Source organism: Thalia democratica, chromosome 5 (assembly GCF_965202585.1).
Source record: "Thalia democratica chromosome 5, ktThaDemo2.hap1.1, whole genome shotgun sequence".
In the NCBI taxonomy this organism is placed as follows: Eukaryota; Metazoa; Chordata; class Thaliacea; order Salpida; family Salpidae; genus Thalia; species Thalia democratica.
Window position 1 is genome coordinate 30143739 of NC_139169.1, and position 72089 is coordinate 30215827.

At 25.6% G+C, this 72089-nt stretch overlaps 1 protein-coding gene across 1 annotated transcript; it reads right to left on the minus strand.

Moving 5' to 3' along the window:
- Nucleotides 1-15920: 15920 nt before the first annotated feature.
- Nucleotides 15921-36145, minus strand: LOC145836398 (uncharacterized). The gene is made up of 29 exons (XM_082944200.1): nucleotides 36019-36145; nucleotides 35598-35755; nucleotides 35016-35163; nucleotides 34596-34645; nucleotides 34136-34263; nucleotides 33076-33211; nucleotides 32430-32483; nucleotides 32130-32180; nucleotides 31892-31954; nucleotides 31770-31787; nucleotides 30986-31021; nucleotides 30884-30919; nucleotides 30031-30201; nucleotides 29723-29773; nucleotides 29516-29587; nucleotides 29393-29446; nucleotides 24141-24185; nucleotides 23837-23971; nucleotides 23034-23117; nucleotides 22733-22804; nucleotides 21468-21561; nucleotides 21303-21308; nucleotides 19871-20076; nucleotides 19308-19453; nucleotides 18370-18514; nucleotides 17991-18168; nucleotides 17617-17652; nucleotides 16707-16769; nucleotides 15921-16335 (listed from the first exon to the last, which is right to left on the minus strand). The coding sequence occupies exons 1-29, from the start codon at nucleotides 36143-36145 to the stop codon at nucleotides 16307-16309; spliced, it is 2592 nt and encodes an 863-aa protein (XP_082800326.1). The 3' UTR covers nucleotides 15921-16306.
- Nucleotides 36146-72089: the final 35944 nt, after the last annotated feature.

Below are 72089 nucleotides of genomic sequence, written 5' to 3' on the forward strand. Positions count from 1 at the left end.
ACTACTGTGGTAAATAATTCAAAGTAAAACATCGCTAAGTAAAAAATATGTCTACATTCAAGTAAGATTTTTTTTTATGTTTTGTATATGTTTTAAGTACTGAGAAATAACAAAACAATAAATTTTAGATATTACTTAGTTAATTAGCTCGTATTTATTTTAAATTTAAGTCATTGAAAACAATAGATACTCAATTTGAAGCTCAAAAAGCTAGATAAGTTATGAAGTAAATTATGACAACAGTCTAAATCAGGGTTTCCCAAACTCATTTACTAAATCGCCCCCTTTTCAGTAATTTGAAAAAAATCGCCCCCCCCCCCTGATTTTACAAAGTAGTTTTTCTTTTGAGTACAAACTTTTGAGCTAAAAAAGTTGTGTTCGAAATGTTATTTAGTCTGGTACTTCTTATGCACGCACTTTTGTGTTCAAAGTAGTTTACAGGGCTTGAGAAAATAATTTACAGTTATTTTCTTAGAAGCCCAGTAAAGTGTTTTAAAATACTTAATGATTAAAAAGCCTTGTGTTATCTGTAATCAATCGTGTTTAAATATGAACTGTTTTGAAACTAATGATACTTTTAGGTCAGTGGTGGACAATTTTTGTAGTCAGCTATTCATATTTACTAAAAAATATTTTCTAGTTTCAACTCGTTAAAAAAATGTAATTGCGGGCTGCATGATTTTAAAAAAATAACAAATAAGAAAATTAAAAAACTCGAGCAAAATTGTAATCAACTCATGTACTATTATTGTGATTTAGGAAATATTATTGTAAACTGAAAACGAAATGAAAGCGTATTTCAAAATATTAAGTATCAAAAAACTAGATTTTATTTATTATGCACAAGTAGTTTTCAATTTACTTAGCGGGTCGAAATTCGACTGGATCTGAGCCTTACGTTACCTATCTGAAACCTTAACTGAAACCTGAAATTATAATAATATCTCGTATAACAAATTTCGGACATTTAGAAGTTAATACTTTGTAACTTATTTAAGCCGCACAAAATACTTAAATTATTCTATAAATAGGCATGTTCTAAAATAACTATACCAGATATTAAAAAACTAAAAAAATGAACAGCTTATCATACACATAATAAAATTAAAATTAAAAATTAATTTCTGATCTAGTTTGAGGAAGTTTGACCGACTGGTTGATTTTCTCACATGAAAAATGGTTTCATCAACAGCTTCAGTTAATGCAGTAAATTTATTAATTTCAATACTAAGATATATTGTAAGCAAGTTAGTTGTAAATATTAAAAACTTAATTTTAAACTTTTTAAACTATTTGTTTCGTAGTAGAATACCATGAAATAGTACTTGACTTGGAATAATCTTTAGGGAACTAAACCTTAATTCTAACATTTTTTTTTCTTTATTTAAATTCAAAAAAAATCCAATGTTTTACACTTAATTCTGTGAACAGAAAGTAATCAATTAAAAAAAAAAACTTTTAACTAGGATAAAATTTTGTTTTGTAACTGTAGCAGTCTTTTTGATGGCTTATTTAATTCTGTTTAATTTTTTTTTTCTAGCTATTAGCCCATAATAATTTAACAGAGAAAAATAGTGAAAAACTAAAAGCTAGTGTTGAAGTATTAAAATAAACAAAGTATATTCTAATTGCTAATATTATTGAAATAAGAAAAAACCAAAAACAGTTGTATTAATAGTCTAAAACTCCTTATATAACAATAATTTTTCAACAATAATAAATCAAGTTAGAAAATAAAATTGAGTTTAAGAAACTTTTAAATGAAAGAGTAGAAGTCATTTAAAATAGAGACCTCAAATTTATACTCTTTTAAAACCAAAAAGTTCATATTAGAATTTAAAACTTTAATAGTTATCAAAATTTTACAATCAGATAATAGGTATATAGTTATATAAGTTATATACAGATTAAACAAGTAATAACAAAAACCTGTCAAATAAAGGTCTTTCAAACAAATATTTTAATTTATCACTATGCTATAAAAACTTTTAGAATGAAATTTAAAACGACGAATATAAACTACAAAATTAACCAGGTCAAAATAAAACTGTTAACAACTTTAAAACATAAACCATTTAATAAACATAGTAGACTTCCGCTTAAGTTCGCACTTTGAAAAAAAACTAAAAAGTGCAAACTAAAAGAAAAATTACCATTTTTTTTTTACAAAATGACAAATTTCAATATGTTATATGCAATAATGTTATGAATAAATATGAAATCCCCTAAAACATAAAACAAACTTTCATTAAAATAAAACAGATCTATATAAGCTAACAAATACTATATATATTTTGTTTTGTTAATATTTGGTTAGTAATAGACTTTACTTTAGTTATATATAAGAAATTACAAATTTGCTTTTTTATTTGGGTAAAAAGTGCGAACTCAAGAGGAAGTCCACCGTAAGTAATATTTATTAGGCATTATGCAAACCTGTTGTAGAATAAATAGCTTAATAAAGTTATTATTTTAAAAAGACTACTTAAATGCAATACAAACCAGGTTAAATAAGAAGTTTTCAAAAGATCAAATAATCTAATATAATGTGAAGGATGAGGTTCATGACTGCTTGCAAGTTTTTCTAATCTGATTCTTAATCAGTAAAATAGAGCCTTAAGTCATCTCCTTTATAAATATCTAGATTAGATCTTTTGCTCAAGATGTTGATAACTGAACTGAAAGCTTTCTCAACAATATAGCTAGAATGAAAAGCTATAAACAACAATCTAAATTCCTTTTAAATGATTGGATACTTTTGCCTTAGTTTTTGTTGAGTCCAAAAGCTTTCATATCGTTGTTTGGAAGAATTTACTTGAAGTTTAAGGTCAAATTGTAAGTCTGAGAAGGTTTCCTTTATGTCGTTTATTTCAAAAGTATCTGCCTCGAAGGGATCCGTATTTTAATCTATATGATAGCTTTTTTTTGTGTCAGATCTAAATTTACTACTTAATATGTTAAAATCGTTAAAAATTCCAGATTTTTTCCAGGTTTTTTTTGCCGAACTTGTCAAGTTCCAGGTTTTTTAAGGCTTTTAGGTAAACTGGCAACCCTGTATAGTTTTAATTCTTAGTCTAACTTGGTGACTTTTCAAAAAACAACTGGAAATATCATGAGGTGATAGTTAATAAAAGATAACATAGATTTTTACAAACCATTTATGATCCCAAATAACATATATCTCAGGTTATAAAATAGTTAGAGGGATTTCAATCATCTATGATATATATAATTGTTAATCAAGGAAATATATGAATGAAAATATAGTATTTACTTGAAAGTAGGAGTCATAAACACTTGATTTTTTTCTACTTTTTACATTAACAAAATAAACATTTTTGTTTAAGTTTTACCTCAGGGTCATACAATTTAGAGCAAGCTAAAATTAGTAAAATAGCAAGAAAAAAAGAAAAAATCTCATGAAAGCCCAAAATTTTAAAATCGCCCCCTTTTCGCCCCCTTACTAGTTATCGCCCACCCTTTCGCCCCCTTACTAATTATCGCCCCCCAAATTACTAAAATCGCCCACTTTGGGAAACCCTGGTCTAAATACTACAAAATTTTTATACAGATAGACTGGATTTTAAAGGAACTTTATAATACTGAAACGAAAGCATAAACGAACACAGTAAAAATACTAAAGTAAAAGTAAAAAGTACGATTTAAATTTAAGTGGCAAATAATGAGAGGAACAAAATAGTCGCCTTCTTTAGAAGTTTTTTTTTTAGATTATTCTGCCAATTTCTTAGGAGATATATTATATGAGACATGGTTAAAGGCAACGCTTTATTCACTAGAGCACGAAATTACTAAATTAAATCAAACCAAAATTTATACACTTAAATGCTGAACTACCACAGTAACTATTAGCATTTTACCATCTTTGTTTATCAAGTTAAAGGTAATACTCACTATGTAGAATATGCAAAAATGTGACAAAATAAAAATTTATTGATCTTATAAAAGTTATCAAACTGTAAAACTTGGAATATTTTAATATATAAACACTTTATAACTAAAATAATTAGCTGAGCTTTAAATTATGTAACTATAATATAAAATATTTATTTCTGACTTTTTAGACTTTATAAATCAATTCTATAAAAAAAAAGAATTAGTCAAGTAATTTCTAAAGAAAAGTCAAGAATTTGTAAAATTAACACATGGGCGACTTAATACAGTTGCAGAAATCTTGATCTTCTTCACCTATCCCTTTATTTTCGAAAGTTTCCGACCATTCTTGCTTCTCCACATCAAACTCAGCATTCCTGTAAAAGCGGTGTTTCGTGAAAGCTAAAATCTTGTTACCAATTGACAAACATTGAAGGTCTGTGTGCCAAAATCCGAGACGAGGCATTCTTTCTTGAATGCGAACGAAGACGTTGCTAAAATAATCAAACACTTCACTACTACTCCTGAAACTGATTACGTACAGCTTGCTTCCGATGCTCACTGAGTCATGATCACTTTTTCCTTCATGCATTGGAGGCATTGCAGACCGAAAATTGGAAAAATAATCATAAATTTCAACTGTGTTTGTCAGTTGTCGATATTGACGTTGGTCTCTAATGAAGCCTCCAGTGACTACCAATTGCCCGCAAAACACTGATAACGCAACATTTGTCTTGTGTACTGACATCTCTGCTCTTTCCTCCCACGTATCTAACTTTGGATCGTAGATTATCAGTTTTCTGCCATTTGCATGCCATCCACCTACTATATTAATCTTCCCAATAAAATTGCATATTTTGGCACGTAGGTTTACATGCTTTCTACCTAATCTTTTCCTTTTGATTATTTTTTTTGTTAATGTTGAATAAGAGTATATAAAGTGAGATCCAATTAAATAAATAACTCCGTTGATAAAAATGCTTTTATAAGTACTAGAATCAACTTCCAATAAGCTTAAAGGTCTTTTCCTTGCGTTGGATGACTTTCTATTATCAAGTTTGTACAAGCCGCGTTCTTCACTAAGTAACATCTCAAAATTATCTTGGTTGCAATACCGAGCATGGTACCCAATAGAACTCGGGTCTAATGTATTTATTGTCTTGTTATTAATTGCATTATTTATATTACTGTCTACGCAATTTGAAAATAAGCTGTTATCTGCTAACAACTTTTCTAAGCAAGCTTTTGACAACAACGGCAGACGAATCTGTTTTATCAGTTCTTTGGCAAAATTACCTCTTTGCTTGTAGTCATGTTTAATTCAGCTTTCAACAGAAATTACAAGTTCCATTTCTGATGTTATGTCTAGTTCTGAGCTGGATAACAGTTTTCTAAATGAGTCAAAACTTAAGTCTAAGTGCTTTTTGTTGGCAACTAAATAACAGAACCATCTACAAATGCATTTCATTACAAGTGCAGAACCTTTAAAAGATTGTTGACGAAACCTTATTGATCCTTCAAATACGCATAACGCATTATTTACGTTAACTAATGTTTTAACCATGCCTTGACCAACTTTTTTCAAATCTTCAGAGTTAAGTATATTACCAACTCTTATAAAACCAATTGTTTCTTTTTTCGTCGAACTCTTCTTTTCTGTTTGTAAAATAAAAATTAAAATAAGTTTTTGGTACATGTTTAGGGCGAAGCTATTAATGAACAAAAAAATAATAATTAAAAAATAAATTTGTGTTCTTAAAACAAACCTTTGTTATAAAACTTTGATAAGTTATGTACAGTACTCCTCTTAATTTTACTGGTGGCATTGTATTTGCAAGTTTTAACTATTTTATTTCCTACATCATTTCTCTCACAAGACTCAAGATGATTTAACAGCTTTTTGCGTTCATTATCATTAACAGTTGAACTTCTAGTTTTCCTCTTTTCAACCGGAGAATCGCTTGAAGCTCTGTTACTTTGACATTTTCTTTTACCCATACTTATATAATATATAATTGCTGAAAAAAAAAAAAGTTATTATGAATAAATTCGTAAAGTTCATTTTTGTTCAATTTATATATTTTTTAAGTATTAAGTTCAATATAAAATCATAAAATAAATGACAAATCTGTTACAAAACAGACTTAAATCGTTAAAAAAAATCAAAACAGTATTGACTCAAAAATTTATTTTTTAATTTAAATTGTGAGACATATTTACTTAAAATTAGATAACAGCGTAATTTAGTATATCATTTAATAATCTCTAAATACTGCAAAATTTCATAAATTTATAAGTACAGACGTTTCAAAAGAAGGCGATATCGCCCCCTTTGTAGACAGTTTTTTTCAATGAAAAAATAACAAGTAGAAAGGGGCAAAAAAGCAGGCTGGTAATTAACTAGAAGAAGAAAGACATATAATAAAGAAAGGTGATTTTTTTTCAGTAAAGTTGGTAAGAAAAATAATTTTTGGAAACCCTGGTTTAAACCGTCTACTTCTTTACACAAAACTCACTTTTTTATTAATTAACAATAAATAAAGTTTGTTTTAAGTATCATTAAATAATATCCCCAAGCCTTTATAACCAAATACTGCAGTATTGTATAGACTTAATAATACCACGGTTTCTTCTCTAAAACTTGTAAATTTAGCTAGCCTAGTCAAGATTTCGACCTACGTGGCCTGAACTAATTATAATAATTCATTCATTTTAAGAACACTTATAGTTAATTATGCATTCTGAGTACGCATATTTTGATGAGTCTGTACTTTAATACACATATTTTGACAAGTACAGAAAACATAAAAAACATTTTTCTTCAAATTGCAGAAAAATTTATATAAAGAAGTAAACATAGACATAATCTTGTTATATAAAATACTAAACTAAGTGCTTAAATATTAAGATGTTAATAACTTACTTAAACAAAATAGAGTTATATTTTCAAAATTTACAAAATAGACTTTTGTGTATGTATGAAAGTTTTAGTAAGAAAGTGTCCATGCAATAGACCACCAAACCTAAAAAGATTACATAGAACAACTACTTGTTCAAAAAGGGTAATAGTATAAGATGTTTCTAAAAAAATTTTGCAATTTCAATCTGACTTTATAAAGGATTCTTTTTTTATTTCATCATTTGAAGGCTTCATAAGTTAATGATTTTTAAAGTAAATTTCTGGAAAAATTATAGTTAATTTTTTTTTTGTCGTTTTAAGGTTTTTAAAATTAAGGAACTTATTAAATTAGAACTGAAAAATTCTGACATTTTCTATTTCGATTCTTTAGCACGTAGACAAATTTGCACGAAGACAATTTTGCACGAGTTACAATTTTGCACGGAGGATAATTTTGACACGAGAGTAAAAAAAACTAAAATGAATATATATTTAAAAAAACTAAAAAATAAATTGATAAAAAAACAAAAAGCTAACGAGAGATGGTAAGGGTTAGGGTTAACAGTGATAGTAAAAAAAAATCGTGAAAAAAATTATTAAAATAATTAAATCAACATGTGCGAAATATCTGTAGAAAGTTTTCTGCTCGTGCATAAGTATCTTCGTGCAAAAGTGTCTTCGTGCAATTTTATCTTCATGCAGTTTTATCCCCTCATCCAAAAGTGTCTTCGTGCGAAAGTACATTCGCGCAATTTTGTTCCTTCGTGCAATTTTGTGCCATTATGCAATTTTGTACCCTCATGCTTTAGAGTATGGTTTCAAACTTGTTATTTAAAGTTTTTAAGATCATCAGGTTTTCGGTACTAATTGTTTGAATAAATATATTTATAATTATTAAATGAACTGTAAAATACTATTTTTGACTGTGAATGATTAAATTGTACAAGAAAAAGTATAAAATAACTTATAAATCAGATCGATAACTTATTTCTTTAAAGAGGAAATTTATCTTACATACCATAATGTACAATATATAATAATTATAATGTACTTCAATAACCATTTTGCACGTATTTAATTTTTTATACAAACTTAAATTAACATTTAAATAGACAGTCAGTCAATCGTGTTCAGATCGTTTTATTTAGCTGCCATCTTTAACCTAGATTTAAAAAATATTACACAAATTTGACCACATATTATCTGCAAACAGACTTATAAAAGACTTTTTAGAGATTTTTTCAGAAATTTTTAAATCTATATTTGTGTAAACAAAACGTTGTTTATATATTTTAGAAAGATGTGTTTTGTTATGTTGTATGTATAAGTTCGTTTTGACTTTAAAAAATAAAACTTTTCTTGTATACTTTTTTGTCTTTGTAATTAAAGCTTAAAAATATTATAGTTTGTATCTTACCAACTGTACTTTAAATTTTTTATAATTTTATATTAGTAAATCAAAACAAAAAAATTATTTACAAAAAATGTATCAGTAGTTTTGAATGTACTTGTTTTTTAGTTATATACTTTATGTTAATACTTAATAATCTGTTTAAAAAAAAACTTAACACAACATATCGACCATTCAGTTTTTAACGGTTCTAGTTCTACAACTTTCCTATGTATTAAGGAACATTGTACTATTTCTTTAATAGTTAAAAATATAATTAAGAATTAACTTTGTAGACATTTATTATAAAAATTATTAAGAAAAGTTATTTTAAACACTAGATTTTTTCAAATAAGTTCTATATGTATAATAACCATTTTTTACCAAAACTTAATTTAAATTCTTTATACAGTAGAAAATGTTGGTATTAAAAAGTCTTTAGACGAATTGAAAGAGCTTTACTTATGAAAAACTAGGAACACAACCTGCGTTTTATAAAATGAAACAAAAACCATTTTTTTATTTCCGTTTCACTTTGAAATATTAATATCTTTACATTACTACGTTAGTTTATAATTTCAAACACAAATGTAAAAACTACTATTTGTAGGAGATTAATTTGTGATTACATTGTACAGAAGTAAAATAATATTTCAATTATCTTTATTTTAGCCAATAAAATTCTATATAAAATTTAGGAAGCTAAAACTGTTAACTTCTTCAGATATAATTAAATTTTGTAAACCTTATAAAAATTCTTTCAAAATTAGCAAAACATTTACTGTTATACTTTTATTAAGAAAATAGATTTTCTTAAATTAAACCATCTACTTTCTAGCAATCATTGTATGGATGACTAGTAAAGTATCTAAACCAGTAAAATAAAATAACTTTTAATCTTTAATGATTTGTAGAGATACTTTTTTATTCAATAACTAATCTTGCCTATTGTTTTGAATTAAGATTTAGTTATTCTATGATGTAGAATTGAAATTCAGTTATAATATTTAAAAATTCATTTAAGTTAAAATTCATACAATACAAATGTTCATGCTAAAATAGTTGTAAAACAGTTTAATCTTGTGTAGCTTAGTTTATAATAATGTGATTTTTTTTATATTTTGAGTAAAGTTCTTTAGATAATTAGTATAAAGAGCAATGTTTTTTTTTCCAATACCTTGTTTTTTCTGTAAATAAGCTACTATAAATACAATTTTTAATCCAAACTGTTATATATTAGTAGTTCCACAATTTTTTGCACAGTTTAAATATCTGTTTTTTACTTAGTTTCTAATAAATTGAGACTCTCAAATTTAATCTTTTATAGCATTTTTAATTTTTCTAATACAACAATATCTATGTTAAGTTTACATTGTTTTGCTTATCTATTAAAAACTAGTTAAAATGGTTTGTTCATAGTTTTTTTCTTAAAAAGTTTTTAAGTTGTAGTTGATTTTTGCTAACTTGTGTAAATAACTCGAGAAATTTTTTATATTGTGTTTAGTTTTATCAAAGGTGTATCGTTTGATATTTATTGTTAAAAAATGGAAGAAGTCTATCAACAAAGAGATTCTCTCCCTCTAATCAGTAAACATCCTGATGATCAACCTGATATGAATGTTGTGTGCAATACTCCAGGTTAATAAACGTCTTAATTAAGCCTTTATACTATTTAAAGCATAAACTAAGCATTCTTATTAAAAGCATAAATTTTTCAGTAGTTTAATGTACTTTATATTTTCATTTATAAAAGTTAAGTTCAGTTATTGTAAAAATCACTCCTTTAAATTCCTAAAAAAATTTACACTAGTTTGTTTAATTATCTAAATGTAAAATTAATTTTACTGTTTGAGTTAAAAAATTAAATAAAATAAAATTTACTTTTTCAGCACAAACATAAAATTTTTGGTAAAAATATTTCAGCATATTACTTTTTACTTTCTAAAAGAGGATGTATCCTATATTTCAAGTATTCACACGTTTGTTATTAGTGATGTTTATCTACTTTTAAAAGTTAATTTAAAGTTGCATATACTTTTTAGTTCTTATGTTACTAAACAAGATTCATAGTACAATATTAAACACAAAATTCAGTTAATTTTTGTTCAGTTTTATTTTTTCTAATTTTTCATTTCTTTTAACTGATTGTTTTATTACTAAATTTAAATATTTTAATCATAAAAAAACTATGTGTATTAGCTCGTAAACATGCTACGACTTAATAACCGTAAGGTTCCTTTGTACACCAGGTCCCAAGATAAAAATTTTTGCGCTTTTTTTATCATTCAATAAATGATATAAACATAATAAAAAAATATATGCGACATAAGTCTGCTAGTTAAATTAAATAAAAAACACTTCTTTTCTTTAACAGCGGAATGTGAAATAAGAAAGACATATCAAACTGTGGATCAAGACCGAAATCAGGTGCAACAACACCAACAAGAATTACCTGTTCAAAACCAGCAACAACAAGAAGTATTACCGATGCTACAGCAACTTCTGATGCAGCAACAAATGCAAATGCATGCTCCAACACTATCAGAATGGGGTACTTCCGTGCTTACCCTATGTTATGCTGTGTGGAATTTCTTTTTTTATAGTCTAAAGTTTGGCTTTTCGCTTGTAAGCAATTTGTACATTTTTTGGAAAGTTTTTGGCTGTACAGGAAAGCTCTGCCATGCAATACAGCTTTTTCTTGTTGTTGTGATTTTTGGTTTTGTTTGCTATTTTTTTAAAACTGGTTTTTTGTTTTTCTTGGATTGGCTTTGGTTTTCAGTGTTGATATCGATTGCAAAAGCTTTGTTTTATAATATAATTGAACGTTTGTTTTATGCATAATTTTTTTTTTTGCAATTACTTTGAACCTTTTTGTTAACAGTTCTCAAAATTATGTTATGAAATAAAACAAAACCACTTGAAAATAAACTGTTATGATTTATAATTTAAACTAACTAGAAAGTCAATAACTAAGAACGTAATTTCCCTAAACTTTTGAACACGATGCCGAGAAACTTTAAAAAATTTAACTTGCTGATTAGTTTGGTAACACCTCAATAGGAACATTGTTTTAGTAGAATTTAACGATTAACGGGAAGTAATATTAAATAGTATGCATAAGTTTAAAATGGCAAAATTATCACTAACATTCTTTTTAAATATTCGATCCCTATCAATAAACTATCAATTATGACTTCACCAAACCAAAACCTAATGGAATATTTAGTTAAATATTTTTTTTACTTGATTAATTTTGGTATTTTTCATTTTACCTCGTACAACAAACATTTTAAACATTTTTATGTAATCGATCTGAAAACATACTTTTTAGTTTTAAGTAAATTTTAATAAATATCAAGTTTGTTAAGTGCAAAATTCTTTCATTTACTTAATTACATCAATCTATATTATATAAGCTACTTTTAACTATTCAAACTGAAAGGTTGAATTAAAGTAATGAAGTAATTTATAAACGTGTATTTAATCTCTCAAATATGACTCCTAGTATTGTAACCAGAGTAAAGAGTTAGTGAATATATGCTTAATAACTATTCAAAACTTAATGTAAAGTGTTTAATTCGACTTAAAGATACATACTACTTAATTCTTTTTAAACGTTTATACTTTAACGTCTATCATTTTAAACTCAATGTTTATAAAACTGGTTATATTTAGCTTCTATAAAACAATTATTACTATTTTGAAGGTAGTTGTACATGATAGTAGCTTAAATTTTATGAAAACGTTAACTTTTTTTTTTTCATTCCTTCGGCTACAACTATGTTTGGTTTTTTTGTAAGTAAATTTTTTCTATACCGAAGCACTAAGCATATCAATTTATTAAAAACAAAAGATTAACTTCTCTCGTATTTTTGTTTTATACAAATTATATGTTATTATACGTGCTGTTGCTTGTAGTACCTATTGTCTCTTGTTTTTTAAAATGTTTGTAAATTATGCATATCTATGTTTTAAAACTTGAACTGCTGAAAACTAAAAAGTATAATTTAATTAGTTCTTATAATATGAAACTTTTGTACGTTTTTCGCATGTCATGTTTAAAAAAACAAATTAAAATTCTAGATGATTTAATTTTATGTAACATAATGATTTAAAAAAAAATTGTCAAACACTACAATTGTTTATAAAACTCGTAGGGAAATAACTTCTTTGTAAAAATTAACGACTAAGTAACCATTTCAACCGCGAGTACATTGACTTTTCAAGTTATTGCTTTCAACATTAAAATCAATTTTACCACACGCAACGTGATGCTTTTTTTCTACAGAAAAGTAGACCTGCGCTTTAAACTACAAAATATAACTTTCCGACAACTACGTAGGGCTGTGTATTCTAAAATATACAAAAATATTTAGTTCTCAATAAATTAAGTAAAGTTTCATACTGTTTTGGAAAGTTCATTTCGTTTCGATTTTATTTTCAATTATTTTAACTTTCACTTCTGCTAAAACATTAAACGTTAAGTTATGTGTTGGCATATAGTAATTTTCACAAAAGTATGGTCACACATAATTAAACATAATTAAAAAAACCTATCAAATATATGTTTGAAGTAATCATAACATGTATAAAGAACAAGTCAAACATAAATATACAAAACATTTTTGTATTTAGCCTCTACTACTGTCACACTTCCTAGCCCTAATAATATTAGAATTTAATTGAAATTTAATTACGATTTTCTGAACAACAACGTATTTATTTAAATTTTGATTTTGAAGTGAGCACTTTTATATGTTTCCTTAACGGTAGTTGATAATCGATAAGTACATATTATTTATTGTTTGGAACTAGCAGCGCTTTAAACTAACATTTTCCCTCCCTATCTCTGTAACTTTAAACTATAAATTTCAAGACTATACACAAAACAATATAAGTGAGAGATTTTTTAATTATGGCAATTATAATTAGAACCACTAACAAAAAAAAAGAGTGTTTTATACTGATTTCAGAAAAGTATTTTATAAAAGAACTATGTACTCAAATTATCAATTTTCAAATTTTTTTTAAAGCTTGGTGCAAAACTTTAGTTATTTGAGAGATTTTCTAAAACTTAACACGCTATAAGAAAACTTTTAAAGAACTTATTATTCAATCTAGATTTAAAGTCCTTTTTTTACTTTTCTATTATTTGCTTAAGTTTTCAAGCTTGAATATGTTGTTAGTTTATTTATAGCAATTTTTATAAAAATACATTTGTTTAGATGTTTAGATTCTACAATTAATTAACATTATTAAAAGTTAGATTTGTGATCCACTGGTCTGATCCGATCCTCAAACAGAAACCTCTGACCCGCGGCGTTCTTTAAAACTGAAAAACAAACTTGAAACAATCAAACAAAACAAAGGGTGTTTAGCTAAATTTTTTGAAAGCGCTTTTAGTTTGAAGTTTATCAATTTAAAACAATCATCATCAAAAGATTGTTTTATTGCAACTGTAGTTTGAAGGAGTTTTTTAGTAAAGTTTTCAAAACTACTTGGTCTTCTATGTCCTTTTTAACAAGTTTTGCTCGAAAAATATAACTTCTATCAAACACGACTAGCTGACTAATAAAGTTGTCACCATTAGTGGTATGATAAGTATTCACGATCGCAAATGTGACTTTTAACATACATCTATGTAACTAATACGAATTATTTAAAGTTATGAATAGATAGATACCTTTCTAAGTGTTAAGCTAAAGTGGCTTTCACTTATAAAATATAACCGAGCTTTTGAAAATCAAAATTAGTATTGCTTATACTTGTATAAATATATTTAAACAAAGCAAAGTAAACACACGAAAATAAAAGATAAGACAAGTATAATTAAAGAAAATTTAAACTAAAAGCCCGTGAGTTTGGTATAACATACTTTCGCTTTTTTTTTATATAATGTTTAACTTTGGGGATAACATATCTATAACAACATTGTTTTGATTCGTAACACACCAGCCTACTTTAAAGATTAAAATTAAGTTGTATTTCATACAAAAACGTAAGACGCATTTCAAAACAAAAAAGTTTTATTGACTAAGTACATGTAAGACATATTAATGTAATAGCTAAACAAAAAGTTTTTGAATAAGATGTGTTTCAAGTTTTTGTATAAAATTTCCAGTACTAATCAGTTATTTAAACTGATTGATTATTGTTTCTGCTTTCTGTTTTCTGGTCGTGATAGCAGTTTTAACTTCTAAATGTGTTTTAAGCACAAAATTTCTGGATAAAACGCAATTACAACAGTAAGGTAACTCAACAAAGTGATTTACGTGAACGACTTGTACAAATCATTATATAATAAGCATAAGCCAAAGAAGGTAGTTTTTATTAAAATTATTATACTTCATCGTAAAACTAAAACTTTTTTACTTTATGTATAAACAATGAACTTCACCGCACGATCTACAACAACAGCATCCGAGACAATCCTACGACCGGTTTCGTCCTTATTAGGACTCATCAGGCAGGAATTTTACTTTATGTATGAAAGTTAATTTTAGGAACTAAAGAGTATGACTTTTAAAAAGTGAAAAGAAACAAATTAAATAAACTAAAATATTTTTTGATATATGTTGCAGTAAAATCTTTTTTTGATCGTGTTTATGTTCTCAAGTTTTTTAATGATAAAATTTGTGTTTTTACTTATATACAGTATAAGTGTTTGTTTGTGCAGAAAAAAAAATTATTTATATAAATATTTGAAAATATATATTTACAAAAGTTGAAAAAAAGTGTTTTTACACTTTTTTTATGTACAACATACAAACTATTATATTGTTACATAAACCACACTATTAAAAAAGATAACTAGTAAAACCAGTAAAATTATCAATAGCTGAAATTTTAAGTCTTTAATTTTTAGTAGAAATCTGTTTTTTTTTTTAATACTAAATTAAATTTTTTTAATTTAATTTTTTTAATATTAATTTGCAAAAATTTCTTTTCAAAATATGGTATAATATCAAAATCCATCCGATTTATTTTTACATTTTGTTTATTTGATATTTTTTTTATATATATTTTGAATTTTATTTGTTTTTTTTTTGTTTTTTTACTATCACTGTCACCCTTAACCCTCACTCTCGATCGGTAAGCGGTTCTCGAATTTGACTGGGTGGATTTTGATCGGGTGGATTTTGAACGCGGGTGGATTTTGAACGTGTCCGAAAAATATTGTAGTTGAACATTTTAAAAATACTGATTTGTGTTATATAAAGCAAATCATAACATAAACAGAATTATGCTACTAAAAATACGAAAACTAAATAAAGAAAGTAAAAATTTAACTTAAACTTTGAAAATTTATAAAAAAAACGTATTCACTAAAGTTTTTTTTTCCGTGTTTAAAACTACTCGTCAATTAAAATCAAAAATACAACAAAGGGTAAATAGTGAGAAGTTTTATTTTAGATGACAGGAAATAAACACGTAAAAACTATAATAATACTAGATTAATGTAACATTAAATCAAAATATTTAATACCTTTTTAAAGTAATATTATTTGTCTCGTTAAAGTAAAAAATAGTATTTTATAACAAAAAAAAGTCAAATAAATATAATCTTAATATAGTTTTGGAAGAATTAATTTAAAGTATATTACAAATAAATATATAGAAAGGAAGATATGAAACGGGAAAACTAAAAAGTGTATCATTAAATTAATTTAAAATAATTTAAATTTGAAAAAAAACTAAAGTTATTAGAACTTTCGGCGCTTTTCTTTGAGGTTTTTTTATACTTTATAAAAGTCATTTGTACGTATATCTAAGTTGTAGACAGTGACTAAAATCTATAACATAAAAAAAATATTGCGAACAGCAATAAATCATTTTAAATAACATAGCATAGTAGAAACAAGAATGTTTATGGTGTATAAAAACATTTTTAATGATAAAGTAAGTTTGTACTTACAGCGCAAAAGCAATATATACGTAAATGTAGCAAAAGTTTAGCAAAGTGTTATTATAACGCACTTTTTGATAATGAAAAAATAAAAAACAAATAGTAAAAAATCTGAGCCAAACTTTGAGGAGAATTGAAAATGAACATTGACATACATTATATTTAGATCGAAAATTGTTTTTATTTCAGATTTATGTATTGATATTCCCAAACATCACCTCTATTTACTATTTTCGTAATCTAAATACTCTGCAATTAATATAAAAGTAAATGTAATAGTTTTAGTTGCTTTTTAAGTTCAGAAACTTGTTTACTACTACATTTCATTATCATAGTTATAATTGCCTTTTGCATAAAATACTGTGTATTTTAATTTTTAATAAACTATTATTGTAAATTTTTTATTCTTTAGTTTACTTGTAACTTAAATTATTTTAGCTACAATTTAGAAACAACTTACTCTATAACAAAAATAGTTTCCATTTTTTAAACTATGTCAGAAATATAGTTACTTGAGTATTCAAATTTCATTTAAAAAGCTTTAAGCACTAAATCAAAAGTTGTTCTATACAAAAACTGTTTTAAATTAGTTAAATTTTGTTTCTTGATAAAAAACAAACCTTCATCATCATTAAAACGGTCATCCCAACCTGATCCATCCACCATAATTACCTTCTTCTTTTCTTTTAATAAATATTTTTTATTATATCAATATACATAATAACTTCTTTTTGTTTAACTCCATTTATTATAATATCTATATAATTCATCCTTTGTTTATTTTAAGTACATATTTGTTAATGTACATATTTACCTCTTTACTTTCTTTAACTAAATAGTAATAGTTTATTTATTTTACTTTAAATATTTTTTTATATTTTTTTTAGTTTTTTATTGTCTGTTAATACATAGTCATTTCTTTTTTTTTTCTTTTACTAAATGTTTTGTATTATATTTATAAAAATAAATGCATTTTATTTTATTTTACTAAAATTTTCATCTTTTTAATAGACGTAAGTGCTTCATTCTTTTTTTTCCTTGATAATATTGTTATAATTGTATACATTATTGCTTTTTTTTTTTTTTTTTTTTTTACTTTAATACATAATTAACTTTTTTAAGTTAACATTTTTGTAACTTATCAACATTACAGTCTTATTATGATTTGAAAATATATTTTATTGTCAAAACATACTTATCACTTCGTTTAAATATATAAAATAAAACAACTTGTTAACCTTTTTTTACTAAAAGTTTTAATATTTTTTTAAATGCTGTATTATCATTTATAAGCTTACTTTTTATTTTAAAACCATGGATTACTCGTAGCCAAAAGAGCTTACAATTAAAAGATATTTTTTTCTAAAGAGCATCATTTGTTTATCATTGTCGAAAATGCATTTATTGAGTTTTATATTTTATTTCGTAGTTTCATTCAACATAGTTGTCGAATTAATGTAGAACAAATTTATAAAGTAAAAATCTGACTCAAAAAGTCGGATGGCCGTTTTAGTTGTGATAAAAACTCACCTTCTGGAGCGACAAACCTTCCGTATCCTTTTTCAGCTGAAAATTAAAAATGCTACTAAAGTTTCAAACGTTAAAAACTAGTACAAATCATGCAGATTATTTTTAAACTAGGGATAGCAGAAAATGTGGCCCGCGTCATTATTTTTAGTAGTAATTAAAAATTAGTTTTAGTTAAAATTTGATTTTTAAACAACACGTTTACAAATACTTTCTTATTTTTTGTTGCGATGAAGCTACAGCCAGTTGTTTTTTATAACTAACTTTCATACAAAAAAAATATTATTTTTTTAACAAAATTGCCTTGCAAACAACTTTTTTCAGTAATTTAGACAAACGATGCCTTTTTAAACATGTATAAACAAGTGAAGGCAAACCCTCAAAGAGCTTTTCGGCGACGTCAATGCACACTCTCGCGGCAAACTTCTCGATGACGTCATAATCGACCGGAAAGTTGCTGAATCGTATCGTCTCTGACGTCATTTCATTGGCGAATTCGATGTTTGGTTCGTCGCCGACCGCCACAGTGTAAATGTGGTCGAAACCTTGGCGGACCTTTGGAGTAAAACAGTTTTATATAAGAATAAAAATTGTATATGGAACAATGCACACTTTAGCAGAATATTAGTTTATGTTGTTATTTAATTAATTAAACCCACTTAACGAAAGACTTTTATAATAAAAACTATTTTACAAAAATATAATATTAATTTTTTTTAGACCACCTCTTCAAGTTTAAATCGCACGAAAACAAACCTTTTCCACAGAATCCTTGTTGACATCACCAGCTGATTTTCCGTGGACAACAGATACCAGTATCTTGACACTACCTTCCCTCACCATGTACTTTAAGTTGTCTGCAACAAACTTGACTGCTTTCCACGTGTTACACTTTCCGGTGCTGTAATCGACAAGCAATAGTATTATAAAAAATTAATAAAAATTGAATTTTAATTTTATACAGTTATGGAAAAAATTTAAAATTTTTAAACTAAGTAATAAATTTGTGCTCCACCTGGTAAAATTAAATAAATAAAAAACAAATAAATCTTTTTAAAAGCAGTTAATAAAATCTAATATGTAAACTATTATAATAAATTATGTAAATAGAGTTGTGCAAATTATATATTTTATTCACGACCGGTTTAGTTGGCAAAAAATTTCTACCTCTTCAACGAAATAAAATATTAAACTGCAAAGTCGCAATTTTTTGCCACTGAAACCGGTCGTGAATAAAATATTTAATTTGCACAACTCTATTTAAATAAACTCTTTACATTCAAGTAAATTGAGCATTGTTTTTTAGTTGAGCAAATAACTATATAAAAAGTTATGTAAAAATAAAATAAATAAAAATTGAAAAGTTTTATCTTTGATCCTTGTGATACATATATAAAAATATTACTAAAAAAGACAACTTGAAAAGTAAAAAAAATAAATGAATAAAAAATATTTTATAAGAAAAAAAAACATAAAAAAACAACTGATATAAGTAAAAATAATATTTGCAAAATTAAGGTTCAGACCTACGCTTCACGTGACACATGTTTAAAAATGTTGTATAAAAAACTTACATAAATTAATAAAACAAAATAAAAACTTAGGTTTAAAACTGTATTTGATAAATTATATGCAAAATATGTTATAAAAAAAGCTATTCATAAAACTGACTTAATGTTAAAAAACGCAATAACCTGCCAGGCACATGGTACATCTGTTCCCGAATGTACTCAATACTCTTGTGGTTGATGTTTTCGCTATTCAGTGTTCGGATCATTCCTTGAACTTCTAGGGAGGCGAAAAGCTGGGAAGATCTGACCACTGCGACCGACATTGGAGTCTGTAAGTTTTTTTTTTTCTTGTTATGTTTGCATAGCACACATATACATCATTAGACAATGAACTGTGTTTTATATGCTAATGTTAGTTTTAGTTATAAACGAATAGTAAAATGTAAAGCTTAAAAACAAATGTATCTATTAGCAACATAACAGTAAAAATTTGCTAATGTAAACATTGAATAAACATTAAGTCATGGGTTTTCAAATAGCTTGTTTAAATAAAAACAAACACTTAACTTATATTTTTAATAGCCTTTATCATACCTGACACCTCTTTAAAAAACTGATATTTTTGCTAGAAGCCTAATAATAAATTAACAACAACCTTAACAACCTTTATGTAAATACTTATATATAGCTTTTTATATAGGACACTAAAATAATAATTTCAATTTAAGTTTGAATAGAGTTTGTACCTGAAAGCTGGTCGGGTTGAAATCGTTCATTAACGCCACCATCCAGTTCTTCATGTCCTGGAACGTATTTTCATTTGCACTACTGTCAATCAGGAACACAAGGTCGATGGGGGATGTAATCTGACAACCAGGGAAAGGTTGGGCGGGCAGCATGCTGTATTTGGGTGTTGCGGCTTCAGTTGGTTGCGGGGTTGTTTGCACGCCGTCTGTGTTTTTTCAAGTATGACAAACAACTAGTGTTAAATAAAGTATAAAACTTTGATGATGCTTTTTTAAGACATTGCAGCTTGTATTTGCGAGCCTTATGCAAGTAACTTTTCAACTAATTTAGTTAAAATATATTTTTAAAGAATGAAATTAACTAGTGTTGGTTACATGACAATTCAAATTCGAACAACTCAAATTCCGACAATTAAAATTCTTAGAAAAAAATTTAAAAGACTATGTCTCAAAAAGTAATACATATTTACATGTTTGAAAAAAAAAAAATACATATGTAGATCTTATTAAAATCTACACGCCACTTTTTCTTTTATGCAAAATCATAGATATTTGTTAAGATATTTTATAAATAACTATGTTTTTTTCTTGATTTAAGCCATAACTCAAAGAATATTTAATGTTTTGCAAAAAGAAATAAACGGCTTGCAGATATTAATAGGACCTACATATGCTTTTTTTTTGACAAATACACATTATTTTTTATTTGTGGCCCTTACAACTTTTTTTCAAGAATATGAATTGTCCGAATTTGAATACATTGTGCACTTTCTAGTGTTTTTACCTTAAAACAACGCAAGCTGTTTGTAAAAATATTTTAAGTGTCCAAACAAATATATGTATTGCTGTACACTTGTGACTTTAAAGAAATCGTTAGTACTATATTTATCTTTGTAAAACTTTTATTAACTAAAAAATTTTAAATTTGTAATTTTATTGTGCAAACTAAAATCATAAAACATAAATCATACTGTAAAGTAAAGTATAAATACGACTAGTATTGGTTAAAGCATAACATTGTTGTAACGCCTTTTTAAAAGATAGTGTGTTTATGTAAATGGCATTTTGGTAATTTTCCAAGTAAATGTGATCAATAATAACGATTTAGTTATCGCAAAATAAGAGATAGTTAAACTAAACAAAGTTTAAATTTTAGTTTAACTAAAATTGTAAATTTGTAATATCATTTGGTTAAGTTTCCAAACAGAAAATCATTGATCGTTATGCTTTTTTTAGATTGATTGTTTAATCAAGAAGGCTTATATTTAAGTTAAAAAGTATAATAATTGTCAGCAGTAACAATGTTGAGGTAAAATAGCGTCAATTTTAAAAAATACTTTTTATCGACAATTTGATATGTTAAAAAAGAGAACTCATAAAATTAAAAACTAAAAAATTTATTATTAACTCACGTATTCCAAGTAATACTTACCGCAATCTGCAAAAAAAAATAATTTGTTTACATGAAGTATTAAAACAGATCAGAAATAAACATTAATAAATTATTAAAAATCCTTAGCAACACTCTTTGCAAAGTTGCAACAAAAAATAATTTTTTAACGTAATTTTTTAAAGAAAAAACAAATCAAATAAATACTTTTGTTTATTCTTTCTAATACTCGTTGCAGGATTTTTTCGCTGAGCTCTTCAACGTCTATCTGGTCGCAAACACCCGGTTCGCCTTGTGGCCCCTGATATTTTTTTTCTTATATTTTTTTTTTATTTTATATACTTTTTAATAAACTTAAACACTCTTCGAGAGCAAGTTGAATATTTTGTGTATGTTTTTAGTTTCATATGCACAAGACTGCTTCACACGACAATCAAAAACAAACTTTGTAAACAGTGTCGTAAAATTTTTCTCAGATTTGATGAAGACATATTGATTATAGTCGGTTTACAGTGTACTAACTTGTTCATGAGTTTTAAAAGTTACATAAGTTCAAGTGCAAATAGGGTTATTGAAGTTATACAACTTTCATAACAACTAATCTGCACCGCAAGCCCATTAGTTGTTTATCTTCAGCAATGTTTCAGATAAATTCTAATGGCCGCATTTAACCTTACATTACTTCTGAACTACTTGTGGCAAAAAACAAACAAATCTGTTTTGAAAAGAATAAATTCAGCTCTGTTCAATTAAGTGTTCATCTCAGTTTAATTTCATAGTTATATTAAATGTCAAATACTGCTTGCCAGCCCATAGTGCGGTGCAGTTTAGTGCTTTTTAAATCATGGCATTAAAATATATTAAATTTGCCGAAATAAATACAAGTTTTGCATTAGACTTAAAAGCTTCTAGAATTGAAAAACATGAACTTTTTCTTTATCGCGTGTAACTTGAAGTACATGAAATGTTGAAACATTAAACGAAAACTAACATAAAAATAAGTGTTTAGTTTTAAGCTTAAAATGTTTTTTTTTAATCTTTAAATTGTAAACTGATATCGTTTTATCATAGTGCGCACAAAATTGTCCTAAAACCAAACTGTAAAATACCATAATGTTAATATTATTTAAAAAAACGAGTGTAAGAAAGAAGTTAAGCCGGTATTTTACTTATTACGTTACAACAGTTTCAAAGTAAAAAAAACACGAATAGGAAAATTTGAATAAGTGTAAATGCATGTAACATCGTTGTTTACCAATAATTTTGAATTACAACAACTTATTTTAAACCTCTGTGACGTCACAACAACTAAAAAAACTTGCTTAACTTCTTTTATTTTTATACAAATTTATTAAATATATTTTTTATTATTTTGTATTTTTGTTTTTTTTGTTTTATAATATAAGTGTTTCAAATACGTTGTGACGTGATGATCAAACTATTTTGTTACAGAATAATAGTTTAAAGCAAACCCTTGGTCCCTGGACACCAGGACTTCCTTGGAGGCCATCGACACCATCAATTCCTGGACTTCCTGAGGGACCCTGAAAAATAATAAGTATGATAAACTAATTATTACTTTTGAGTTGGTTTAACAGATTTTAAAAACTTGTTTTGATCATAACTCTTAGTTTTGTTTTTTCAAAGTTTAACACGTTATACTTAAACACTTAACAAGGACTTTTTTTATAGTTTAAACGTAACTAATGCATCTTAATTCTATTGCTAAAAAGCCAACTATTAACTTTATATAAACTGTAAAAATTTAATTACCTTTTCACCCGCAGCACCTGTGGGGCCTTGTGGTCCGGCAATAGTTGATGGCTCACCTTTTTGTCCTTTTTTACCAAGTAGTCCCTTTAGTTTTATTTTTACACTGTAGGTTTTACATTATAGATCTGGAAACACTTGTTTATACAAATAATTATATACAGCAATTGTGAAAAGTGTATAAATTATTAAAAAATAAAGTTATAATTAGCAAAAACTTACGCTTTAATTAATTAGCACTAGACTGCACCGCACCGTCAACTACAGCAGTTTACATGACATTTTGGTTTGGTTTCTCACGAACTTTTGTTGATTGTCGTGCGGTGCAGTCTTGTGCTTATTGAGTGATTGCAGGAAAAAACTCAGCTTTGTTGACGTAAGCAAAAAACTAATAGTTGTTTTAAGTATAAATCAACATATTTAATTGTGATAAGTGTCGTTTCGTCTAAATTTTTAAAAAAATCAGCTAGCCTCACCGATACCCAAAATTTTCAGAAACAATAAAGTTTGCATGCTTTGGAAACTCTACACTGCATTAAACGAATTTAATTGCATTATTTGTTTAGTAGTAAATCAATCACCATTTGTCTGTTAGCAAACTGACACAATTTATTGTAAGTGTTCGAACGGTGCTTGGTTTATCACTATTGAGTTAAATAAGATTTAAAGTGTTTTTTTTTTAACGATACCGGTAGCTGTCATACCTTTGAAATTATATGAAACGATGATTACCACGGTGATTTTTTAATTTAAAAATAGAAATAAATTCAATTGAAAAACAATAGAAAAAAAATCAATGTTTGTACCTCTCGTCCAGGGATTCCCTGTTCACCAGGCTGACCTTGCGGTCCTCTCACACCCTGATCACCCCTCTCACCCATATTTCCGTCGTTTCCTTGGATACCTGGGTAACCGCGGGGTCCCTGCGAACCTTGCGGGCCCTTGAAAAACAGTTTGAAGTTAAAAAGTAAATCGCTGGGTAAAACAAATGTAAAACTTATAATCATGTTGCTTTGTAAATACAACTTTCTTAAAAGTAATTAGTTGTTTACAATCTACAAATTGTGCAAATTACTTATAACTTTTGAAAATTTATATAAATAAACTCACAGCTTCACCATTTGCGCCATCTAACCCAGCTGCTCCCTGCAATCCCTGAATAGATAAAATTTAAATTATTTTCTCACAGACTGAATAAGATTTTATCATAATAGTCAGTGCTGTCAAAAAACGTTTGAAAAATACATCATCCGTCTGGTATATTGTCGGTCAAGTTTTTGTGAATTGAAAAATTATTGCAAGAATTTTTCACATATAAACAAATAAGATTAATTTAATTTTTCGAAATGTATAGCATGTTAACAAGCTATATCGCTGTTGTATGTTTATTGCGAAGTAATACTTGTAGTTTAGAATAAATTCACAGTAGTTCATCACTATTTCTAACAACAGTTTGATTATGAAATATGAAATAACATAAATCGTTTTATTTGAAAAGCGGTTTTAAATGTTCAACTATTTAGGTTATAATTTAAGAAAATAATAATAAAATAAAGTTTTTGTTACTTTTTTAGGTATTCTGTTTTTAGAATACTGTTTTGAACAACTATATTTTTTTAAATTTAATTAGTTGATTAAACTAAATTTGAAAATGAACAAAAAAAATATTTAATAATCTCCTGAAACATGAAGTGTAGATTAAATAAAATATCAATATGATAAAAACAATAAAAAGTTGTAAAAAATAAGTGTTTTTGTTTTATTTACAAGACATGTACAAGTTTCCTAGATAAACCTAAGGTAATTTATTTATCTAAATAAGCAAACTTAAATATTTAACAAACTTAAAATATAAATTTCAAAAATAGCATTAAATGCCAACTTAATTAAGCTTTTAAAGAAAACTTATAATTTAGTTTTAATACTTTTATTATTTAACATTCTGGCATAATTTAACTAATTAGATCCGTTATAAGTTTTTATGCAAATTTATCATACTTTAAATTTTCCTACTTAATTCAGCATTAAGTGGTTTATAATTTAGAACTTTTCAAAGAAGTATATTATCAGTACAATGTAAACTTTTGGGAATAAATTGTATAAAATTTGGTTTTGTTTAAACTAATCTGTTTTAATGTTTAAATGCGGATTAGCTTAATTTTTATAATTCGTTATAGTGTCTCATTTAGAAACTTTATTGAAAACAAAATATTAAGTATTTACACAGCTAACATAAAAGTACTTGTATGTATTTTATATTAAAAAAAATTTGGTTAGTGTAGTTAGTTTGGTATTTTCTTTTAGTTTAGACTAACAATAGCTTAGTTTAACTTTTCAGTTTCTTTAAAGGCGTTTTGCTTAACTTTGAAGTTTTTTATTTACAATTTTTTATGCATTGTCGTACTTATGTATTTTTTAAAAACAAACTAGAACATTAGAATTAAAAATTGGCTTTTAAATTTTTTAAAAGTACTTTTTAAATGAATCAAATTTCAAATGTATCGTGTTGAAAAATTAAATTTAATTCTACTGTTAAACTTACTCAAAACAATAAATTTTAAAATGTTATGAACAAAAGCTTTTAAAGCTGTAAAGTTTTTTGCAATTTTCAGTTTAATTGAATTTTGTAACTTTTAGAACTTATCAAAACAAAGTTAAAAATTTTTTTTTTTCTTTATTTTAAAAATTAAGTCATGATAAGTTAAAGCAAGTTTATTAAACTGTTACTGTGAGAAAGAAATTAAGGTCTAAAATAAGTTTTAATATACCTAAAAACGTTATTTTCTTTTAATTGTAAAATACCTTATTAAGTACATTAATGTATTTCAAGTTTATTCAATTTATAATCTGCTGTAAGGTCTTAAATAATAAAATAATTAATGACGAACTTTTTACAATTCATTGGAAAAGTTATATATACAATTTATTTTGAAAGTTATGACTAAATAAATATGACATAAACAAATTTAAACAAGTATTTGAAATAGTGTTACATTAATTTTTTTACAAATAATCACTTAAAACAGACATTAAATACTATAATGGACGTTTCTAGTAATTCATCACAACAGCAAAATAACACTAACAACACATGGAACAAAAGAGATGATATTTTATCAGTATTAAGTATTTCTTTATTGGTAGCTGATGTAGTTTTAGCTGGAATTTTTATTTACAAAATATTAATCAAAAAGAACCATCAGATATTTGGCAACAAAAAAACTGCACCAATACTTGACAAAATAATTTTGTTTGCACTGCTGTTATTGGTATTAGAAGCTATATTGAGTTTAAAAATGGTCTTAGTTTCTAAAAGTGTCGAAAACGGACTAACATGCTCGATTTATAATGCAGTTTTTAACATATTTAACTTTTTGATAAAAACTTTAACTTCATTCACTATTTTCTTCCATTATTACATTTGGATGAAGCAAATTTATTTGGGGTTTTTACATCTAAATGCAATTTACCACTCCGTTTTGAAACTAGTATTTGCATTCATTCTAAGTGTGGCTTTAATTGTTTCTTTTAAAATGAATATAGACACTACCTTTATAGCGGTTAACGGTATCTGTTACGGTAAAGGTCTGTTGTTTAGGAGAAATCTTGCATTCATTAGTCTTACTGCTTCTTTTCTAGTAATAGTTTGTCTTATGTCTTTACAGTGTTACTATATATTTAAGACAATGCAAGTAGAAAATGAACATAAACAAAATGAGAAGAACAAATTAGTGTTTAAAATCATACGTCAACAGATATATTTGTTTTTAAAACTTCACGTAACTATAGCACTTTCTTTATCAGTATACTTTGTGAAGAAAGTAGGATTTCCTTCAAATGGAATGATTAACTTTGCGGGTATTGGATATTTTGTGAGCTGTCTTTACAATTGTTTATGTTGTACAATAGTGTGTGTTTTTCGTTTAAAAGTGCCTAAAGGTGATGTTAAAAGTGAGTTTTTGATCATTACAAGTAAAAAACTAACAAAACTTTAAGTATTTATTTAGATGATTCAAAACATTTTTTAATTGAATTTAAAACCTTTCAAAAAAATTAAAACATATATTTGAATGTTGTCTTGTTCAACTATGTTTAAGCTTATAAATTTAAGATATTAAATTTTGCTTCAAGTTACTTAAAAGATTTTTTTTTAATTGTAAAAGTATTTTAATTTTCTATTTATTTGTTCCCTTTTAAGTCTTTGTTTTAAGAATTATATACTTTTTAGTATTTTATAAGCAGACTATACTTACATTATTTTAGTTTTATTTAACTCAACATTTTTTGTAGTGTTTAATATACTTAAAGTTTATAACTATTCAAAGTTTCATGAAGTATTTTGCTAAAGGACTATTTTTATAGCTTGTTTTATGTTTTATTACTTTGGACTTTGACTATTGTTAAATTTTATGTTTTACTAAGCTTCTTACTTTTTAACTCGATTTCCAAAGTTTTTTAATAAACTTTTAAAATTATCATTTGTTTGTGTTGTTGAAGCGACGGCTATGACAGACTATAAACATAAATTTTCAAAGTGTATCAAATATTTTCTAATAATTACTTAAATTAATTAAGTACATTACTAAGTTATGTAACTAAAAAGATCATTCATTTTGACGCATCCTTTAACACCACAAACTATAACAATTAAACAATAACAAAACTATACATATTAGTTTTTTATAAAATTGACTATAAAAAATATTTATATTTTAGTCATGTAAAACTTTTTGAAATTAAAAAAAAAATTAAAGTATAATAATTTGAAATACAGTTTATGAAATGAAAATAAATGGAGAGCATTTTATTTCTAAATCGATCTTAATGCGTTGCGATTTTAGCCAATTTTTTGTAAATAGTTAGAATCATGTTTTCGGATTACAAAAAATAAAATTGTTCATTATGCTTTTAGCGAACTAGGGGCAGGCAGGGGCGTCGCTTGGGGTGAAACGCTGGAGCTGTAGCTTTTTTTTTAGAGTTTAAGCCTTTAAATATGTTGCTTTATAAGGGCCTAGCCTCACATGTATAACCCCAAGCTACGTCAAAGTAACTTTATTTTAAAGTTAAGGAATTGAGCTTTAAAATGATGTATGAATTTTTATATTAACTTAAAAAAAAAATTATGTTGTCATGAAGTTGTACAACAAATACAGCCAAATGTGTACATGAACGTCGTTAATTTACCTGCTAAATTAGTTTTTATACAAATTTTTGTAGTTAATGTTCAAAATATTCGTAAATTTGGAGCTGCAAGCTCAATCTGTGTCAGCTGCACCTTAAATGTTTACAAGTTTTTATTACAAAAAATGTTGAAAAGTTGAATTTGGGAGCTGCATGAACTTTCAGCACCATGTGAATTAAATCATGATTTTAATTTACTACAACGCGAGAACAATAAGACCAGTTGAACTCGAGCAGAAGAAACTCGAGGAGGAATACTCAATCAAAGGCAACTCGAGCCGGAGCAATTCAAGCAGGGTAAACTCGAGCAAAAGCAATTCAAGATAAGAGAACTCGAGAAGGAAAAACTCCAGCAGTAAAAACACGAGCAGTAACAACTCGAGCAGGGAAAACTCGAGCAGGAGCAATTGAAGCAGAGGCAACTCGAGCAGGAAAAACTCAAGCAAGAAAAACTCTAGCAGGAGCAACTCTAGCAGGAAAAACTCGAGTAGAGGCAACCTCGTTTTTTTAAGTTATTTGCATGCTTTGTTTTGTTTTTTATTAATTGTTAGAGAAGTCATAAAACTAAGGTAGTAAAATTATAACTGTTCAAATACAGAAACCTACATGGACATTAATAAAAATAAAACTAGCTATAGTTGTTAGAAAAGGGTGATGATATACAAAGGTATGAGATATGTGTTTTTTTTTTTTTAATTAAATATTTTCAATTTTTTTTTCTGAAAAATTTGCTATTTCTTTATATTACCTTTATAAGTTTAATCTATTTGTTTAAAACTAGAGGACTTTTTTAATTTGACTATGTCAATCTGCAGCACCCCCATCAATTATTTTTCTAAACTTGAAAACAAATCACATTATATTGTAAGTTTGAAGTAGGAGCTAAATATTTTTGAACATCTAATATTTGCTTGTAAGCTTGAATAGCTTCAATTTTTTTGCGCAATTGTCAAACTCGCAATAAACCATCAAATTCTTTGACGACAGTTTGAAGGTTTTACATATATGTTAAAACGTGTGTAAGGCAGCATTTTTTCACCAAAAATGTATTATGAAAACAAGCGCCGCCTAAAATCATTATATTATGACTGCTGACTAATGGATTTTTTTTACTGTTATTTTCATGTCTACTTAAACAACTGATCTATGTAATATGTTCTATATAAGATATTTAATTGAACCTGTTTTCCTTGAGCTCCAGGTGGACCGCACTTTCCAGTCGTTCCTATTTCTCCCTAGAATAAAATGAATTAAATAGTTAAATGTTTCAACTAAGTCTGCTCAATTACTTTTATTAAGCTTACCTTTGGACCTCGAGCACCAGGTGTGCCTCTTTCACCAGGAAATCCATAGTTTCCCCTCTCACCTCTTTCTCCCTTCAAAAAGTACTCGAAAATAAAACCTTAGTATTGTCAATTACTTTCTTATTTGATGCTTATACTAAAGGTGTAAAAAAATTTGTAAAATTTTGTATATTTTTGTAACTTATAAAAATTGCAACTTAAAGTCACCTTTTGTCCCTCGACAGAAACGCCAGGAAGTCCTTGTTCGCCCTGGTCACCCTGAAAAAATATATTAAATAAATGTGTATAATTGTTAAATTTTATAAAAGTTCAGCGTTAGAAAAAAAAATAGATTTTTGCTTGTTTTACTTTTAGGTTAAAGTAGTACTTTTAAGAAAAAGTTTTAATTATTTAATATCAAAGAGTTTTTGATTCTTTTATTATTTGGGTATCATAATATTTAAAGTAAACTTGCTTACAGCAGTCATTTTAATTAAAGTAATTTTTTAACAAAAATTGTATTTTTATTTCCTAACCTTCCTACCAGGGGCTCCATCCGAACCGTCCTGCCCCCTCCTTCCGGGAATTCCCTGTTCACCTGGGTTTCCTGGCAACCCATCAGCTCCCCTCTCGCCCCTTTCCCCGGGAACTCCCCGTTGTCCCGGCAACCCAGCTTCACCCATGGCACCCGGTGGGCCTTGCACGCCCTGGTGAAAAAATGTTTTAGTTGTTTATGTTGACAGCGTGTAGCAGTTAATAGTTTGTGCAATATTTGTTAAATTAAACGGATTTTTATTATATAATCGTTAACTACTAATAGATAAGTTTATAAAATAGTATTAGTTACTACCACAATGAATGAAAATAAGTAATTTTGTTAACGATATTATGTATATGTTAACAACAAATTGTAAACGAAAGCGTATGTATGATTAATAATATAGGTAACATCTGTGTAGTAAAATATACAAGTAACTTTTTAAATTAAGAAGTATTTCGTTTTAAACGCTTTTAAGTTATATTTTTGAAACAAAAGTACAGAACTTTATATTATACGATTAACTTTAGTATGTTTAAATGTGTTCTTAAATTAAAAGAATAAAATTATTTCATAGTAGTTTAACCTTGAAAGCTTTAGTATTATATCAAAGTAAGGTTTTTCTGCATAAGCAATCAGTAGGTCAAAGCTTTAAACCTGTGTAACCCTACTTAACGTGAGAGATTAACTTGATTGCATTATATAAGTAAGCTATTTATAGTAAACCCATCTTAACTTATCTTTAATTAGCACGCGTCTCAAACGTGAATGGCATCACAATTCGACACTGACGCGAAGATAGTAGTTACCTTGAACTTTTCAAAAATGTGTTTGTTTACTTTCAAGCGTACCTGTGCGCCGGCCTCTCCAGTTTCGCCCTTTAATCCCTGTTGAAAGCATTCGATTGACAACTAATTTAAGCAGCGGCAAATCTTATTACAAAAAGCACTTACCGGTGAACCTGCGTCGCCTTTTCTTCCGTCTACGCCCTGAAAAGCAGTATTAAAATGATGTCTAAATAGTGTTTTTGTAACGTTTGGTAAGCGTTTGAATGCTTTGCATGCATAACAGTCGGATTTAAGTTCAATGTTTGCCGTTTTTTTTTTTGTCGGAAGTAACGTCTGTAGCATTTTGACTAGCTTTTGAATTAACTTAAAGTTACTTTAAACCTTAATTTGTTGTTGTAGACGTATAACTTCAAAAACTAAAACCAAGTTTTCATATATAAAAAATACTTTCATCAACTATTTAACGTACTTTAAAACAAATTTGCCTATTTTCTTATTTAGCTTAAAATTATTTAAAAAAAAACATACTTAGCTTAGAAGCAGTTCAGATTCTTATTTATTTATAAATCGAAAAAGGAATGAAACTGTTTTTAATATTATCATTAAAAAAAAAAAAAACTTATTTAATGAAAAATCTTTAAATTTTTACTTAAAAGTATTGTTTGTATAAATTATTTTAATGATTTGTTTTAAACAGTTACATAGAAAATTATAATACAAAAAATTATTTTATTTAAGTTTAAGTGTAATTACAAGTGTATAAATTTATTTGTTAGAGTTTTTTAAAACCAGCTAACTAATTAACTGTGAATAAACCAAAACGTATTACTAAATTTTATCTTTTTACATTAAAATGACATTTTATTGGATTAGTTTATTCACGCAGCTTAGTCTGTCGAAAACTAAAACAATAATAAAGAAAATTATAAAAATTGAATTCTCAACTCACATCGTTACCAGCTTCGCCCTGTTATTAAAATTTTATTTTCTCATTAATGAAGTTTCTATTTCATAAACGAAACATATCAATGTAATGTAGGTAATATTTGATAAATATTATTGACTTTTTACCTTGTCTCCATCTTTACCTGGAATTCCAGAGATGCCATCGACACCTGGTAAACCCCTTTCTCCCTGGAAGTATTGATGTACAAAGTTTAAATTTTTGTTAAAACAAACTAAAAATTTTTTTTTGAAATGCGTACAGTTTAATATTTTATTGAAGATAAATAATTATAATATGTGTTAGTTAAGTCACGCTTTTTATTCGAACTTTATTTAATTTCAGATAAAAATAGTTTGAATAAACCTGTACAGAGTCACCCTTTTCACCTTTTTCACCTCGGAGTCCGCTAGGCATCTATTTAAAGACTCAACTAAACACTTTTACAATAGTTTGGGTTTAGTCTGTACTTCATTTAAATTTAGAATATGTATAACGACGTTATAATTTAAGAAACTAACTTTTTAGTTACGGATTTTGGTACTTAGAGCAATAGAATATGTTTTAAAGTTTTGGCTAAAGCAAAACATATGCATTCTTAAACTTTACTAAGAGTACTTTATTTTTACAACATATAAATTATAGTATAAAACTTTATTAACTTACCTCAAAAGAACAGTTGCATTGGTTTGTTGTCTCTTTTTCCTTATTTTCTAAGCCCTAAGTAGTTTTTACATGCGCATTTAGAAAATAGTTCGTGAGATTCAAATGAAAATGTAAAAAATCTAATTAACTTACAATTATATATATTAAGGTGTGGGCAATGTTCAAACCTCAGTACGGTTTAAGCTGCTTAATTAGTTTTCGACCACAGCTCATTTTACAGTTATAAAAACTTGAATTTATCAAATAAAACTAATAGACGCTGATTAAAATTGGTAAATACAATAAGCTTAATAATAAGATTGTAATGTAATAATTTAATGGTTAAACATATTAAAACCGCTTTTTAGATAAATTTTCACAAAATCGAAGCTGCCTAAAACCTCCATGTCACATAAACATTTTACGTTCTGTCTTATATTACCCGACAAAAAAATCACCCTTAACATATTTACGTGTAAATCGAACATACTAAATATTTGCACATATATAAAAACAATATTGATATAAAGTAACTTTTTAGTTGAAACAAGGTTTAAAAAATTTTTACACAATTTTTCAAAATTTAATGTGTACCATCTCAAAAATAACTGCTTCAAAAAATTAACACAATACACGACTTGTCAATTTTAAAAATAAAAATTTTCACCTTTATCCTGTCTACCACGCTCGCTACGGACTGCGAGTCTTGCACGTTGTAAAATTTCTGCTCCTCGCCCGAATTAATCCTGGCCAGCTGCTGGAACAGTTCCAGGCTCGGGCAATCGCCGTCGTCTCGGCTGGAACTTGAAAGAAAAAAAGCGGTCACGTTCAAACATTCAACTTTGTTGTTAAAACATCTTACTGGTATTTTTGAAACTTAAGCGCGCTTGTTACACCGTGTCAACAATAGAAAGGTGAACTCAGAATTGGTAACAAGACACCGAAACTAGAATATTTGAACAAATTACATGCACACGGGTAAGAACAGACGTGTGAACATTTGTTTTGTGTGGCAATTGAATACAATTAAGTCATTTTATTTCAACGTTAATACTTTAACAGGCTGACACGGTACTTGAAACGAAATTGTTCGTGATACTTGTGTTTCACCTTTTGCTTTGCAAACGTTTTCGTAAAACGTTTTTTGGCTTACATCAGTTGTATAACTTTAAAGTTTGTTTTATATTCAAACCAGCTCGTTATTTTTTATACGTTATACTTAAATGCTGTAAGTTTAGAAAAACTTAAAAATATTTATTTGATTAAGTTTTCAATTAATAATTATTATGTTAGATATCAAACTTTAAAAAACTTGCTATTAAATAGTACTTTAAAATATATAAAAGTTATAGATTATAAATTATTAATTTTTAGTATTTTTATTTAAATGTAAGACATAAAGAAATATAATTAAAATGTTTTTTTTTGATAATTTTAAAAGTTATATTATTTAGTAATATAGGCATACACGCCGCAAACGAGCTCCAAAGAAACAAATATATTTTAAGTTTCTTTTTACAAAACAGTTTAATTTTCTTATAAAAAATTGTTTTAATGCTGTTGGCACATATTAAATACTTAAAGCAGCAAAAACCTTGATTAACGAAAGTTTAATTACAATTACAATTACGAAAGTAGTTCAACTCATATTAAACACATTTACGTTCAATACTTGTAATAGCTTCCATAGTATGTTTTTGTTTTACGCTTTATTTACAAAATAGTACCTTGTGCAGTCGCTACTTGCTGAAATCGGTATAACGACCACGTTGTTATTAGTCAGAGATTCCATCAAGTTTCTTGAAATGTCATCAGGGTTGTCATAACCGTTACTGATGGCAATTAACAGTTTTTTCTGGTAGACAAAACTACAGTTGTTTAAAACTTAAAAAAATCTATTTTAACTTTAAAGATCTTTTGCATGTTTGCATATAAATGTACAAAAAACAGTTTTAAAAGTTTAAAATATCAATTTTAAAGCACAGTATTCGATTATAACTTTTTACTGGTTAATAGATGCAATTTTTCCAAAAAAGGATATAGATAATTTTTATTTTATTGCATGCAGTTGTGCAAAAACAAAATTATTCTTTTATGAAATATAATAATATTGAAGCACATTTATAATTATAATTATTTTTATTTAAACTATACTGAAGCTAGTTGTAATTAAAAGTATTTTCTTACCCTATCAGACGTCGATTGTTCATCGAAAGTCTTTGAGGAGAGTTCAAGTACTGTGGGAAAAATCAGTAAAAGTCATTAACTATCGTTATATTCAAATATTATTACTTTTCAGTAAAAGCTTACACTGTTATTAACGAAATTAGTTTTAGATAATGTTTGATAGGTTTGTGCACAAAAAAAATCGTATGCAGTATTTGACTCCTTATTTTGTTATTATTGAAAACTGCCTTTTTTATGCAATAAAAGTCTCTGATTGTAAAGACAGCAGTAGTAACTATCTGAAATGGTCTTGTAAATAGTATTGGAAAAACAGAATTTAAAAAACTAGCATATTTTAATAAAATTTATATTGTATTGAAAATTATTTTACTATGTAATACTATTCTTGAAAGAGATTATATAAACATAAATAATACCTACCGTTGTTCATATACATGTTTTCCGAGTAGCTTGTATAAGGCATCTGTCTTACTTTCTTGATAACTTCACCTGCCAATTTTCTATTATTACCTGACTTGTAGCTTTTGAACGATTCGAAATCTACCGGTAACGTCGCTTCGTTGCTGAACTGTGACAAAGTTTTTAAAATATTTATTAATAAATATTAAATCCTAATAAGTATAAAAAAATTTTTAGTATAAATTTGAACTAAAAATTTTAAATAAGTACTAAAACCCAAGAAAAAATAAGCAAAGCAAATCTGAACTTAATTACGTTTTACTATTGTTAGCTGAGTAGTCATTTAATTATACAATTTGAATATTATCTTCTTATAAACATTTTACAATGTACTTCTTTAAACTTTTAAGTTTGAAATTTAAAAATTATTTAACTATTTTAATAAATATATTACATAATTTAAAAATGACATTAGATTAAGATATAATTTCAAAACTACTTTAAAAGCAATCAACAAGTCTCTGAAAAGTTTGCTGTTTAAAATAACATTTTTGTTCGTAATTTTTTATACAAACAGACAGATCAAACATTCAAAACACTAACCTGCATGAAAGCAATTCTGACTTTTTCGCTTCCGAGCCCGATCTGCCGGGAAATGCTCTTGACGGTTTTGCTGACGTAAGCAATCAATTTTTTGTGCAATTTTTTCGAACCTGAGTTTGTATCAACTGCAATGACAACATCCACCGCTGCTGATTCAGCTACAATTGTGAAACAAAAAAAATCATTAGTTTTATTTTTGAATTTTCAATTTGTACCTAACATTTTGAATTGGTTTAAAAACAAAATTTTATGCATTTTCTTAAGTTGTTTAAACTTAAGCGAAGTTTATTCAGCTTAAGTTCGTAGTTTTTGCTTTTTTTAGATTTTATTTAAAATTAAACGTTACCTTTCTAATGGTACACATGGTTCTTTTTGTATACCAAAAATTAAAAATTAAAATATTATTAACAACAAAACTAACACGAAGAACTGCTGAAATCGCAAACACACTTGCTGGTCACCATCGGCTTCGGCACCTCTCTGGTTGTCAAATCCGATTGAGCGCATGACAGCAAAGCAAACAACGCAATTAAAACAGCAACTTTCATCTTGAAACTCAAATGACTGATTTATTTAAACGACTAGCCTGTTTGAATGACTTGATGTAAACAACTTGACACGACTTGCAAATTAGATTCTGACTCATGGATTTTCACCAATTTTTTATTTCAAGTGAGTCAAAAAAAAAAAAAAAAACTTAAAAAAGAGAAATAAAAAGTAAATTTTTAAATTTTCTAAACAACCTTTTTACAATCTTTAAACAGTCTTACAATTTTGAACGGTTTGAAGCTAACTAAACATTTCGGTACAGATTAAACAAATTTATCAAAAGTTTATTAAAAAATAAGCATGACTTGGTGTACGGAAAAAAGTTTCTGACTCATTTACAGATAACTTTTAAGTATGCGTAAACGCAAGAGTAAAAATAAATAATTATGAACGTAATGAGTCATACACTTTCGAGGGTTGAATTTCTACATAACATTTCGGTACAGTATAAACAAGCAGTTTAAAAAATACTTAACGTTAATCTCTGTTTGCAAACTAGTATCTGACTCGTAGACAGATACTCTTTGAGCTTACGTGAAGCTAAGAATCAAACTTATACTGTTTAGTACAGTAGGAATTTCTAAATTTTGAACAGTTGAACATTATACTTGGGTAGATTTAAAATATTATTTTTTTCAGTATAAAAGCATGTTTAACAAGTTTTCAATTGAAAATTGTTGACTTTTTATTTTGTAAAACTATACAAAATTCTTATAAAGTAACTAGTTTTCAATTGTACACTTATTAAACATATTATTGAATTCTTAAAATATATAGTTTATTTAATATGTATCGAAATGTAATGTAAATATTCAACCGTTTAAAATTGTTAAATTTGAAAAATAAACACCATAAATTAACTTATTATCGATAACGAAATACCTATGAATTTTAGTTAATATATGTTTTAAATTAACATACATTAAATGTAATAGCAAACGACTACGTGCCATTTAGCTGAAGATAATACATCGCTCAAGAAACTATAATGGACTATAAAAGTTTCTACCTAGATAAAAGTAAAATAATTAAGGTGAGAAATAAAAGTTAAGTGCTCGAAGAAACGTGAGTGATAAAATGTAAATTGGTCGAACAAACGGTATAATTGTACTTGAAGAGCTGCTTAGCAGTGAAATCTCGGTAGTAGCAACAAAACTCTGTTCTGAACGTATTGTCATTTTATAACTCAAGATATATATATATATTTATAAATATATTATAACAGTACAAAAATTCTTAGAAAAGTTATATCACACAATCAGTACGAAATACTGTAATCAAGTCAATCAAAAACTGTACAGACCCTTTGTCAACTATTTATCAATAATCTATACTTTATTTTACCAGCTTATTGAAGAATTTTTATTAAAAAAATATATATTTAATGTTTTTTCATTATGGCACACCCGTACAAATTTTAAATCAATAATTAATTATAATTTTCGTTTAATCTTTTGATTTTCAAATAACTAAAAATATACACTTCCAAAAAATCTTTATTAACAACTTTGTAAAATAATAAAACCATTGTTAAATTTAATTAGAAACTTACATAACCTCACCAGCATTTCAAGAAAGTTTTGTTTTTAAAGCGTTAGAAAATTTAGTTATTTTAAAAACTTTTGAAATCTTTGCAACACAACCGTACTAACTTTAAATCGATCTTTTTTTTTAATTAATTAATTTTGAAAAAAATATAAAGACCCTTTGTCAATCGTTTACATTTCCTTTTACCGGTATTGTTTAACGTTGAAAAAATATATTTCAATATTTATTATTACTGCACACCCGTACAATTACTTGTATTTATGTTTAAAGTATATTTCTTTTAATCTTTTAACACGCATAATAATGAAAGTTCTTTGCTAATCATGTATCAACCATTTAAACTTCACCTTACTAACGTTTTGAAATCTTTACATTACAACACAACCGTACAAACTTTACATCGATCTAACTTTTCTAGTTCTCTGATCTTTTTTTGCTGAAAAACTACAAAACCCTTCGTCACCCGTTTTGTTTCGGGTTCCCAGGCTCTTATATCATCGCGTTGCTTTTTTCTTTCTCGCCGAACAACTGCAACGATTGGCAAACTTGTAATCGTTTTGGTTTTCCACACCCTTTTACATTTTTATTGCTTTGTTTTGTTATTTGTACTGTAATTATTTTTGTTATTGGTTTATATTTTGCATTATTTTTGGTTTGTTTCTTGCTAGGGTAAATTATTAATTGAAAAAAAAGTTATGTTATAAAAATTTTATATATCATTATAAAAACAAATTTAAGAAAATATTAGTTTCGGTTTTGTAAGTAAAGTGTTACATAAACACAAAAACGATAATTTTTTTAAAAAACGTTATAATTTATAAAACAGCATTTAAAATAACAACTCAATTCCTTTTAAAATTTTTTTATTAATTTTTCGTAATTATTCTATAATTTCTTTATAGCTCTACTTTTTTATTTTTTGGTCAACTTTTAAATAGTTTTTTTATTATTCTAGCCTTAGTAATGTTTTTTATATGCGAACACTAAAAAAGTCAAATTTCAGTTGAAACCGCAAAGTTGTTAATGAATAAATTAATTATACACAAATTCAAAGTATAATAAAAACGTATTATTAAATGCTGTAAAAATTATAAGAAGATTTTAATTAATTTTATTGTGGTTCCTTCGCACTCTCAGCTTTGCTTTAGAAATAATTATATTTTTATAAAAGAAGTTTCTGATTTGGACATCATCAGTTAAATTTTTCCACTTATTAAATTAAGAACTCAAGGTCGCGTTTGCAAACGTTTTTGTGACTCAACCTTGGCTACCTACGCTGCCCATGCCGATGGGTTCTCTTGGAATTTAGCACTGGATCAAGTAGTCCGCCTAAAAAATGACAAAAACACTTATTAAAATACTATAAAACTTTTAAAATAATTTTTTCACTGAACTTATATTTACAAATATTTATTTCCTTATCTTAATATTTCTTTCCTACTAAATTATTTTTTTAAATTAAGCGTTTTATTAATAATTGTAAATTTTCCGCACCTTTAAACAAAAAACCACGCATTGCCACTGTCGACGACTAATCTGCTGTACAACGAATCTTCTAATTAATAATTAGATGATTATTAAAGCAGCAAAAATCTCGTAGAGACGCTTAGGTTTATTTTGATCGTGACAAAACGCCTTCGAACAATTACAAAAAATATAAATATCAATAAAATCTTGTATTTATGAAATTATTGCTGTTTAAACTCGAGTTTAAGTTTTGAATTACTTAGTTATTTAAAATTTTTTTTTGAGTTTATAAAGATTATAAAGATTAGTTATTTTGAAAAAGTTTATAGAGTTATTTTTATGAATACAAATAGCTTATCATGATTTTACTTTAGAAAATAAGTATGTATTTTAGTAGAAATCTAACGAAACTTATTTTAGAATGTTAGTATGCAAAAAATTGTTTACAATTTACATTAGCATATAACAAAAAAATATATGACAAGACAAAGTAATACTATATTTCTGACTTTTATAAAATAGAAAAGTAAAAATAATAAAGTTAATGAAAAACGCCATGTCTCAAGGTTAAAAAGTTGTAAATGATCTTTTATGGAAATTTCAAGACATTTTAAATATTACATTAGACATGTCGGCGACCTATTTTTAGTCGTATTTTTAAACATTTTAGAGATAGTATGGTCGTTAAGCTACAATTTAAGTACTTTCTGATATTTATAAGTTAGAAAGTATTAAAATTGTAGTTTAATGACCATACTATCTCTAAAATGTAAAAAATACGACTACAAACAGGGCGCCGACTTGTCTAATATAATATTTAAAATGTTTTGAAATTTGCATAGAAGATCATTTAGAACTTTCTAAACTTGAGACCAAATGTTACAAGAAAACCTGATGTTTTGAAAACAGTTTGACAAAGTATGTTCAAAGAAATACTTTATTAGTTTCAAGCTTTCAATTATTTTTTTTAAAGAAAAAACCTATTGGGTGATTTAGCAACAAAATATTTCACTAATGAGTTTTCTTAAAACATGACATTTATAAACCTTGTGCGAATATTTGGCTACATTTTAAACATCAAATAAAATTTTTACATGTCAGATTGTTGTTTGATTAATTAAAATTTCATTCTTTTATCATCAGTTATCTTACTAAACTTTGAACTAATAGTGAGTCTTAAATTATAACTTAATAATTTTAAAAGTTATTTTGCCGGGTAGAAATAGCTACTTATAAAAGTAGTACTTAAACAACAACTTGGTATTTACAAACGCTAATAAAGGTTATGACAATTTTTAGTTATTAAGAAAAGTTTGACTAAAAACAAATTAGTTCAAAGTGTTTCTGAACGCTTCATTTATCAGTTCCAGCAATCACAATCATGAAAAACGTGCACCATTAGTTTAAAAACTTAAACTTTTATAACCCGAGACAAAGTGATACTACTTTTCACATTTAATTGAAATGTACGGCTTAAAAATATATAAAAATAGGTAACAGAAAGATAAGTTCAAATAAACTGGACAAAATTTGATCAACCTTTTTTATTTAATGAATTATTTAATAATTTACATAGAAGTCATTAAAAAACGCTTTAAAACTAAATTTTAAAAAAATGTTAAAACTTTGTCTATGATAAATTACAACGTTTTAAAACTTTTCATGACACAAGGCAAATTAGTACTATTTTTCAAATTTAAATGACATATTTAGTTTGAAGAAATCGATATAACAAAAGAATAAATTTGAAAATACTTGCAACTTACGAATACACAAAACAAATTGATAACAAAAAAATAATAGTGATTGCATATTATTTTTTGGTTTGTCTTATATTAGTAATTGAAAAAAACTTTATTATACTTTTATTGTCTGACTTGGTACCGAAAATTTGTATACAACTTGTTCTATACTTCTACTAGTTTTCTGCAAGTAAGGAATCTGAAATTGTTGCGAGTACCTTTTTCAATTTACCATTTTTACATTTAAACTCTTCAGATCGCGATTGCAAACAGTTTTGAAACTTTATTTTGGACTACCAACGTTACTTAGGCAAACCGCATGATCAAAATGAACAGGAAAAAGCGCTCAACCGTCGTTTTATGTCGTCATACCATGACAAGCCTTTTCGTAAATCCTCTGAAAACGCTTAGAAAGGACTTAGCTTTCAGAGAAATGTGATAATTATAAACTTTGTGCGTGCAGACAGGTAGGTATTATAAGTCAATTAAAATTGTGTACATTAATGAGATTTTAATTGTTATAAACTCTTTATACAGATTTTTGTGGTAATTGTTTTGAATGTAAACCACTTGGTTTTTTAAATAGAGTTTTGAATTTTTAACTGAATTACTTTTTACCTTAATATTTTTTACAACTTAAAAACAGTTCTCCGAGCCAAAATGCTGTTTTTTATAAACTAGCATATATAAACTAAAATGTCTTTTAGTAAAAGAAGAAAACTGAATACTTAATTAACCTATTTACCTAAAAAAATCAAAAATAAGTATATTTTTAAAGTTATTTTAATGCTTAGTGTAAACTAATTTTAAATACAATTAAAATTGTGTACACTATGGAGATTTTTATTGTTACATACTCTTTATACAGACTTTTTTTGGATCATTTTGAGTGTAAACAATTTAGTCTTTCAAAAAGAATTTCGAACTTTCAACAGAATTACTTTTTACCCTAGTATTTTTTTACAACTTTTTACAACTCTTTATACAGATTATTTTTGGATTATTTTGATTGTTAACCACTTGTGTTTCTAAATAGAAATTCGAACTTTTAAATGAACTACTTTTTACCTTAGTACTTTTATACAATCTAAAACTAATCTTTCGCAGGTATTCCAGTAATTAAAAGGAACAATATACTTAAGTAATTTAGTAATCTAAAAAGATTTTTTTTAATATATTTTACAAGAATTTTAAGGCCTAGTATAAATAAATTTTATATTTAAACAAATTATAAACATATTTTACACTTTAACAACTTACAAAACTTTCCAAAAATTTCTTTTTTTTGAATTTATAAAAACTTGAAAAAATCTTAAACAGTATGTTTAAGATTATTGAAATTATGACAATTTCAAACAATTAAAAAAACGACGTAAAATAAGATGTTTTTTTTTCTCAATGTCAAATGCAAGTTAAAAACTTTCGATTGGTTTTGTTTATAGGAAAGATGATTGGGTGATTTAGTGATAAGCTATTCTAAAAGATGATTAATCAACTAAAAACAATTTGTTTTGGTTTCTTTGACTAGATTTTACAATTTAGTAATACACTTATAGTTAAAACTATATAAGTATTTTTTTGTATTAAGTTTATTACTTTTATATTTTTAAATTATACTCCCTTCATTGAACAGCAGAAATAGATAATAATAATAACCAATGATTAAATTTGTCATTCATATTAAAAACATGACCAGTCCTATGAGGTCCAAATGCCTAAGCTTTATCAGAAAGTGACAATTATAAACAACATACGTGTTAACCAGGTATATAGAACAAGATAAAAAAAATTCCGACTAGATTATTGTTAGATTAAATTTTTGATTACTAACTTACTTATTTATTTGTTAAAAGTTTAATTTATAATTGACTTTTTGTTTACATTAAATAGACACAATAGTTTTGAGTAAATCAGTGTTTTACGTTGTAAAACTGTCCTTCTGATTAAAATAGCTTATTTTAAACCTACGTATTTGAACAAGTAAGTATTGCATTAAAAAAAAACCTAAAATTTAAATTTATCTTAATTATCGAAAGTAGGATAATTTACAAAAATTTATTCAATTTTTTTTTATTGTATAGTATCATATTATTTCTAATTAGTAGGTTTTTTGGTTACAAATTAGCTCAAATTATTTTTAAAATATCCGTTTCCTTTACCACATCTCAAAAACATTTAAATTGAAAAACACTCATTAAATAAATTGATTAGTGAGACAATTTAAATTGTGTACATTATTGAGATTATTGTTGTGTATCCTCTTTATACAGATAGTTGTTGGAATATTTTGAGTATAAAAAACTTGGCCATCTAAATAAAATTTCGAGCTTTTATCTGAATTACTTTTCATATTAAATTTTTTTCATGATTAAAAACTAATTTTCTGCGCTAAAATGCTGTTTATAAACTAGCATATGTAAACAAACAATTTGTTTAGTAAAAAAAGTGAACAAAGTACTTAACTAATCTGCTTACCTAAAAAGATTAAAAAAACTTTTTCAACTTTTTAAACGCTTAGTAATTCAAACAGCTAAAAATACGACGTAACATTTAAGTTTTATTTTTTTTCAATATCAAACGCAAACTAAAAACCTTCGATTTGTTTTGTTTAAAGGAAAATTTGGTTGAGTAATTTAGTAATAAGTTATTGTAAAATATGTGTAATCAATCAAAAAATGTTCTGTTTTGGTTCTTAGACTAGATTTTACAACTTTATATTACGCTTGTAGTTTAGTGCTATATAAGTATTTCCATATTAAGTTTATTATTTTTATTTTTTAAACTATACTCCCTTCGTTGAACAGCATTAGAAGAAATAATAAGAACTTTATTGAACTTATCATTCATATTAAAAACATGACCAACCCTGTGAACTTTAAACGCTTTAGATTTCTTAAAAAGTGACAATTGTAACAACGTAAGTGTCAACTAGGTATATAGCACGAGATAAAAATGATATCCATTTAAAAAAAAGTTTACCGACCGGATTATTATTAGATTGGAATTTTGATTATTAACTTACTGAGTTGTCTATATAAAGCTTTAATTCATAATTGACTTGCATTTTGAACTAAATAGACACAAAAGTTTTAGTAAGTTTAAACACAATAGTTTTGAATAAATTTGTTGTTTAAGTTGTGAAACTGTCCTTCTGTTAAAATAACTTATTGTAAACCTACGTATTTAGACAAGTAGGTATTCTAATAAAAAATAATCAGAATTAAAAATTATTTTAGTTATCAAAAGCAGGCTAATTTCCAAAAGTTTACTCAATTTTTTTTATTACTTAGTATCAGTTTACATTTAATTAATAGGTTTTATGGTTACATGACAGTTCAAATTATCTTTAAAATTTTAAGTTGCCTAAACCACACTTAAAAAATATTAGAAATGAAAAACGCTCATTAAATAAGTTGATTATTTATATTTATTTAGTATAAGCAAGTTAGTTTTTTAAATAGAATTTCGAACTTTTAACTGAAGTACTTTTCACCTTAACATTTTTTTACAACTTAAACTAATTTTCTCAACAAAAGTGTTGTTGATAAACTAGCATATATATACAAACTGGTATTCTACCAAATAAAAAAAGAACAGTAAACTAAACTAATCGAGTTACCTAAAAAGATTTTTTTTAACGCTTAGTATAAACTAATTTAATATTTAAACAAATAATAAACATACTTCACACTTTAACAATTTACATACCTTTTTTATCGAATTTTAAAAGCTGGTAAAATTCATAAGCTTTATGTTTAGAATAAACTGAATCTATGAAAAATTCAAACAATTAAAAAAACGACGTAAAGTAAGATGTTTTTTTTTTCTCAATGTCAAATGCAAGTTAAAAACTTTTGATTGGTTTTGTTTATAGGAAAGATGATTGAGTGATTTAGTGATAAGCTATTCTAAAAAGTTATTAATCAACTAAAAACAATTTGTTTTGTTTTCTTTTTAATATATTTACCAATTTTATATCACATTTTTCGTGAAATGCTTATATAAATATTTTTATGTTTTAAGTTTTTTTTTTTTTTACTCCTTTCATTTAATAGCGGAAATGGATAATATTAAGAACCAATGATTAAAGTTGTCAAATGATGACGAGCCCTGCGAGGTTCAAACACCTTAGCTTTATTAGAAAGTGACAATTATAAACAACATACGTGAAAACCAGGTACATAGCACGAGATAAAAACGTTTACCAACTGGAATATTATTAAGATTTTATTTTAACTAATTAATAGATTTTTTGGTTACATTATAGTTTAAACTCTTTTTTTTAGTTGACGTTGCCTAAACCACATCTCAAAAAGGTACAATTGAAAAACACTCATTTAGGTCTAATTCATACGATTATTAGAAAAATCATTTTTTAAAGGATTTGTAACATGGTAAAGTTCATAAACTTTTAAACTTATTTTACTAAGATTTAAGATTTTCTTTTAGCCATATGACAAAACTTAAATTCAACTTTAACTTATTAAAAAATGATTTAGGTCTAGTTGAAAAGATTACATAACTAAAAATAAAAAAAAACTATTGAAACAGATTATTCACAATTACTTAGACTCATTATATTTTGAATTTTTGGGATTGCAGTATTTAATTTTAAATAATGGTGTACTCTAATATCTAGTTACACTATTATCGAAGACAGTCTAATTTTAAAGAAATATTCCATTTTTTTAAAAACACTTAATTTTACTTTACTTCTAATTTATTACTACTTTATACTTAAATGATATTTTATCTTTAGGAAAATATAAGTGATGACCGTTTAAGATAGCTACAAACTGTTTATTTCTTTATAAATAAAAGTCTAAGTAATCTAAGTTAGAACAAAATTTTCCCTGGCTTGATCTGAGTATTTTGTTATAAAACTCTAGTTTTTTCATGTTGAAATGTAACTTTAAGCATTTACTTTGTGCTAAATATATTGAAACGTTTTTTTTGTGTTTAGTTTCGTTGTATGTAAATTTTGTTTAAGACTGTGAGGAAAAACAAGTTTAAACTTTTCTTTTTTAATTTTTTGATTTTTTTTTTGTTTGAATGTTTTTAAATCATTATTTTAAAAATTATCTATAAGTTGTGAAAACTTCAAATTTTTTCTAATACTTTTTAATGATTAACTGAACAACATCAGTAAAATAAGTAAAGCTATCATTACTTGCTTTTTTGAAATACGTAAAATACTCTTTTTAAATACAGTTAAAAATATGGTTTGTTAAATCTTTATACGTGTGTTTGTTTTAATAAGTTGTATACTTATATATTGTTAATTGAACGATAAAAAAAACGCTTAAAATAATAGTCTCAGGACCTAGTAAACGTAAAATCCTTTCAGGTGTTGAGTCGTAAACCACATGATTTTACAATTTCTTACGAGCTAAAAAAATAGTTTATTTTATCTTAACTACAAAACCTTAACCAATAAAACATCAACAAAATGAATTAGTAAAAAAGGAAAACAAAGCAAAAATTAAATAATTTATGTGATAACTTACAAAATTTTTATTCATAATGTACTCAAAAACTTTTCTAACAAGATAAAAATTAAAAACAGTCTAAGCCTAAAACTTAAAAAAAACAAAAAAAGATATAACTTTTAGATTTAAATGATTAACTGTAATTTAACTTACAACACGACATAAACATTAATAATAGCAAACATCAAAATACTTGTGTTAGGAAACAATTTTTTTAATAAGGTAAATAATAATAAGCTTAAGTACTTTTAAATTAAATTTTATCAGTATTTTAAACTAAAAGCTTTAATTATTTTTTTTAATATTTGATTGAAATACTTAAAAATATTATACCATTTTTATTACTTTATTATCATTTACCATAAACCTAACTTTACTTTTATGAATAATAATATAGAAATAAGTACTATAAAACTTACACGTTATGTATTTAATGATTCAAAAAACTATAAAAGCGAATAATAAAAACAACAAAGAATTTTCTTCAATTATTTTTTTTGAAAACTTTTCTATGCCCATAGATTTAACTATAATGAAGCAAATAATATTTGTAAACATAAAAAAAATCTTATTAGGTTTCCTCAAAAAATTTGATTAATTTATTATAAGTTAACTTGAGACAGTAATATCAGCTGCTTACTATTTGTTTATATACTTAACTCTTTAAAAATATAGCTCATACGTTTATATTCATAACAAGAAAAAAACATTTAACTCGGAAAAGATTAGTTTGCAAACAATTTTGAAACTTTGGTTCGGGCTACCAACGTTACTTACGCAAACGACCAACTCGAAGAACATAAAAAAGCACTTTAGAATCATTTTAGGTCGTCAGAAGATGACAAGCCTTTTCACAAATCCTCTAAAAACGCTTAGGAAGGCTTTAGCTTTCAGAGAAATGCGATGATTATAAACTTTGTGCGTACAAATAAAGGGATGTCAAGAGACAATTTAAATTGTGTACACTAATTAAATTTCTATTGTTGTATACTCTTTATACAGATTATTGTTGGATTGTTTTCACTGTAAACCACTTGTGTTTTTTAAATAGAGTTTCGAACTTTAAACTGAAATGCTTTTTAGTGTACCCGACTCTATTTTAAATCAATTGATAAAAAAATATTTTTTATTTCCTTAATACTTTTTACAACTTAAAATCAATTCTCCGAGCAAAAATGCTGTTTACAAACTAGCATATATAAATAAACAGGTAATCTAACAAAAAAGGAACAAAACACATAACTAATTTAGGTAATTTAGAAGGGTTAAAAATAAATACATTTTTAAAGTTTTTTTAACGCTTAGTATAAATTTATTTTTGAGACGATTTAATTTGTCTACATTGTTGAAATTTTTATTGTCTATCCTCTTTATACAGATAATTTTTGGATTATTTTGAGTATAAACAACTTGTTTTTCTAAATATAAATTCGAACTTTTAGAACTAATTTTTTTTTTACCTTGATATTTTTTACAACTTAAAACTAATTTTTTGAGCAAAAATGATGCTTATAAACTAGCATATAAAACAAACAGGTACTCTAATTAAAAAAAGGAAACGAAATACTCAACTAATTTAGTTATAAAAAAAGAAATTTTTTAAGATATTTTTAAGATTTTTAATGCTTAGTATAAATTAATTTAACATTTTTAGAAATTATAAACATATTTATACTTTAGCAATTTACATAAATTTCAAAAGTTGCTTTTTTTAATTGAATTTATAAAGACTTGAAAAAACTCTTAAACATTTTGTTTAAGATAAACTAAAACTATGCCAAATTCAAACAGCTAAAAATACGACGAAAAATTATATTTTATTTTTTTCCCAAAGTCAAATTCAAGTTAAAAACTTTCAATTTGTTTTGTTCGAAAGGAAAAATGATTGAGTAATTTAGCAATAAGCTATTGTAAAAGATGTGTAATCAGTCAAAAACAATTTGTTTTTGGTTTCTTTGACTAGGTTTTACAATTTTATATTACACTTGTACTTCAATTATAAAAAAGTATTTTTATGTATCAAGTTCGCTGTTTTTATACTTGTATAATCATACTACTTTCCTTGAACAGAAGAAAAAAGTTATAATAAAAACTTGATTGAACTTATCACTCATATTAAAAACATGACCAGCCCTGTAAAGTTCAAACGCCCTAGCCTTATTAAAAAGTGACAATTATAAACAACGTACGTGTTAATCAGGTATATAGAACAAGATAAAACGTTTACCAACTGGGATATTATCAAGTTGGATTTTAATTAAGTAATAGATTCTTGGTTAGATGATAGTTAATTTCTTTTAAAAAAGTTGACGTTGCCTGAACCACATCTCAAAAAATTAGAATTGAAAATCGTTCATTTCAGTATAGTTAATACGATTATGAGCAATTGGCAACGAATAACATATAGTAAAATTGGTCAAGTTTAAAATAACACAAAGTTTAAAAAATTTACAAAAATGGTTATCTGAAGAAAAAATATAAGAGATGACCGTTTAGTATAGCTACAGACGGTTTATTAATAAGAATCTAATCTGTTTAAATTAGTAAAGTGCAATATATTCTTGTTGCTTGATGTAAATGTTTTGTTGTAAAATTCAAGCATTAACTTTGTGCTAAAGATATTAAAATTTTACTTTGTGTTTAGTTTTTTTGTATGTAAATTTTATTTAAGACTGTAAAGTAAACCAAGTTAAAACTTTTCTTTTGTATTATTTATTTTTTTTTTTCAGTTATTGTTTTTGAATTATAAAAACTTAAATAATTTTCAAAAGTATTTTATTTATTTACTAAACAGTATCAGTAAAATAAGTAAACCTACCCTTATTTGCTTTTGTGAAATACATAAACTATTTTTTAAACACAGTTAGAAACTAGTTTATCAATCCTTTATAAGTGTGCTGCTTTGATAAATTGTATACTCATACATAGTTTATTGAACGATAAAAAATCGCTCAAAAATTTGGTCAACACATGCTTTTACAACTTTTTACAACCTTAAAATGATAGTTTTTTAATCTAAACTCTTAAACCTTAAGCAATAAAAAATCGATAAAATAAAAGAATAGAAAAGAAAATTAAACGAACACTAACTAAGTTATGCGTTTAACTAGAGAAGTTTTACTCATAATATACTCAAAAACTTTACTAATAAGATAAAATTTTAATACAGTCTAAGCCTAAAACTTAAAAGAACAAAAATAGAAACAGAGAAAAATTTTAGACTTAAAAAAAAATATTTACTAAATTTATAAAACGAGATAAACAATACTAGTAGCAGACATCTAATTACTTGAAGTATAGGTCACAACTATTTTGAAGAAGGTAAAATTAAAATAAGCTGAATTATTTTCAAATTTAACAAAAGGGTTGATCATGCCAATTCGATCATCAGACCACAAGTTTCGGTAGACTGAGACTGAGACTCTCAGTCTACCGAAACTTGTGGTCTGATGATCGAATTGGCATGATCAACCCTTTTGTTAAATTTGAGCTTGTCTCACGGCAAACGAAAGTCCGGACTTGTTCTGCAGACTTTCGCCGATTTTGTTGAGTGAATTATTTTCACGTTGAACTTTATCAGTATTTTATTGTAAACGTTTAATGTTTGATTGAAATACATAGAATAAATTAACAAATATTATACAACTTTTATTACTTTTTAAGAAGTGTGGCTAGCTATTAACTGAACTTATTTTAACTTTTTTATAAATAATAATATAAAAATAAGTACTGTAACACTTACACAATATGTACTTAATGAGAAAAAACATTTAAAAAGAATAATAATTTTCTTCTATTATTATTTTGTTTCTTTTTAATAATTTTTTAAGCACAAATATGTAACTATAAAGAAGCAAACATTATTTGTTAACATAAAATGAAAAAAATCATTTTAGGTTTCCTCAAAAATTAGATTAATTAATTATAAGTTAACTTGAGACAGTAATCTCAGCTTACCGTTTATCTATGTACTTAACTGTCTGTTAAAAATTACATCATACTGTTATAATCACAAAAAAAAACGTTTAATTCGGATACGATTAGTTTCGAATAATCTAGCATGGCTTTTGTTCTGATAGAAAAAGTTATTAGTGTTTCCCTCAAAAATACGTAGAAACTTTAAATTTTACGAATGCTTTTAACATATGCATTTTTATATCAAATTTAATTTTGTTGCCAATAATTTAATTGCTTAATTAGTTGAAGTTTTTATGTTGTAATTTAAATGCTTAAAGATTAGTTGTTTTTAATTTTTACTAATTCAATCTTTTAATTGCATTAGTGGTGAATGCCATATGCTGCAACATATTATTTACTAAGACTTATTTATATAAAAATTAAGTTTTTTGTTTTAATATGTGTATGTCTTACATTAATGGTACTTCTTTAAAATAACAAAAAGGTTATAAACGGTTTTATAAAAATATGTAATGAAAACATATTAGCAATAATTTTTTTTTTTTTATACTTTAATGGTTTCTTCAATTTAAATTAATACAAGTTATCTGTAGCAAGTTGTTTTAACTTGCTATTAAATAAGAAAAAATATTATATCAATATCTCAAACTATTTGTATTTAAGTTATTATTACTTGTAGTGTCTTTTCAATTATTAATGACGTAACATAAATTTTAGAAATATATATATATATACATTGTAAAATTGTTATGTCATTAAAAGTTAGCTTAAAAAAAGCTTTATAGGTTTTTAAATAAAAAATATTCTATCTGTAATTAATCAAAACGTTTTTTTTTAATGTTGTTAAAGAAAAATTTGTAGTCAACGGGCGAATTTATTCTATTTAAACACAAAGTGATTGTTAAATTCTGAATGGTTAGTTACCTTTGAAATAATATTTGTTTAAGAATAAATCGTGTTATAATTTTATTTTCTCGCCAAGTAACTCTAGAATACTTTAGATGGTTTTTTGATTTGATAAAGTCAAGAGGGGTAAATTAAACTTGATAAATATTTTGCTGAACATAGTCAATAAAGCAAGAATTATATCGGCAAAACTACTAATTTCAGCAAACGAAGCTACTTGAACAAAATTGCATTGTAACAAAAAATACATTGTACAAATACATTTATACACAAAACAAAAAAAGCAAAAATAAATAAATAAAAGTAAACGTAGCACATAGTTTTTCTATTGGATTATTTTTTATAGCTTAAATAGCTTCTATTTAAACCGCTTTTACTTGTAGTTGAACTCAAGTAACTTGTCTAATTTTTATACTGCAATTTTTAATTTAGATCAAGAATATTTAGGAATTTTCATTTAAAAATTTTCTTAACGTGTTTCATGTGAAATTCACTCAATATTATTACAAAATTTAATTTGTTGTTTTTTAGCAAATAATGTTTTTATATTAATATAACTTTATAAAAGCTATTCTTTGTATTTTATTTTAATGTAAATCAAATTTGATCAAAATATTATTACTTACGATTAAAATAAGTAATCAAAAAATATAATTAACTCCTCCTCTATAACTAATTCAATATAATTTAAAGTTTTTCAAGTAGAAATACACAAAATGTACATTAAAAGAAACAGACACTTCTATACAGTTTTCAAACTTTGAAGCTTTATACACGAATTCTTAAAAAAATCAGTATTAGCACGAAAATAAATATACATATAAAAACATATGACTTAATGATCTATAATTCCAGTTACCTATTTCACTCGTATTTCAATTCTTAGTTTTTTTGTTTCAATGTTTGGTAACGTTTAATTTGCAGATTAAGTGTTTATAGATTAGTTTGTACCTGCTGAATACAAGTGTACAAGGTTTTATATTAAAATTTATAAAAAAGGAAATTAAACAAAAAAACTTTTTGTACCAAGGGTTTTTGTTTTAAACTTTAAGTGTGCCAAATTTACATATAATTTCAAAATTTTACTTGACTTTTGTTTTATTAAATTTATAAAATTTTGTTTTATATATTTTTCTTAATATTCTTTAAATATGTTTTCTGCATATCCTACATAAAGTTTTGTTATGAGTTAAAATATTACCGTGACTCTATATATATAAAATGGTTTATACTCAGATTTGTAATTCAAATTAATTACGATAACCGACTACAAAAATTTATTGAAAAATATGGATTTTTTTTGTCTTTGTATTAAGTCTTAACTGAATTTGTGTATACGCTTAATTTTATCTTAAATACAACTTTTTACTTCCTTTTTGAAAACGTTTTTTAACATAGCCTAATAGCAATATTGAAGCCTATCTAATTTTAGTAGTATAATTTAGAATTGCACGATTAAATATTGGTGCTACACTATTAAAATTCTAGCCTTAAAATAAAAGGCAATGATAAACATTTATTAAAATCAATCAAACAAAAAATAAATAGTTTATAAAACAATAAATCGTGTACCAGATAGCTTAAAATTAAACGTAGACGTAAACGTAACAAGCAAAGAAGAAAACTTCTACTATGCACTACTTAACTTTTTAATGAATTTTATAAACTCTATCGGAAAAATTAATTTATCTATTATATTAACTTACATGACTTTAAATTTTATATATACATTTTACATAGTTTTTTAAGTAGTAGTCAGTTTTTTGTACTAAAAATATTTTTAGGAGTGTGTATATTGCTATTTAACAATAATCAATGTTTTCTTACTAGCTAACGACGTAAAGTAGAAAAATTTGTAAAGTTCTACAGCTAACAAACTATTTCTACATTTGAATTTATTTGAAAATCAAATATTAGTAGTAAAATAAGTAATTAAACGAATGGTGTATAAATTTTGTGAAAAACCAAGTATTTTATTTCAATTTACTGTTATTTAGTTTTTAATTCTGACTTTTATCAACTATAGTCTTTTAAATCAATTCTAAACTTTTATACAATAGGTCAACAGTTTAACACGGTACAAAGACGTTTCTTTAGATATATATCTTAATTAATTTTAGAAGTTTTTACTTAGTTAACCAGTTCAAAAAAAAAGTTATTTTTAATTTAAAAGAATGATACTGGTATATAAAAGATTTAAAACTAATGAAATAAAAGCTAGTTTTATTCAGCGTTGCTGCTAAAAGTTAAAAAAAGACTAATTATAAAAATAGACTCAAAAAAATATTTTAACTAGACATGAACATTACCTAATAAATCAAAGAAATAAATAGAAAATCTTTTTACAAAACGAACTTTTAAGAGTTTCCTTCCAAGGTTGCAACACGCAACATTGCAATATAGCTATTTATACGGATGTTATTTTTATAAACTGATAAGTATAGTATCTTAAAAGGAATGATTTTAACCGTATTGGCCAAGGCCTGTTATCCAACAAAACAATTTTTTTGAATACCGTATAACAGTGCGTGATAAGCTTTGAATATAGCATTTTTATAATATACCCACATACTAATGTCAATCACAAGTAATTTACAAGTTATTTTTTTTGAACTTATATAGTTAGACTGTAACATATTTCTTAATATAATCTTTCTTTTTGTTTTAAACATTCCTAACAAATATGTGCAAAAGACTTTGAATAACTTTAAGAAAAGGTTTGATTTAATAAATATTTATTGGTTATTTTCCCTGCATCAATAGTTACAAAAATTCAAACGATGGTTTAAAAATCTACTAGTTTATTGAATACTTTAGTTCAAATCGATTTCGGACAACAGTCCTTCTTCAGTGAACTCTAAACTAGCCAAGTTCACTGAAGAAAGTTAGTTTATAGTTCACTGAAGAAGGGCTGTTGTCCGAAATCGGTTTTAACTAAAGTATATAATAACCTTGTAGATTTTTAAACCATCGTTTGATTTTTTGTTTTAACTTGAATTTAGTTTCTCCAGTTTTTATTTGTACAATTATTATGAATTAAACTTAAAATTTAGTCATTAAACAATTCTAAACATGGTATTTTTTCGTAATTTATTTTTTTACTTAGCTCGTTATAAAAGATTCAATTAAATTAATTTTGTGTATTCAAACTTGTTTTTATAACTTACGCTTACTATTTCATAAAATTTAAGTGACTAAGGAATATTTATGCTACATATTAGAATGTAATTAAAAAAGTTCTTACTTTTTCTAACTACGAATTCAACTATAAATCAAAAGTATTAAGACCCAAGTAAAAAATTGTAAGTTTTTTTTTATTATAACTAACACAAAACTTACCACACGGCTATCAAAACAATTCAGGAGAAATTCTGCGACCTATTTTTGTTAAAACTAATTGGGCGACATACTCATGATAAATTGTTATATTTATTGTTTTATGTTGACCAACCAAACGTGCCAACTAACACATTTACAGCTTTTCACCATTTAATCAAAACAAAAATCTATTTAGGTTATACTTAAACTTGTACCTAAAAATAATATTTTAATTTTCGTACTTTTATTAGTATAGCTTTATTAAATATTTCACGAACTTTTTTATAGAATTTTTTCTTTTTTTTCATTGACTTGCTACAGTTTTCGTTTGAAGAGTAAAAAAATAAATTATAAATTACATAGCAAAACTTGGTTTAGTCAGTTTCATTTTTTTATAGTATTTTTTATTATATATAGTAAAATAATACTCATTTTACCTTTTAAGTACATAAATATTTATTAATAAAAACCTGAGTAGAGTACCGTTTACCATTGTTTATTATAAAAAAACGGTTCAAAAATTTATGATTTACATAAGCACGATACGGCAAACAACAAAAAATTTTAAGACCAAGTTATTTTGCTAAATCGATTTATCTTGGTTGTTTTTATGTTTACTAGCATGTTGTAATAACAGTTTTTAATAAAAGAAATATTACAAAAATTGTTTACTTTTAAAACCAAGAAAATCAAAGTTCTTGATAAAGCTAAAACGAAGATGAGTTTAAGAATCTCTTATAGCAATAAAGACAAAAAAATAAACTTCTAACAGACCACTTATAGTTCAATTTCAAAAACCTAGTTTTTAAATAGTCCAAATACTCTGTTTCTATTCAGAAGGTTGTCCATAAGGCGGAAACCCGGAATCATTGCATATTAGGGAGTCTGTTGAACATTCAATAAAAGTTTAAGCTTTACATATGCAAGTTAGATGTTTGTTATACAACATTAAATAGATTTAATCTAAACTAGCTATGGTTAGAAAGCTTGTTAAATGAAGTATATTGTTAAAAACCAACACTAGTAGATTTTATTTTAAAATATATTTATGGCTTATTCAACGACTTGAAGTATAAAACGAAAATTAATCACCAGTGTCTAATAGATCAACGTTTTCTTTTTTCACTGGCTCATTATTTTGCTTGGACGGTTTTTGCTTCCTTTTAAGTTTTCCTCTTGCTCGACCTGTGCATGTACTAATGTGTCTTTTTATGTGACTGACTTGATAAGTTTCGTAAAAATTGCATATCAGGCACTTGTGACACTTTTTAACTTCGCCTTCTTTGTTATACGATTCAAAGAATTCATCCCCTGAAATGAAATAACTTTTAGTTGCTAAGAAGTATGAAAATCCTTCTAGTACTGTTTGAGAATAAAAACAATATGTTTGTTTCATAAAAGCGTATACGATACTTTACAATTTAAGTTTTTACTTCTAGTTCTTATTTTGAAATCTAACTAATGTAGTTAGTGTTTTTTTATTTATCTCACCTGGGTAAGTATATTTTCTTTTAGGAATTTTTGTATCTTTTGGTGCTTTTACTTTTACATTCTTTTCTTCTACTTTAAACAAAAAACTGTTTTCTAGAAATTTAAATGAGATAATCAGTTAATCAAAGTACAATTTTTAGGTAAAATACTACTTTTATTGGTATTACTGTAATTTTGGTTGCTTACTAAACTATTGTTATTAAAGTTGTTGTTAAAATCACATTAATTTTGGCAACATTTTAATATTTTAATTTTAGATATATTCATTAAACAGGCTTCTAGAAATTTATTTTATATTTTTTGAAACTTTAATTCCTGTTTTTTTTTCTTAAATCGTACAACCACCATAACTCTTCAAAGTTAGCTGTCTACTTATAAGCAAAGTATAAGTATGATTACTTTTTTCGAAGTCAAACCTTTATTCACTTTTTTACAATATCGATTACTTAAAATGATTATGTGCACAATATCTTTATAAAATCAATTAAATAAAAAACCGTTAAAGTACGGTCCATTGAGCGCAAATCTCTAATCAATGCTGTTCTATTAGTTTGGAAACAACTAAAAAAACTAAAGCAAATATGCTATTAATCTAATTTTGTGTACACAAAAAATTTTACAGCATAACAACTGCATTTCCTAAATTATTTTATCACCTAAGTAGTTCGATTATAACAAATTTAAATATTTTACAATACGCGTTTAAAAATTTTTGCTTTTTTTTATATTTCGCTTAATTCAATAAAACTTACGTAACTCGCAAAATTGTTTTCAGACCGTTACTTAAAAAAGCTGCGACACTTATATTTTAAATATATATTTCATCAGCTTAAGCTGAACGACTACCAGCAACAATCCACGTGGCATTCAACCTTGCTTTGTCGTCATTGGGACTCATCAGGTTAAAATAGTCGTTTTATTTATAAACTTTTAAATTCTTAAAAAATTGTCTTATTACAAATTTATGTTATCTTTATAAAACTGTTAATTTTAGAACAATATAAGTCAACTAACTCCAAATGTTATTTTACCTATAGGTAAGCTAGCATCATTATATGTAGATTATTATTTACTTATCTATTTTTTTCAGTTTATTGATTTTGAAACTATAAAAGGACTTTATAAATTTATTTTATCATATGTATAGTGTTCTAACTTTTGCTGGAGGTGGAATCATAATCAATCGTAGCAAAGTCATTAGAAAATGTATTTGAGCTTCCTAAGCTGTTCACATCATTATTTTGATAGACTCTGGTTTGAGATTGGTTACCTGAAACTCTAAGTATTTTGAAACTTTAATAAAATTTAGTTATTCTAAAAAATGCTAAGTTTTATTTACTCAAAAATACAATAACCAGTTTTTAACTCAATTTGTCATATATTTATAAAAGTGTAACGTTTTCTTATAAAATTAACAACGTAAATAGAAATACAAAAATAAGTATAATTAAGTGTTGTAACATGACAATTTAAATTCCGGCAATGCAAGTAGTTAAAAAAATAGTTGAGAGACAATATCTTATTAAGCAGTATACTTTGAAAAAAAAATAAAAGTATGTATTTAGGTCTTATTAATATATTCATGCAATTTTTAACATTATTGTAAAAACTTAAATGTTTTGGGAGATATTCAAAAATCATCAAAATAACTATAATTTCAAAACTTTCTAACCATGTCTTAAAAATTTGTTTAAAAATTTTCAAAAAAGAAACATATGCTGTAGGTATTAATAAGACTTATATATGTTTTTTTTTTGAAACAGGCATTAGTTTTTTAGTAGTTGCCCTTTAAAAGTTTTTAAAGAACTTAAATGGACAGAATGTGATAAGTCGTGTAACCATTACCTATTTATTAGAAAAAATATATTTATTTATTTATAAGAACGTATCTTAGTTAGAATTTTTTGAACTGTCTAACTTATTAGTGTTTTACCAACCATTTTATACAAAATACTTTGATCGAGTTTAATTATACTAGATATTTTTAAGTATGCTAAACATTGGCATAACTTAATATATTGAAAATAACAAGTATTTTTTAGGCATTTACTCTACATTCTACTCTATTATGAAGCTCAAGTTTATTACTTTAACTGTTTTAATATCTTTAGTGGTAACTATTCTAGAACAACTTAAAACAAAACGGTGCATTTATTTAGCTGTAAAAACCGTTTGATAATTATGTTTTTAGTCTTTTTGTTTAATACTGTTTTTTAAATCATAACTAGTAATAGTTCAAAATTTATATTATACAGCTGTTTGGTTATTGTGTTTACTTACAAAGAGATACGTATATTATTAAAATAATTGTTAATACTTTTTAATTAAACTAAAACAACAGTAAGCAATTTTTATTTTTCTCAAAAGAATATTAACCTTCCAAAGGAATAGATCGAGCACATTGTTTAGAGTTAATTGTCTCATGAGTATAAATTTCTTAATAAAAATTGCTATTTCATAACTTACACTATTAACCTATTTAAAAATTTAGTAAACAGATAACTTGCAATTACAATAATAAAAGCGTAAAAATAGGTATATATTAGTTATAAATAACTAATAAAAATCATATTTATACTATAATATGATTTTGAATATTACATTATATATCACTCAGTATTCTTACCATTGTATGTAGTTGACTGATAATTCATTGTATAAATTTCCTTAAGGTTAGTTTCCTTTTCATCGTTTCCTAAACTGAAATTAGTACCATAGCCTTCATTTCGATGTCCTAGACGATAAAGTTCTAAAAGATAATCAATTAAAGTTTTTCAATATAAAACATTTGTAGGTTAGGCATACATTAATCACTTACTAACACGGAGCTTATTCTATTTATGTTTTAAAATATTTTTAATAGACTGTAGCCTTGTATAATATAAGTAATTAGATGTGTATTAAAAATCAGATGAATTTTATCATTAATTATAAGCTACATATTAAAATAAACCTGTCGAGGCATTGCTATTCACAATTGTCTCATTGCTCTCATTTTGAAGTTCATCACCTGAACAGTTCGATTATTATAAATTTAAATATTTTACAATAAGCGTTTAATAGTTTTTCCTTTTTTTAATATTTAGCTTAAAGCAATAAGTTATTAAAAACACTTTTAAGCTGAATTTATACTTTATCTTGTTTTTGTAAAATAAGAAATTGAATATTTTAACCATAGTTTAATACATAATCCAGTTCATCAGTATCGGGAGATATTCTACTGCTTGCAATTTTTGCGTTCATTCGATTTATCTTAGCTATGAAATTTTGGAACTCATCACCTAAAACATTCGTTTCATCACAAACTAACATTAAGCAGAAGTGCAAATACAATTTTTTTTTCCTGCTTGTTAACTTGATTTTTTTTTCGTTTTTAACTTGTAAAATTTCACTCGTTAAAAATAAAAATATTTCTTTTTCAACTAACTACTTAAACAATGTAAAAAATAAGCACTACGTCACTTGAGATACACCCAATTATACTTAAGTATGAATGTATTAATTAAAAAAATTGTATTTGGATACTTAAGGCTTTTTACTTTGATATATATTCTGCCTTTTTAAATTAAAATAGCATATTTAATAACTCAGTACACTATTCTTACTATTGTTTGACGTTGTACCAATTTCATTAGGATGTGCTTCATTTGCGTTATTCTGAAAGCCTTCATTTTGAGGTCGGTTGCCTTAAATAATTATAATGTTACAAATAAATAAGTTCTGCTATAAATTTTAATTTTCTATCTTTTTGTGTTTTATATTTTAAAACATCATAAACAAAATCATATTAACAAATAAATTTCACTAGACAATAGGTTTAGTCACATTAACTAATTTAAATACTAAAAACTAGTTTTTAATACAGTATAAAACTATAGACTCAAATAATTAAAATAACTATAGTAAAGTAATTTAGTAAGCTAATTTGATAAAGGTAAACTTAAAGGAATTTTTCGATAAAACCTGCAAATTAAATATACAAATAATACGCTTTTAATATCAAAAGAACTTCAAAACAAAATAATGTAGAGTGTTAACCATTAATTTCATCAAAAACTGATTGTTGAATAAATTCTGTCGTGGAATAAGTAATTACCAGGTTTCACAATAAAATAGGAATGAACTGTCACGTTTAAATGTGAAGGTTTTTTTTTCATTTAGCAGTATTGTATAGATATTATGTTCACAAATTTTCACAAAACTCTTTCTTTATTAAACTAATATTTATTTCGACCACCATCAACAAAGTTGAGACGTTCGCGCCATCAACAATAAATGATGAACTTCACCAGACGACCAACAACAACATCTGAAACAACCTATGAGTTGGTTGTCTCAGATGCTGTTGTTTTGGTCGTGTGGTGAAGTTCACTATTTATTTATTAAACAAGCAAATATTTTTGTTAGTTTACTAAAGTAAGAGTACTGTGAAAATTTGTTATTCTATATTCTAGTGAATTTGCTTTGCTAGGATCTTTAATAACAAACAATTAACCTTTAATTTTGAATATCTATAAAGATATTATAAATATAATGATTTATTTTTAAGGTGAATCGCGAAGATGAACTAAATATAAAAAAGTTACAACCTTAGTACTTGAAAATTTTTAAAAGATAAAGTATAATACGCTTTAAAACATTAAATTCAAACTTTTAACATTTTATCTTTAACTATTTACTAACTGTAAGAAAACCCTTCTTGAATTGTCAAGTCTATAGTAGGGTTTATTGTAGCAAACTCATCTAATTGTTCTCGTTCGGCTGAAGAAATTTACTATCAGGTTTGTTTTAAATGATGCATAAGTTATGTTTGAATAATACTGTAAATTCTTGTTTATTTAACTTATTTCTATATACAATTTTGTGGTTTTTTGATTTTTTTTTTTACTATACTCACCGGAACTTCTGTTGGCAACATTTAAGCGAGGCATGTATCCAAGAAATGAACCAATGGACGGCAGAGGCTCTTTTTGCTGGTCTCCTTTATCCATAATTAAAAAGAGTTCTTGCTTAGATATTGATTTATCAACTTGAGAAAGATTTAGAAACTTGTTGTTATATACTTTTTTAACACAAATGTAAATAAGCATACTTCTACATTTAAGTGAATCTAACTTCGTTGTATAAAACGCAATAAAAAATTCTTAGTTATATACATTATACCTCAACAAACTCTACTTTTCTATTACAAATATGGTGTGGCTAATAGTACTGTTCAAAAATTGTTATATTATAAAGTAATATAAAAATGGAATTTTATTAAATTGTATCAAGGTTTAAGTATATTCTTTAAAGATGTTATAATTACAATAACCAACATTTACTGAAATAAATTAAGTATAAATGAATAATTTGAAAAAAAAGCTGATCAATACTTGATTATTTTTATTTTAATAATCAAAATACAATCAACATTTACTTTAGTTAATAAGGTATTTTATAGAAGTCAATTATAATGTTATACAAATAAAGATTTTAAAATTAAAAAATGCCTGGAGCTGCCTGTGGTTACCCACATAGCATCCATAAAATTATTTAAGCTAATCATCTGTGCTAAACAATTGTTATGAACCGCAAGTTCTAACATAATTTGCCGTTAATGATAGGAAGACGTAAATAATTTCAATTTTTTTTATTAGATTAATTGCAGCTATTTCTTCGCTAAAAATAGACTAAGTTTATTTAATTTTTTTCATGCAAACTTTATACAAACAAAAGCTATAGTTTTAAAATATTTTCATCAATTCCTGTTATTATAGGTGTTTTGTCGTTTATTCTATTTTCGCAATTATATCACTCATATGTCACTTATATCACTCACGTCTTGCATAATACTTTTATAAACTCCGCACGAACCCTTCTAAATCTCACTATATTTAATAAAAAATTTTAAATAAAAACTTTGCTGTTAATTCAAATTATTATACTTGTTTATAAATTCATTTGTTTTGTTTAATGTACTTGTTTAAAAAGACAACGAACTATAAACAAACATGAAAATCCACACAAAGTATGAAGAAAAAAATAAAAGTTTGTTAACATCATCCCCTGGTGATTGGTGATTCTTGTGCAAAAGTTTTTTGTGCCAAGGACAGTGTACTTAATACAAGTTCATGATTTATAATATTCGCCAAGAAAAAATCAAAATGTATAACTCTGACCATTTAATATTTAATAACTTCTTCTTTTTGTCCATATATTATATCAAGTTTAAAAAAATATGAAATTTTGCCATCAAAATCATAAAATTGATAGTTAAATTTTTGTTTTTATGAAGCTAAAACAAGATTTGAATAACTTTTATTATTAAGTAGATTTTAAAGTTGTTTTTTTTTTGTTTATTATAATCATAAAAATACATCTACAAGAACTTTTTATTCAAACGTTTATTATTTTTTGTAACTTGACCCACTAAACATTCTTTTAAAATTTTAATTGACGGAATTTAAATCGTACGCTGTGTTGACATGATGTTGTTGAGATTCCATGATTTCATAAATAAAAGCTCTGTTGTGTGTTCTTTAAAATTTGTTGAAACATATTTTGCATTTTGAGGAAAAATTTTCCTTTCAAAGCTTAGCACATCAACAGCTCCAAACCTGATTTTCTTCTTGTTTTGATGTCAACTAAAACCGAATATAACCCTTTTGGCAAAAGGTGTTGCTAACTAGTTCGTTAAATGCTAAATTCTATAATACTTGTACTCGGAATCTTGGATAATTTATCTCAGTATTCTTGATAACTGCCATAGTTTTCTTTAATTTATTTTTTTTGACTTTACCCCTTTAGAACATTTGGTATTTAAATTGTTTTAATGACCGGCGGCCACGGATTTTTTTTTTCTGTTTAGTGGAGGGGATTTTTAGTTTTACCTTAAAATTAGGGATTATAACTGAAAAAAATTTTAGACAAATCTAATTTTAAGTTTTTCAACATAAATATAACTTAGATTTACATTTTTTAAATGTATAATCAGTTGAAACTTCGACTAAGTAAAATTAAAGCAATCCACTTAAGTACACAACAAGAAGTAATTTAATTACTAATATAGTTATTGTTTTACTCACAGGCAACGTTGATGTCCAAATTTACTTTAGGCTGGTCTGATCGTTTAGAGTCCAGCGGCAAAAATATCTGCAGAGGCAAGTGAAGCAGAGGCAACCGTTGCTTGGCAACGCCAGACCTCAATTGGCAGCACCCTACTTACTGAGTCGTTTACGGTGAAAGTAGAGTTTTACTTCGACTTTTGTTTAACTTTTTGTTTTATTACACTATTAGGTAGTTAATTGTTTTCTTTTAAATTGAAAAGTAAATTTTACACAGTAAAAAATTTCTGAAATGCTTATAATTTTTTTTCAAAGTGACTTTTTTCAATATCAGTAAAGAAAATTTCTTTTTTCTGCTTTATTCTTAATACATGGGTTTGTAAGTTGCAGGTTTTTGAGAGGAACTACGTGTTGTGCAGAAGGTTTTAGTTGCAGACCCATTTTATATGCAATTAATACATAAGTATTGTTTTCATGGCAACAAGTGCAAGTGACTAACAATTAGTTTAAATTATAAAATTTAAAAGTTTAATAATTTAAAAGAGGAGTTTATGATTTTGTTATTATTTTATACTTGCTTGATAAAAAATATTCTAACTTTTTCAAATCAAGTGTATTATTTTATTAGTTTATTGACGACAAAAAAATTCTTAAAATATTTAACCTAAGAACTTGTGCACAAAGAACCTTTCGGTCATGAGTGGCACACCACAGTTATCTTTTAAGACAAGAAATTATTAGGAAAAAGTTAAAAATTTTCGATAAAAAAGCTACTAAAACAGAACTTACTTAATATAATAGTTTTTTTAATTTTACTAAATTCTAATATTTTGAATGTTTTGAAGTGACAATAGCTAAAAAGTTTTTATTTTCAAAATAAAAGCATAAAAAATAGTGTTCAAAAAATCGAGGTAGTGATCAGATTCAACAAAATGAAATGTTAAAAATGTTTATTAAATAAAATATAAATTTCAATCCCACTACCGGGGATGTTTCAACACGTTTGACAATGCTTTAATCAAGACTGATCTAGCAACCTGATGTTTTCCATGATAGCTTGCATGATTTGTTTTCATCTCAAATTTAGAGCAAACAGTTACACAACTTATACAGAAGCTTATATTTCTTTTTTCAGTACTAAAATTGCAATGCAGCTTGCACGATATTCAATGATATTTAATGATGTTCCTTTCAAAGAAAAAAAAATTTGTATAAATTACACTCCGAGAAGTGAATAGAAAAATAAAGCAAATATAGTAAATCAACATTAAGAAAGTATCTTTGGTAAAATTATTTTTAATTTTAATCATATCAAAGTTAAACTGAATACTTTTATGATTTTTGTCACTGACTTTGTATTTTCAGATAATTCCTTTCGTTTAATGATAGCTAAATTAATTTTAATAAAACAACCAATCTTACTCCGAAAATGTATGCTTTTTGTGGCAAGTTAGTTACTAAAATTGTTCGTTGATTAATACAGTGCGTAGAAAACGTAAAATTCTGCCTTATAAAAAAGCCTTTAAAAAAATGTCCTTTGCAGTGAATTTGTAGAGTGTCCGTGTTTTTTTACTGTATATTCTTAGAAGGTACTAAATGTTTTTGTTAAAGCAAAAAGACTATCTAAACCAAAAGTTTTTTTTTCTGATCAATTGTTGCTGAAAAACTTTTATTTGGGTTAGCAACATTGTAGTAGCTATTTTTAATATGTATTTTAATACTACATAAATATTTTTGAGACTTGAATAAACTTATTCTTAGCTTACCTAAAAACTAGAATAAACATTTTTAACCTAATTTCAAATTGACTAAAGTTTTATAAAATTCTCATCTATTTAAATCCCTTGACATCGATTGTATACATGTGTAACGTTTACCTTGCTGCGAATTCCTGTTTTTTGTAAGTTATTACTCATAAGAAATATCTGACTGATTTTTTGTAATAAATTTAGTTAACTTGATTCAATAACTTATATCATATTCTAGCCTTTTAAAACACAGTTTTTAATTGTATTTCATAACTAACAAGAACTTTTAGTTGAAACCAACTTGTGAGTTCGTAAAAACAAATAATAAATTGAGAGGTATAGTAATTTCATACAACTTTTTAAAATATATATACAATATAATACATACATTATACGATGTGAGTAACGATAAAATCACTAATTATAGAAACATAGATTCTGGTTACTCTGTTAAACAGAAGGGAAAAATTAATCTCAAAGTTGATTTGTAAAAGAAATTATAAAGATACTATAAGTCAAAACTTTTTATAGAGGCTTCAGTTTGATCAAAGTATTTACACAAAATAACGTAGTAAACGTGTCAAAACTAAAGAGTTGATAAAGGTTTATAGTATATTTCTTCCAGGAGTTCTGAATTTCTTTAAGATTTTTAAAACATAAGTTTTTTTAATTATTTTTAGTAAAGATTAAAATTAGGCTAAAATAAGTTTCTTTAATAGTACAACAACATTGAAAAGATACTGTAAAGCTACTTAAAAGATATTTTTTAACGGAAAAAATAATAATGATATAAAAATTTATTATCTTTATGACAGATTTTCTGTATCTAACCAGACTTTTCTTATTTTTGAATGCTAAAACTGTTTGAAATTTCTTTTTTTTTATATAAATTTCAAATACAAGATTTTTTATGCATAAATTATCAATTTCCAGGTTTTTACAGGGTTCCAGGTTTTTTGGCGACCCTAAAATTTACAGCCTTATGAAAATAATCTCAGTGTAGCCTATTTATTACCAAAAGTTACATGCAGTATAACTTACATATGACTACAAAGATAAACTGTACTAACTAATATATCACTGATTGTTACTTACATAATTAATAAAATTGTTAAGTAGTTTTCTATCAACACTGTGAATTTACTTCTACTTAGTACTATGTTGTTATTATTACTTAAATTGACTAGTAAGCACAATAAGTTAAGTAACAAAAAACTTATTCGTTCGGTAATTTATTTTGTAACTTATTCTTCTATTATATCGGAGCTTTTATTTTAAGGTTTATATAAAGTATTTAAGTTCAAATTAGTTAAATAGATAATGTGTTCAGAATAAACAAAAACTATTGTTAAAACTTTGATGTTTTAAAAAATATCAGATTAGACTTATGCATAGAAACAAAACAACTTATAAATAATATTATATAGTTTTTATTTACACAATACGAAAAGTAAAAGTTGCAGTGAGCTGCAAATTTCAAATCATATTTACTTGAACACTTGACTGCATTTGGGGCACTTTTTGTGGGTCTTGAACCAAAGATCTGCACATCCTTTGCACAAATGATGGTCAACATGACAGTCCAGCACGACCATTTCCATACCAGTTTTCAAACCTCCGTGACAAAACACGCATTGCTTGCCGACTTGCGATTCGCCTACGGTGAAACGTTTGAACCTTGCGATTCGTTCGGGTGCCAGACCTTTCTTAGGCTTAACCACGTTTTGCTTATCTGTGCTGTTTTTGCTTGGCAAACCAGAAGAAAAAAAATAGTCTACATATCCCGTTCCATTATTTGTGTGATCTCTAACCATTTGTGGTTTTCCTAGTTTACTAAACAATTTAAACAGTTCTTCTTCGCTGTACATCGTATTTATATATAAGCTGTAAGTATTTTATGATGTGAAACAATAAAAACTAAAGTGTACTGAATAAATTAACACCAGACTTTAGAAAAAACTTTAGTGAGTTTCTGTTTATGTGTGACTAATCATCAATTATATTTAGTTATAAATATTAACGAACAAGTAGAGTATATTTTAAACAGAATTAATAGTAGCTATTTGGCTATGTAGCTTTTTTTTATAATAATTGCAACTACATTACACAAATTAAAAAAAATTCCTTACACTATATACTATACAATTCTGATATGAAAAACACCTAAACAAATTGATAATTATATTTGATCCATCATTCTAAAGAACTTACTGAAGCAAACTTCTTATTACAATATCTGTCTAGTTTATAACATCAAATATTATTGTGTCAATACTTTCGTCTGATTTTTTCATTTATTATTATAAGTTTTGCCTTTTGACATTTTTAAGATCAAAGTAATTAAACGTTTGCACTTGAATAAATAGTTTTAAGTTATTAATATACTAAATTATTTTAGTTGAGCTACGAAATGAAACGCTACAGGATACTAAAATTCATGCGTTGGAAACTTTTATTTTTGCCGGTTCCTACTCAAGTTGTAAATTGTGGAAAAAAAAAACAAAAGAAAAATAAAATTATTTATTCACTTACAGGTCAGCTTGTGCCTGTTTGAACTTTTTTGATGCTGTTATAAAAGTCAAGCTTGTTTTAAGTTTTTGTGTTAAGTTAAGGATATATTGCCATTTTCAAAGCTTTGAAGTAACTTTATTACTACTTGTTTTTTTTTTCTAAATACATACATTACTTTAAATACATGGTTCACATTATTTTTCAAGATTTTGTTCATTATTCAAACTTTATTATGTTATTTTATAATAGTCAGTCTGGCTTTTTTGCTTAAAAGAGCTGAAACTTTTAAAAAAAAATAATAATAGTTTACTCTTAATTTTCTTTTTTTTAATAAGTCTTTTTAATTTTTATTACTCAGAACTAATTAGGTTTTTGATAAGAAAAGATCTGAAAGTGAACTTAGGTACTAACTAAACCCACTTGTACTCAATAGAAGTAACATTAACAGCATATGATATAAGAGTAATTGGTATAAAATAAGTCATTTACAAATAGACATAAGTCTAAAGGGTATGTAAATATTTTAACATTAGTTAAGTAGTCTCTACTCTACTATAATGTGTAAATGCTAAACATCATAAATATATTTAATAAATCAATATTTTACGAACTTTTCTATAAGTTTTTATACTTTTTATACATTTTTTCTTATAAAAGATAACCAAGTTTAGAAGTAATGATATAGAAAAGTGTTGACATCATTAATTATACTTATTAATATTATCAGCTGGAATTATTTTTGGTAGTTCTTAAGTTTTTATTTTTTTTTTTTAACCTACGTGTATATAATGTTGGATATGGGTTATTGGAGAAAACTAAATTTAAACATGTAATAGCTTATTCTTAAAACAATTTCATGTTTGTGATTTAAAAAAAAACTTAAAGTGCTTTTAAAAAAGATGCAACATCACTATTAAAACAAATTCATTGTTACAACACTTTTTCAAATTTCTAAATACAACTACAATATTAAAACGCATTATAAAAAAGCATACCAGTTTATCTTGAAACTTGTTACCACTTATTTTTTCAAAGACATGTAAATCATGTGTATTCCTTTCCACAAAAAGAAAAAAACTGAAATTTAGGGATAATTCCTAAGCTAACCTGCAATTCTTTAAAAGTCCTTATAGTCTGTTTTCAAAACAATTCATGAGTCTTAAAACTAGCCAGAGTTAAACTATTTAAAGGTAAGTCTAATTGTGTGTCAATCCTGAAGTTACTAAAACTTATTATTAACAAGATTAACAATGCTGACACTCAGTAGAGTGAAGCAAAAAATCCTTTTTCAGTGACCAAGTAGAAATTCAAAACGTCATGAATGTTTTTTTGTTTTTTTATTAGAATACTAAGAATCATATGGTCAACAAAATATTTACAAGTAGAACACATATTTAATGACAAATTACTCAACATTTAAAGTAAAACGCATATTTGTTAAAAAAGTCATAAAAACTAGTCTGAAGTTTGAGAAAAGTTAGTAAGCTAGCCTAAGTTTTGCAAAGGACTTGAAATAAATTTGGCTCAACCAGAGTTTATTGATGAACTTCAAACTGGACTTACTGTGTGGCAAAACTGAATAAATTATTCAAGGCTGTTTTTACTAACTTTTGTATGCACTGTATAAGTGAAGCTAAAGGACATTTAAAACTATATAAAAAGAGATTTAGATTATTTATTTTTAGGAAAAAATTGAAAAAACAAATAAAAATAAATTTAATTTAAGAGGTACTTATTGAATTAAAATTGTTACTCTTTACAGTTAAGCTATTTAAATTTTGCTTTAAAATACATTTTGCAATTTACAACAACTACCTAATTTTACCTGTGACTATAAAATTGTGAAATCTAACAACAGTTATTATAATAAGTATTTTAAAATTACAATATTATTTATGTATGAAAACTTTTGAAGTATGTGTAAAAATAATTGTTTTAGTTATCTGAAAAATAAATTATTTTATTAAACAGGGTAACAACTCTTTGGAACAAAAATATATCCTGATTTTAAATTGTCCCGAGTCATTCTGATTTTCAAAATTCCTTCGAAAAAATTATTAAGTTTCTAAATATTTAACTCATAAACTTTTCAAAATCTATAAAATAATGTTTTTATACTAAATTGGTTATAAAGTATCAAAACATTGTTACTCAATTACCTAAATCTCATTAAGAATTTACAAAAAATATATTTACTAAGATTTTCAAAAAGTCTTTTTACTATCCATTGTTAGGCCTGAGTAATCCTAAGTTTGAATAAAATTTACTTGCCTAAGTTATCCTGAGGTTTTCAAAAATTTCAAACTGTACTGAGCTATCCTGAGTGTACATAGTATCTTATGTGTTTGAAAACCCTGAATGAAGCAAAATAGTGGTATTTGGAATTTATTACTTAAGTTGGACACTTAACACATGTTTACTTTGAGGCAAAAAGTAAGCCTGAGTGAGTAAAGACTAGACTTGGTTACACAAGTAACAAGCTAGCCTTAATTTTTTTTGATTGAGAAAAAATCCAGTATGATCAGAAACTAGTAAAAAAATCCAAGGAAACTTAGATATCTAAATAATTTAAATAACAACAAAATAAAAAACATATAAAGTGAAAAATAGTTAGGAAATTTTAAAAAGATATCCAAACAAACTTAAGTTCTACAAGTAACTTATAACTAGCCTCAAATAAGCTGAGTTTTTGTAAATTACTAAAACTAGCCTGAATTAGTCTGAGTTCTTCACAGTTTTAATCTAGTTTGAGTTATATTGAGAGCCCTGAGCATGTGCTAACCCTGATATTATTGCTACATTTTATATTTTAAACTTGTTTGAAGTAAAATCTAATTAAGTTTATTAGGTTATACTAAATTTTTAAGTTTAAATATCAGTTATATTAAATGATTAATGTAGTGTTCATTAATGTAACAAAATGCTTTAAAAATAAAATTTATTAAACTTATTCTTAAACTGATCTAACCTTTTTTTTATTAGAGCCCATTAGACTTGGTCTTTTTGAGGTTTTCTTTGGGTTAATTTAGCAGAAAAAAAATTACATTATGTAGCTGTATAGAACAAAGAGAGTACAAAAATGGTCTTTTTTTCAACAACAAAATGGTCAATAAGAAAAAGTAAAACAAGATATCAAGGCTGATTATGTCTTAAATATAATACGAATTTAAAGAAAACTTTAATTTAGTTTCTGCGCGACCTAAAAAGTTCATGTACCCCAAAATAAGTTATGTGCACCTTAAAAGTTTCGAGCATCCCAAATGAAATTCCGTGTATACTAGTGTGCACCAAAGTAGACTTTAAAGACCACTGGTTTAGTTAATTAAAGATCTTGGATAACTAGAATATTTGTATTGTTGTATTTGTTTTTGACAAAGTTCTCTCCCTAAAAAAATTACTTTAACAACAAAAAAGTTAGTAAAGTTGTTTTGGTTTTGTTAGCTTATAAAGTTGAACATAAATTTTTTTTAACAATATATTTAAAAACATATAATTAACCGAAAAGTTAGAAACTCTTAAAAGCTTAATTTATTTATTTTTTAATTTTGAAAACAAAACTAAAAGTTTTTTTTAATTTTAACGAGTATGTTTTTGTATTTTTCACGGTTTTTTGACTATTAGCTAACAGTGACATCGCTTGGTCTTTTTGTTAGGGGTGCTGCACTCTGCAGCATAGATGGGATCCGACCTTAGGTTCAAGGCCAAAAATAAGATCAATGAAAAGGGGATTTACCAAAGAAATTTAAAATCTGTCTTCAAAATACACATGACTTCAGATATTGAAATAGTTAAATTTCTATATAAAGGTTACTTCAGAAATGAGTACAGCCAAAGTAAAAAAACATGTAAGTTATTCAATGATTAGTTTTTTTTAGCTTATGTTGACATATCTTGTTTTAACTATAAAATTTTATTAAAACATGAGTTTAAATTAACATCTTGTTTTTTTAGTTTGATTATAATAATTAAAAACATGCCTTAAAATTTTGTATATTAATGTTTTTTCTTAAGTTACTTTAAAATTGATTTCATCTGACTAAAGTTGTGTGTAAGAGTTTTTTTATAGTTTATATTGTTTAAATAACAAAATCTCATTTTAATAAATATAACTGCTTAATTATTATAAACATTACAATTTTCAGTAAACTTGTGTAAAAAGATTTATTCAATAAACAACTTATAATCAAATAAAACAGCTTTATATTAAAATGTTAGTAGTTATGTTGCTTTAAGTTTATAAAAATTTCAAAAACATTGTTATAAAAACCTTTACTAAAATTATGATTTAAGTTTAGGCATTTTAAACTTAACTTACATTTTATATTTAAGACAAGTAATCATAACTATAAAGCAGATCAAATTTTACAAAGAAATAGTTAAATTTTTAGCAAGTTTCATAAAAAATAATTAATTAAGGTAATAAGAACCTATTTTTCACAATAATTAAGGCCAAAGAGGGGTAAGATAGTTTTTTAAAAAATAGTTTGAATTTTAAATTTTCAGTTTGGCTAGAAATTAGTTTTTACATTAACTTATGCTTAAACTAGTTTTTAACATTTAACGAAACAAAATCAGAGAGTTTATTCAGTTCGTATAAAAATCAGTGGCACAAATTAAAAAGAAAAATAAAGTAGACTATTTCATTAAAATCATTAATCCTCATAAAGTTTATAAGCAATCATTCTTAAACATTCTCAGTCTAACATTGACTTATCAATAAACAGCCCTGTTCTAGGCTTTAAAAAATTGAGTAAATTTA

Coding starts and splice junctions, on each gene's coding strand:
- LOC145836398 (XM_082944200.1), bottom strand. CDS start 36,145: ATGAAAGTTGCTGTTTTAATTGCGTTGTTTGCTTTGCTGTCATGCGCT. Junction 19,454..19,870: donor TCAACCCGACCAGCTTTCAG/GTACAAACTCTA, acceptor AAAAACTTACAG/ACTCCAATGTCGGTCGCAGT. Junction 18,169..18,369: donor ACAAGGATTCTGTGGAAAAG/GTTTGTTTTCGT, acceptor TTTACTCCAAAG/GTCCGCCAAGGTTTCGACCA.